Source organism: Nycticebus coucang, chromosome 14 (assembly GCF_027406575.1).
Source record: "Nycticebus coucang isolate mNycCou1 chromosome 14, mNycCou1.pri, whole genome shotgun sequence".
Lineage (NCBI taxonomy): Eukaryota > Metazoa > Chordata > Mammalia > Primates > Lorisidae > Nycticebus > Nycticebus coucang.
This window is the reverse complement of record NC_069793.1, coordinates 10,171,189-10,225,906: the sequence shown is the minus strand read 5'-3', so window position 1 is coordinate 10,225,906 and position 54,718 is coordinate 10,171,189. Positions and strand designations below refer to the sequence as shown.

Below are 54,718 nucleotides of genomic sequence, written 5' to 3'. Positions count from 1 at the left end.
GAAAAGGACTCATCAAAACCCTAATCCACAGGCACAGAAACTTAAAGAGCAAGAGGAAATGAAGGGAAAATTGGGCAAGGAAACAGATAAAATAAATCACTCATGAAGAATCATCAGAAAACTCCTGGCAACATAAAGAATCAGTCCAGAGCAACCCCTCCAAGCAACCATGAGGTAGCTACTGCAGGGGACTCCACCTATAAAGAAATGTTAGGAATGACAGAAAGGGAATTTGAAATACACATGATGAAAACAATGAAGGAAATGATGGAAACAATGAAGGAAATTGCTAATAAAGTGGGAAATAATCAAAAGGAAATTTAAAAACAGAATCATATAAGAGATGAGCAATATGAAGAGTATAGAAAGGATATAGGAGATCTAAAGGAACTAAGGAAGTCAATTAGGGAACTTAAAGATGCAATAGAAAGTATCAGCAAAAGGTTAGACCATGCAGAAGAAATAATTTTGGAGGTAGAGGAGAAAGTTCTTGATATAATTCAGATAGTTAAAGAGGCAGAAAAGAAGAGAGAGAAAGGAGAACATTCACTGACAAAATTATGGGACTTTGTGATGCGTTCAAACATACAAGTTATAGGAATCCCAGAAAGGGAAGAAGAATGCCCCAGAGCAATGGAAGCCATACTAGAGAATATTATAAATGAAAATTTCCCAAATATCACCAAGGATTCTGACATACTCCTTTCACAGGGATATTGGACCCCAGGTGACCTCAACTCTAACCGAGCTTCTTCAAGACACATTGTGATGAATCTGTCCAAAGTCAAGACAAAAGAAAAGATTCTTCAAGCTGCCAGGAGTATGCACCAGTTGACCTACAGAGGCAAATCTATCAGGGTGACTGCTGACTTCTCTAATGAAACTTGCCAAGCAAGAAGACAATGGTCATCTACCTTTAATTTACTTAAACAGAACGATTTCCAGCTCAGAATTCTATATCCTGCTAAGCTAAGCTTTAAAATTGATGCTGAAATCAAATCATTTACGGATATACAAACATTGAGGAAATTTGCCACAACGAGACCAGCTCTACTAGGAAATACTTCAACCGGTTCTGCACCCTGACCATTGCAATGGATCAGCAGCAAAGTAAGAACTTAGAAATTAAAGGACAGAACCTAACTTGCACACTGATGCAAAAGATAAAACTAAGCAATGGACTCTCAGAAAATAAGACGAATAGAATACTACCACACTTATCAATTATCTCAATAAATGTTAATGGCTTGAATTCCTCACTGAAGAGACACAGATTGGCTGACTGGATTAAAAAGCACAAGCCATCCATTTGCTGCAGGAAACACACCTGGCTTCAAAAGACAAATTAAAGCTCCGAGTCAAGGGTTGGAAGACAATTTTTCAGGCAAATGGAATTCAGAAGAAAAGAGGAGTTGCAATCTTATTTTGAGATACATATGGATTTAAAGCAACTAAAGTAAAAGAAGACGAAGATGGTCACTTTATACTGGTCAAGGGAAAAATACAACAAGAAGATGTTTCAATTCTAAATATTTATGCATCCAATTTAAATGTTCCCAGATTCTTGAAACAGACCCTACTCAGTCTGAGCAATATGATATCCGATAATACCATAATAATGGGGGACTTTAACACTCCTCTCACAGAGCTGGACAGATGCTCTAAGCAGAAAATAAACAAAGATATAAGAGATTTAAATGAGACCCTAGAGCAATTGTGCTTGATAGACGCATATAGAACACTCTATCCCAAAGATAAAGAATATACATTCTTCTCAACACCCTATGGAACATTCTCCAAAATTGATCGTATCCTGGGAAGAAAACAAATATCAACAGAATCAAAAGAATTGAAATTTTACCTTGTATCTTCTCAGACCATAAGGCACTGAAGGTGGAACTCAATTCTAACAAAAATGTTTGACCCCACACAAAGGCATGGAAATTAAACAACCTTCTGTGAATAACAGATGGGTGCAGGAAGAAATAAAACAGGAAATCATTAACTTCCTTGAGCATAACAACAATGAAGACACAAGCTACCAAAACCCATGGTAGCAGTTTTGAGAGGAAAATTTCTTGCTTTAGATGCCTACCCTTGAAAAAACAGAAAGCGTATCAACAAACTCACAACCATCTGATGGAATTGGAAAGAGAAGAACAATCTAATCCTAAACCCAGTAGAAGAAAGAAATCTCCAAAATCAAATCAGAGATCAATGAAATTAAAAACAAAAGAATCATTCAGAAAATTAATGAAACAAGGAGTTGGTTTTTTGAAAAAAAAAAATAAATAAGTAAATAAAATAGGTAAACCTTTGGCCAGACTAACTAGAAATAGAAAAGTAAAATCTCTAGTAACCTCAATCAGAAATGATAAAGGGGAAATAACAACTGATCCCACAGAAATACAAGAGATCATCTCTGAGTACTACCAGAAACTCTATGCCCAGAAATTTGACAATGGGAAGGAAATGGATCAATATTTAGAAGCACATCCTCTCCCTAGACTTGGTCAGGAAGAAATAGAGCTACTGAACAGACCAATTTCAAGCACTGAGATTAAAGAAACAATAAAAAAGCTTCCAACCAAAAAATACCCTGGTCCATTTGGCTTCACACCAGAGTTCTATCAAACCTTCAAGGAAGAGCTTATTCTTGTACTGCAGAAATTATTCCAAAAAATTGAGGAGGAAGGAATCTTTCCCAACACATTCTATGAAGCAAACATCTCCCTGATACCAAAACCAGGAAAAGACCCAACTAAAAAGGAGAATTTCAGACCAATGTTACTCATGAATATAGATGCAAAAATTCTCAACAAAATCCTAGCCAATAGATTACAACTTATCATCAAAAAAGTCATACATCATGATCAAGTAGGTTTCATCTCAGGGATGCAAGTCTGGTTTAACATACGCAAGTTCATAAACGTTATCCACCGTATTAACAGAGGCAGAAATAAAGGTCATATGATCCTCTCAATAGATGCAGAAAAAGCATTTGATAAAATCCAGCATCCTTTTCTAATTAGAACACTGAAGAATACAGGCATAGGTGGCACATTCCTGAAACCGATTGAAGCTATTTATGACAAACCCACTGCTAATATTTTATTGAATGGAGTAAAACTGAAAACTTTTCCTCTTAGAACTGGAACCACACAAGGTTGTCCTCTATCACCTTTACTATTCAACATAGTGCTGAAAGTTCTAGCCAATACAATTAGGCAAGACAAGGAAATAAAGGGCATCCAAATGGGAACAGTGAAGGTCAAACTCTCCTTTGCTGATGACGTGATCTTATAATTAAAGAATCCTGAAGACTCCTGGAAGTTATCAAAAAATACAGTAATGTCTCAGGATATGAAATCAATGTCCACAAGTCAGTAGCCTTTGTGTATGCCAATAACAGTCAAGATGAGAAGCTAGTTAAGGACACAACTCCCTTCACCATTTTTCGAAGAAAATGAAATACCTAGGAATATACCTAACAAAGGAGGTGAAGGACCTCTATGAAGAAAATTATGAAATCCTCAGAAAGGAAATAGCAGAGTATATTAACAAATTGAAGAACATACCATGCTCATGGATGGGAAGAATCAACATTGTTAAAATGTCTATACTTCCCAAAGCAATCTACCTATTCAATGCCATTCCTATTAAAATACCAACATCATACTTTCAAGGTTTGGAAAATATGATTCTGTGTTTTGTATGGAACCAGAAAAAAACCCATATAGCTAACGTAGTTCTTAGTAATAAAAATAAAGCTGGGGATGTTATGCCCAGATAATGAAGTCCCCAAAGACCACCAGGGAGCCGAGTCCGATGCAAAAGCAAAAGAGCCTTTTTATTGCAAGGTCGAGCTTCGGCTTGTGGGGGCTCTGCTGCAGCGGATCCAAGCCAGGAGCCTTGAGCTCTGAAGCAGGGGATTTTTATAGTGTGGCACAGCAAGTGGGGCATATACAATTTGAACAAAGGGACTGCTTCTGGATTGGCTGCCATTGGGCCTGCCATATGGCCTGATGCAGAGAGCGGTTTCTGATTGGGAGGCAGTTGTCTCATGATTTCAGGGAAATGCCTGCCTTTACAGAAAAGTGAACCTTTCAAAACAAAATGGCAGAGAAACCAGAACTTAACTTCTAAGATGGCATCGGTCTGGTTCTCCCAGGGGCATCACCATACCAGATTTTAGGCTGTACTACAAAGCCATAGTGGTCAAGACAGCATGGTACTGGCACAAAAATAGAGACATAGACACTTGGAATCGAATAGAAAACCAGGAAATGAAACTAACATCTTACAACCACCTAATCTTTGATAAACCAAACAAGAACATCCTCTGGGGAAAGACTCACTATTCAATAAATTATGTTGGGAGAACTGGATATCCACATGTAAAAGACTGAAACTGGACCCACCCTTTCTCCACTCACAAAAATTGATTCGAGATGGATAAAGGACTTAAATTTAAGGCATGAAACAATAAAAATCCTCAAAAAAAAAAAAAAAAAAAAAAGCATAGGAAAAACATTGGAAGATATTGGCCCGGGGAAAGACTTCATGAAGAAGACTGCCATGGCAATTGCAACAACAACAAAAATAAACAAATGGGACTTCATTAAACTGAAAAGCTTCTGTACATCTAAGGTGACAGCCACCAAAGCAAGTAGACAACCTACACAATGGGAGAGGATATTTGCATATTTTCAATCAGACAAAAGATTGATAACTAGGATCTATAGAGAACTCAAATTAATCCACATGAAAAAAGCCAACAATCCCATACATCAATGGGCAAGAGACATGAATAGAACCTTCTGTAATAAAGACAGATGAATGGCTAACAAACACATGAAAAAATGTTCATCATCCCTATCTATTGAGCAATGCAAATCAAAACCACCCTGAGATACCATCTAACTCCAGCGAGAATGGCCCACATCACAAAATCTCAAAAGTGCAGATGCTGGCTTGGATGTGGAGAGAAGGGAACACTTTTACACTGCTGGTGGGACTGCAAACTAGTACAACCTTTCTGGAAGGAAGTATGGAGAAACCTCAAAGCACTCAAGCTAGACCTCCCATTTGATCCTGCAGTTTCATTACCAGGCATCTACCCAGAAGGAAAAAAACCCTTTTATCATAAGGACACTCGCACTAGACTGTTTATTGCAGCTCAATTTACAATCGCCAAATGTGGAAACAACCTAAATGCCCACCAACCCAGGAATGGATTAACAAGGTGTGGTATATGTCCACCGTGGAATAGTATTCAGCCATTAAAAAAATGGAGACTTTACATCCTTTATATTAACCTGGATGGAAGTGGAAGACATTATTCTTAGTAAAGCATCACAAGAATGGAGAAGTTTGAATCCTATGTACTCAAGTTTGATATGAGGACAATTAATGGCAATGAAGGTCATGGTGGGGGTGGGGGAAGGGGAGAGTAGAGAGAGAAAGGAGAGAGGGGTGGGAAAAGGAAGAGCAGAGAGAGGGAAGAAAGGAGTGGGGTGGGGCCATGGTGTGTGCCACACCTTTTGGGGGCAAAACACGATTGCAAGAGGGACTTTACCTAACAAATGCAATCAGTGTAACCTGGCTTATTGTACCCTCAATGAATCCCGAACAATTAAAAAAAATATATATATATGGCAGAAATAGAGAACAGTGTTATGTAATAAACCGAGAGAATTTAACATGGGGAACTAATTGGCAAATGTTCAGACAAGGGATGGTAAGATAACTGAGACATCATTAGTAGACTGAGGTGGTACCACAAGAACTGGGGAGAACAATCTAGGACTTGCTCCCTGAACAGCCTAGGATGTGCTCTCTGAATTCAGCTGCTGGGGTCACCCAAAACATCTAGGAAGGGGGTCACCCAAAACATGTAGGAAGCAATGGGCTAGATGGTGGGAGCCAGAACAGCAGAGGAAACATTGTCAATGAGGATGGTGCTGCCTGAAGCAATGGGGGCTTCTTTCCTCCTTTTGCTCTCTAGTTTCTACCATCTCCTATTACTTGAATAGAACTGCAATCTTTTTTTTATTATGAAATCATAGCTGTGTACATTAATGCGATCATGGGGCACCATACACGGGTTTTATAGACCGTTTGAGACAGTTTCATCACACTGGTTAACATAGCCTTCCTAGCATTTTCTTAGTTATTGTGTTAAGACATTTACATTCTACATTTACATCTTACTTGTAAGATGGACCGCAGGTGTAATCCCACCAATCACCCTCCCTCTGCCCACATCCACCCTCCCTTGCCCCCTTCTTCCTATTCTTAGGTTATAACTGGGTTATAGCTTTCATGTGAAAGCCATAAATTAGTTTCACAGTAGGGCTGAGTACATTGGATACTTTTTCTTCCATTCTTGAGATACTTTACTAAGAAGAATATGTTCTAGCTCCATCCATGTAAACATGAAAGAGGTAAAGTCTCCATCTTTCTTTAAGGCTGCATAATATTCCATGATGTACATATACCACAATTTATTAATCCATTAGTGGATCGATGGGCACTTGGGCTTTTTCCATGACTTAACAATTATGAATTGGGCTGCAATAAACATTCTGGTACAAATATCTTTGTTATAATGTGATTTTTGGTCTTCTGGGTATATACCTACTAGAGGAATTATAGGATTGAATGGCAGATCTATTTTTAGATCTCTAAGTGTTCTCCAAACATCTTTCCAAAAGGAATGTATTAATTTGCATTCCCACCAGCAGTGTAGAAGTGTTCCCTTTTCTCTATATCCCAGCCAACATCTCTGGTCTTCGGATTTTGTAATATGTGCTAATCTTACTGGAGTTAGATGATATCTCAAAGTAGTTTTTATTTTTCATGTGGTATTCATCAGGCTTGTCTTATTAATTTGCAACACAAATTGTCTGATTTTCTTTCTTTTTTTTTGTATTCATAACCTGTGTTTCTTTTATTTTATTTTATTTATTTTTTTCTGGATAAAAGATTTATTTTATTTTTTTAATTAATTTATTTTTATTGTTAAGTCATAGCTGTGTACATTAGTGCAATTAAGGGGTACGATGTGCGGATTTTATATAAATCTGAAATATTCTCATCAAACTGTTCAATGTAGCCTTCATGGCATTTTCTTAGTTACTGTATGTAGGCATTTGTATTCTGCATTTAGTAAGTTTCACCTGTACCCATTCTAAGATGCACCATAGATGTGTCCCCACTCCATTATCCTCCCTCTACCAAAACCTCCCCCCTCCCTTCTCCTTCCTTGGCCCTTTCCCCATAGGCTTGTGCTATAGTTGGGTTATAGCCTTCATGTGAAAGCTATAATTTAGCTTCATAGTAGAGCTGAGTACATTGGATACTTTTTCTTCCATTCCTGAGATATTTTGCTAAGAAGAATATGTTCTAGCTCCATCCATGTAAACATGAAAGAGGTAAAGTCTCCGTCTTTCTTTAAGGCTGCATAATATTCCATGGTATACATGTACCACAATTTGCTAGTCCATTCGTGGGTCGATGGACACTTGGGCTTCTTCCATGACTTAGCAATTATGAATTGGGCTGCAATAAACATTCTGGTACAGATGTCTTTGTTATATTGTGACTTTTGGTCTTCTGGGTATAAACCTAGTAAAGGAATTGTAGGATCGAATTGCAGGTAGGTCTCTAAGTATTCTCCAAACGTCCTTCCAGAAGGAACGTATTAGTGTGCATTCCCACCAGCAGTGTAGAAGTGTGCCCTTTTCTCCACATCCATGCCAACATCTCTGGTCCTGGGATTTTATTATGTGGGCTACTCCTACTGGGGTTAGGTGGGGGTTAGGTGCAAATATCTTCTCCCATTCTGAGGGCTGTTTGCTTGCTTTACTTACTGTGTTCTTGGCTGTGCAGAAGCTTTTTAGTTGGATCAGGTCCCAGTAGTGTATTTTTGAAGCTGCTTCAATTACCCGGGGGGTCCTCCACATAAAATACTCGCCCAGACTGATTTCTTCAAGGGTTTTCCCTCCACTATCTTCTAGTGTTTTTATAGTTTCATGTCTTAAGTTTAAATCTTTAATCCAGTGAGAGTCTATCTTAGTTAATGGTGAAAGGTGTGGGTCCAGTTTCAGTCTTCTACAGGTTGCCAGCCAGTTCACCCAGCACCATTTGTGAAATAGGGAATCTTTTCCCCACTGAATGTTTTTAAAAGGCTTGTCAAAGATCAAATAATGGTAAGTAGGTGGATTCATCTCTTGGTTCTCTATTCTGCTCCAGACATCTACTTCCCTGTTTTTGTGCCAGTACCATGCTGTTTTGATCACTATCGATTTGTAGTATAGTCTGAGGTCTGGTAGCATGATTCCTCCTGCTTTGTTTTTATTTCTGAGTAATGTCTTGGCTATTCTAGTTTTTTTCTGATTCCATATAAAACGAAGTATTGTTTTTTTCAAGATCTTTAAAGTATGACAGTGGAGCTTTAATAGGGATTGCATTAAAACTATATATTGCTTTGGGTAGTATGGACATTTTAACAATGTTGATTCTTCCCAGCCATGAGCATGGTATGTTTTTCCATTTGTTAACATTTTCAGCTATTTCTTTTTTTAGAGTTTCATAGTTCTGTTTATAGACATTTTTCACGTCCTTTGTTAGATAAACTCCCAAATATTTTATCTTCTTTGGCACTACTGTGAATGGAATAGAGTCCTTAACTGTTTTTTCAGCTTGACTATTGTTGGTATATATAAAGGCTACTGATTTATGAATGTTGATTTTGTAACCTGAGACGCTGCTGTATTCCTTGATCACTTCTAAGAGTTTTGTAGTAGAATCCCTGGTGTTTTCCTGATATACAATCTTATCATCTGTGAAGAGCAAAAGTTTGATCTCTTCTGACCATATATGGATACCCTTGATCGCCTTTTATTCCCTAATTGCAGTGGCTAAAACTTCCATTACAAGGTTAAAGATCAGTAGAGACAATGGGCAGCTTTGTCTGGTTCCTTATCTGAGTGGAAATGATTTCAATTTAACTCCATTAAATACGATATTGGCTGGGGTTTGCTATAGATGGCCTCTATCAGTTTAAGAAATGTCCCTTCTATACTAATTTTCTTAAGTGTTCTGATCATGTAGGGATGCTGTATATTATCAAAACCTTTTTCTGCATCAATTGAGAGAATCATATGGTCTTTTTTTAAAAATTTGTTTATGTGCTGAATTATAGTTATAGATTTACAGATATTGAACCAGCCTTGAGACACTGGGATAAAACCGACTTGGTCATGATGTATAATTTTTTGATGTGTTCCTGGATTCTGTTTGTTAGGATCTTGTTGAATATTTTTGCATCTATATTCATTAGTGATATTGGTCTATAATTTTATTTTCTTGTTGGGTCTTTTCCTGTATTGGGGATCAGGGTGATGTTTGCTTCATAGAACATGTAGGGTAGTCCTCCTTCTTTGTCTACATTTTGGAACAGGTTGAATAATATAGGTACTAATTCCTGTCTAAAGGTTTGGTAGAATTCTGACATGAAGCTATCTGGTCCCGGGCTTTTGTTTTTAGGGAGGTTTTGTATGGTTGATGGTATTTCAGAACTTGATATGGGCATGTTCAACATTTCCACTTGATTCTGGCTAAGTCTTGGAAGGTGACATGCTTCCAAGTATTGGTCAATTTCCTTCAGATTTTCATATTTCTGAGAATAACATTTCTTGTAATATTCATTAAGGATTTTTTGAATTTCTGATGTGCCTGTTGTTATTTTGTCTTTGTCATTTCTGGTTGATGAGATTAGAGATTTTACTCTTTTTTTCCTGGTTATGTTAGCCAAAGGTTTATCTATTTTATTGACCTTTTCAAAAAACCAACTTTTTGATTTATTGATCTGTTGTATAATTCTTTTGTTTTCAATTTCATTTAGTTCTGGTCTAATTTTGGTTATTTCTTTTCTTTTACTGTGTTTGGTGTTGGAATGTTCTTCCTTTTCCAGTTGCTTGAGATGTCCCATTAAGTTGTTAATTCCTCTCTTTCCGTTCTCTTGAGGAAGTCTTGCAGTGCTATAAATTTCCCTGTTAGGACTGCCTTTGCAGTATCCCAAAGGTTCTGATAATTCATGTCTTCATTGTCGTTTTGTTCCAAAAATTTGGCAATTTCCTTCTTGATCTCATCTCTGACCCAGCTGTCATTCAGCATAAGGTTATTTAGCTTCCATGTTTTTGTATGAATATGCAGATTCCTGTTGTTTCTGAGCTCAACTTTTATTCCATGGTGGTCTGAGAAGATGCAAGGAATAATTTCTATTCTTTTAAATTTACTGAGGTTAGACTTGTGACCTAAGATGTGATCAATTTTGGAGTAAGTTCTGTGGGCTGATAAGAAGTATGTGTATTCAGTTTTGTTGGGATGAAATGTTCTGTGGATGTCTGCTAAATCCAAATGTTGTATGGTTAGGTTTAAATCTAAAATTTCTTTGCTCAGCTTCTTATTGGAGGATTAATCCAACACTGCCAAAGGAGTGTTGAAATCTCTGACTATTATGGAGCTGGAGGAAATCAAGTTGCTCATGTCTGTTAGAGTTTCTCTTATAAATTGAGGTGCATTCTGGTTGGGTGCATAGATATTAATAATTGACATCTCATCATATTGAGTGTTACCTTAACAAATATGAAGTGACTATTCTTACCCTTCCTTACTTTTGTTGGTTTAAAGCCTATTGTATCTGAAAATAAAATTGCAACACCTGTTTTTTTTTCTGATTACCAGTTGCCTGAAATATGGATGACCATTCTTTCACCCTGAGTCTATATTTGTCTTTTAAGGTAAGATGTGACTCTTGTATGCACAAAATATCTGGCCTGAGTTTTTGTATCCAGTCTGCTAACCTATGCCTCTTTAGAGGACAGTTTAAGCCATTCACATTGATGGAGAATATTGATAAGTGTGGTAAAATTTTGGGTATCGAGTTCTTCAAAAGTCCAGTGGACATTTTTAATCCTTTTGCCAGAGTGGAAGTTGGAGTTTGATCAAAAGTTTCTGCGTGAGTTTACCTTTGTGGTAGAGGATTGGGTTGGTCATTATGGAGGATATGTCTGAGAATATCCTGAAGAGCTGGTTTGGTTATGGCAAGTTTCTTCAACATATGAATGTCATTAAAGTATTTAATTTCTCCATCATAAATGAAACTCAGTTTAGCTGGATACAGGATCTGGGGTTGAAAATTATTTTGCTTTAGGAGATTAAAAGTCAATGACCACCCTCTTCTGGCTTGAAAAGTTTCAGCAGAGAGATCTGCAGTCATTCTAATATTTTTCCCTTTGTAGGTAATGGATTTCTTATGTCTGGCTGTTTTCAGAATTTTCTCCTTCATATTAACTTTAGTGAAGTTAATTATGATATAGCTGGCAGATGTCTTTTTGGGATTGAGTCATGCTGGGGTTCTGAAAGTGTCTGCTATCTGAATTTCAGAATCTCTAGGCATGTCTGGAAAATTCTCTTTCATAATTTCATGGAGAAAGGCCTCTGTGCCTAGCGAGGCGACTTCATCAGTTTCAGGGATTCAAATGAGGTGGATATTAGCCTTCTTCGAATTATCCTAGAGCTCTCTGAGAGAATGATCCATTTTTGCTCTTTATTTGTCTTCCTCTTTGAGAGTTTGGGAGCATTGAAAGGGTTTGTCTTCAACGTCAGAAATCCTTTCTTCTGCTTGCTCCACTCTGTTACTGAGGGATTCTATTGCATTTTTCAGACCTTTGAGGGCTTCAAATTCTTGCTTCAGTGGGTCAAAATCTTTTGTAGTTTTGTCTTTAAATTCGTTAAATTCTTGAGACAACTTTTGAATTTCTCCTCAAATTCCTAATTCCGACTTTTGAATTGCTGCTTGAATTTCTAATTCCAAATTTTCCTCCATTTTATTAATCTTATTTGCAAGACAAATTCTGAATTCGATTTCTGACATCTTGACCAGCTGTTTATGAATGGGATCTTCAGTTACATCTGCCATATCTTTCCTTGGGGTGGGGGTGGGGTTTTATCTATTCTGGTTATTCACGTTACCAGAGTTTTTCCCTGATTCTGCCCCATGATTGTTTTACACCGTTTGATTTTTCCCCTGGAGCTTTGTCAAGGACCCGTACAGTGCTGTGGCCTGAGAAATTGGGGACCTGTTTGGTGTGTTGGGGCTAAGTGGTTCTGTCTTGTTTGCAGCTGGTTTCTGTTTGACCCTATTGAAACAGTTACTCTGGGTTGAAGTCTCAGCTGGGGAGAACATACTAGCAATGAAGTCACTCTGCCCCCCACATGCAACGATTGGAAAAGGAAAATCAAACCTTCCTGCAACCACGCACCCAGGGCACCACCTGAATAGTCCTCGGGCGGTTGTCTCAGTCAGCACCTGTCTCAGGTGGGAGAGTTTAAAAGGTCTCTGGCAACTGGATCACAGGGGTCTGGTGACTACTCTGATATAGCTTGCTCCAGTGCTGCATGGAGTCAGAAGGAGCCTCTCAGCAAGTAGATCAGTCTGGGAAGGTTGATGCCTTTTTCCCCACCTTGCACCTCTGTCACATCCAGTCATTGATAGCTCTGCAGGGCTGTGTCCCAGTTGCCTGTAGTGAACAGATACTCCAGGGGTTTGCACCTGCCTGAATCACAAGGAAATCTATTTCTGCTCAGCCTGGCCACTGCACTCTGCCTCTATCCAGCAGGGAGAAGTGAGGCCTGACAACCTGGGGTGGTTGATGGAGGCTGGGGGGTGTTCACTCAGTTCCAGCCCAGCCCCCGATTGATGTTACTGACAGAACAGAACAGAACAGAACAACTTTGTGGGAATTTGTTTCTGTCCCTGCTAAACTCCCCTGCAGAAGAGAAGCTGTTTTGAGGTCCCAGAGCCTGTGCCTCAGGCCCTGTCTTTGCTCCTGCAGGTTTGTATTCGGTTACCTATCAGTTCTAGCCTGCAGCCTTCCTTTGTCTATAGGCTGAGGATCCCCTGAGGGCCGGGTGCATCTTAGGCTCAGTAAAGCGGTCCTCTGTGTCAGCCCTGCCCTGGGAACTTCCTGGGTCTGCGAGTGCATTTCTAGTTCCTGTGCTCCACCCAGGTCGGTACCGCCTCAGGCAAACCCTTTACTCACAGGGCTTGAGTTTCCATCCCAGATCTGTTCCGTGGTGGTTGCCACCTGAGTAGATGCCCAGCCTCCTCTGGTTGCCCAGGGAGACGGGGGTGTGGCTTCAGAATATCCGGGAGTGAGCCCTATTATTCCTAAAAGATGGCTGCTGCTCTGCGCCTCAGGGCACTGCTGCTCCGGTGTGGTTCCCTCTCAGCCGACTGTCGTCTCCTCGCTCCCGAGTCCCAGAGTCAGCACTGAACAGCTGCAGTGTAGGCACTGTCCTCACCCCTCAAGAAATAACCCAAGAATCTGGACTCCTGGGGGGGACTGGCCTCCAGACTTCAGAATGAGAGTGGAGGGGAGTGTTGGGAGCTCAGAGTTGCAGGTGGAGAATGTATACAGTTTTGTACAGTTTTATGCCTGGCAGGAGAACGCCGTGGCACCCTAGTAGGGGAGGTAAGTCCAGTTTTTAGAGGGTCTGCCCCGTGGAGTGTAGTGGGAGGACCTTTGAACTCTGCTCATTTGTTTGTGGGGCACTCCGAGCTGTTCTCATGGAGGAGGGGACTCCTGTCCTCTTGGTGATGGATTTTGTACCTTTTGTTTGTATCCTTGGGGTCGCAGCTTGCCTCAGCGGGGTTGATGTGCGTTCTTCAATCTTCTCTCTTGGTGCAGCTCAAATCCACCAGGTTATTTGCTAAATTTCTGTCCTTTAATTAATTTTGTGAAGTAATTTTGTGAACTAGTTATTCAACACTTATGTACACACATGAAAGCAAAACTCAACAGAATTTAAGTCGGTGGGTTAGTGGGGATGGTAAATTTACACCAAAGAGGCACATTACACACTGTATATTTTAACTTCAACATAAAATATACAGAAAGAAACCATGTAACCGAATTAAAAAAAGGGGATGGAGAATGTGGACTGGAAAGGAAGCTTTATTGATAGATGACAAGGGGTATTATACTAAGTTGTGCAGCTCTGTTTGCTGAATGAATATGAATAAAAGTTAAATTGAGACATTTGATCAGTGTGGCACACTGATGTTATAGCAACTTTGTGACATGCTTTATTTCCTGCTTCCCCCAGCATGGTGCAGGTATCTATGCCTGCACCTGAGAATGAATGCATCTCTGCCTTCCTGAGAATGAACAGTACATTTTAAAATCATTGTTGCTTTGGCAAAAGAACATTTATCACTATGGTGTGTATTTCCTTGATCACTATTAAATATGAATGTCTTTTCATTTACTTTATATACAGTATTTATTATTTGTCCTTCTTCCCCTGAGAAATACCTATTCTTTCTCTTTGCCCATTTTTGTATTGAAGTATAATTTTATCCAACCGATATATGTTAGATACACATACACACATGTATACCTGTTGAAATCAGTTGTCATGTCTACTATCATTTAATATTTTATAGTTATAGTGTTTTTAAATGATTCATCTTAGTTTAAAACATGAAGCCACAAAGAATACAATGGAAAGAAACATAATTCTACTATTAAAAGCAAACCATTCTCATAATTTTTTGATTCTATTTCCAAAGTGGTAATTAATAACATTAATTGCATAATCCTTGAATATGTAAGTGATTCTTGGTGCCAAACTTTGATAACTAAGTGCTTCTGTGTATGGAATGGTTCTAAGCGAAGGTTGCGTCGACTGTTACTGCTTAGATGACTGTAGATTTATAACAGACTCCAGCATATGCTTCCCCATAGATGTATCTTTGGTGAAGCCCCATTTTCCATGATGCTCGTTTTCCTTAAACCATATTGGCTTTTATTAATATTTAGGTGAATTTGGAAGTTTGCAACTTCTTCCCAAAGCAAGATATTTGTAGGTGGAATTACTAAGACTTAGAAATTATTTTGCAGAAATTCATACATTTAGGGCCATCATTGTAAATGTCATGCATCTATCCATTGTATTTTTGGCTAGTTTGCAGGTGTGTATTAATCCTCTTCATTCTTCTCCTTACTGTACTCTGCCTTGGATGAAGTCTTGAGAATGCCTTAAAATTGTGTTACTTTTATGCAAGTATCTTCCTTATCTGCTTTTCTTGTTTCTTTTCTGCTGAAAAAGAAAAAGCCAAAAAAAAAAATCAAGACACAAAAGAGAAAGTAGGTATAGAATACGTGTATTTATCCTGTATGCCTAAGGACAAGCTGAGCCTACACATCAGCTTTGTAACCTGAGGCCCTTTGGATTTTGAATCATTGTGCTGGAAAAGGCTCTGATACCACTGTATGCCTGGAAAGGCAGCATTGCATAGTGCTGCTCTCACCATTTCATCCTTAGCCCTTTGACCAATGACACTTTTGAAAAATCAAAGGGTGAAGAGAAATTCTTAAGTCTAGTTCATTCTCTTTCCCTCCCTTAATTGTTTTCTTCTTTTCTTAAATACCCTCTCCTTAAAATTCCTGTTGCTGGTGGCTGCAGTTTGAGTTAATCTCTCAGGCATCCCAAGAAGAGCTAGACCCTTTAGATACATTGTCATCTTTGCATGGAAGATCTTGGTGTGTGTTCTAGACCCACAATTCTTCCTTGACTGAAGCAATAATCAGGTATGTATCTATGAGGCCTCTCATTCCCTTTCCTGTACTATATCCAGCACCCATTGGGTTGATGGGTGCTAAAGTCAGGGGATGAGAATGAGGCATTTGTGTCTCAACAGAATTATGAAAGAACAACAGGACTGTGTGTTTCCCACAGGGGCAGAGAGTATGTGTCATTCACAATAGGGCTACCTTAGCCCTTTTCACTACTAAAGCTAGTGGTGTGAGGTGGTCTGTGTGATCTAGAGAGCCTCAGGGGAGTCTGCCACAGACCAGGAGGCAGAGAGGTGAGGCTGCCCTTGAAGTAAAGATAGGGGGACAAATAGAAATCGGTCAGGTCTGAGCCTACGTGACAGCTAAAGGGGCTCAAGTGGTCATTGGCCTTCATCATCACAGAGCTATAGCACACAGCCACTCCCCATTTAGGTGACAGCTGGAGGATTTACTCACTCATTTTCCACGTCCTCTAGGGTGTTAGGAAGAGGCAGGTTCCTGGTTTCTGGGAGGAAGAGGATAAAGAGGACAGCAAGAATGGGGGAGACTCCATAGATAATCCAGGGCAGGTGGGGAGAATACCTCACTAGGGTCATCAACAGAGGAGCCAGTGCTGCCCCAATCCTAGTGAAGAGTATATTGACTCCTGAAACTGTTGACCTTTGAATGAAAATAAAAGACAAAAAAATCTTGCATAAATCTGTACAGGGAAGTTCTCATTTGTCACGTTTAGTCAGTATGCGAGACAAGACGACATACTCATTAAACACTTGGGCTTTCACAACAAGCTGTTACCTGTGACATTTACTCTATTGGCCTCAGTATTGCTTGATAGTTCTATGTTGGTAACAGCTCCCAACTCCTATTTCATCAGTTTTAAAATGGAGATACCCATAGCACCAATCCAGTAGTTATTGTCATTAAATGAGATAATGTGTGAAAGCAGCAGTCCCCAACTATTTGGGTAGCAGGGAACAGTTTCATGGAAGACAATATGTCCAAGGACAGCTGGTGAGGGCTCTACATTGGATGTAATTCAGGAGTCGATGCAAGTGTCAGGGGTGGCTGTAAATACAGATGAAGCTTTGCTTGTTTGCCCACCTCCTACACTTCTACCATTCCTAGCAGGCCATAGGGAGGTACCTGTTCTCAACCCAGAGGTTGAGGATTGCAGCATTAAAGGGCTTGGCACATAGTGAGGCATAAACTTAGCTTAAAGAATTGTTGTTATCAGTAGTTGTCTTTATTTCTATTATAATTCTTTCCTGTGACACCTAACAGTCTCAGTTTTTTCTTCATAGTAAAGTTTTATTTATTTATTTATTTTTTTGAGACAGTCTCACTTTGCTGCCCTTGGGAGTGCTGTGGTGTTATAGCTCACAGCAACCCCACAACTGTTGGACTCAAGTGATCCTCTTGCCACTGCCTCCCATGAAGCTGGGACTACAGGCGCCTGCCACAACACCTGAGAATTTTTAGAGGCAATGTCTAGCTGTGGCTGAGGCTGGTCTCAAACCCATGAATGAGCTCAGGCAATTCAAAGAGTGTTGGGATTACAGGCGTGAGCCACCCTGCCGGCCTAGCCACCATGCTGACCTCATGGTAAAGATAATGTGTTTCCCGTTTTGAAACCAGACAGATGGTCTTTAGCTCTCATACCTGAGTGTGGTGGGGATGAGCTCAAGTTGGTGGACTCCAGCGCTGTTACTAGCAGCAGAAGCAGCACCAGCTCCCAATGTTGCTAGAGCCACACGCAGGATCTGCAATTCTAGAGAGAAGAGGACAGTGAGAGTCAGGAGATCTTGGCTGAAGAAATCTGCCAACCCCTAGTAGTTGTAAAAAAGTTCTGCTGCAGTCTGGGCGCCTGTACCTCAGTGGTTAGAGCGCCATCACTGGCACCACAAATGGTGTGTTCAAACCTCACTTGGGCCTACTAAACAAAAACAAAAACAAAAAGAAGGAAAAAAGCTTGTTGTAGAACTTTGCAAATGTGAAATATGTTGAAGACACACTGTAGCATTCTGGAGGTTAGGCATTGGTGAGTAGAATAAGAAGTACCGATTGTAGAATTCCAAGGGTTTAAGCATTAAATAAGAGGATTTAAATTGGTTCAACTCTTCCTGCCCCATTGAGTATTGTCAATAAATTTGGCAGTAGGGAGTCAGACAATATTTGTTTTATTCGGTCTGTGTAATACTTTCTCTGCACTTTCTGTAGGGCATAGAGCCAAATATGGTTAAAAACTGGATAGGGTAGTTGTTTGTACCCTCACATTAACATGAAAAAGGAAAATAAAAAAAGTAAAAATATAGAAAAAAACTGGAAAGGGCATGAGGAACTTCTTCAGTACATTAAAACTACACCGACAGCAAAAAATTTAAAAGACACTTACAGAATTCAATAAACATAAACAATATAGGATTAAAGCAATGGGAAGGGATCTCCCATAAGGAAGCAACATTGGGTACAAAGGATGTGTGGGGCCCACCAGTCTGGGATTTTTTTTTTTTGAGACAGAGCCTCAAGCTGTTGCCCTGGGTAGAATGCTGTAGCATCACAGCTCACAGCAACCTCCAACCACTCCTGGGCTCAAGCAATTCTCCTGCCTCTGTCTCCCAAGTAGCTGGGACTACAGGCACCCGCCACAATGCCTGGCTATTTTGTGGTTGCAGCCGTCATTGTTGTTTGGCAGGCCCGGGCTGGATTCGAACCCGCCAGCTCAGGTGTATGTGGCTGGCACCTTAGCCACTTGAGCCACAGGCGCCGAGCCGCCAGTCTGGGAGCTTGTCCACTGTGCTCCTGCTCTGTCAGAAAGGTGAGGGGGCTGACCACTGACCTTCCCATTATGACTGTATAAGGTCATTCTATGAATTTGGGCACATGAATTCTAGGAAAGGTTGGGTCATTTGCTTACTATGATTCATGTTTAGGGACAGATCATAAAAAGGATGAAGATGAGACTCTTCCCCTGTTCCTACTGCACACTGCTTTTCTGCTTGAGGATAAGAGAGTTTTATTTCATGGAAGTCAAGAAGCCTGTCCTATGGCAGGCACGGTGGCTCACACCTGTAATCCTAGCACTCCGGGATGGAGAGGTGGTTGGATTGCTTTACATCAGTATTGAACACAAATGTCTTAACACTGTGATTGAGTAAATGAGGTGAAAGCTATGTTAATTAGTAGGATGTAAGCACTCCAATTTTACAAATAATCAAGACATTGAATCCCACAAAGGCATAAATGTATTCATGATCTATATACATGACTTATATGCATATGACTTAATAAAGAAACAAAAAGATCGGCCTGAGCATGAGTGAGACCGCGTCTCTAATGAAAACAAAAAAAGAAAAACTTCTGGATGTGGTGGCACATGCCTTAATCACCCAGGGAGGTTGAGGCAAGAGGATCACTTCAGCCCAGGAGATTGAGGTTGCTGTGAGCTATTATGCCATGGTAGTCTAGTGTAGGGCAAATAAAAAATAAAATCCTGTCCTAACAAAGTGGCTCATTTATGATGATTTAATGTCAAATGCAAAATTGAAAATATAGGAATGAGGAATGGAGAAGTTGGAAGTGCTTTAAAATCAGAAAAATGTCCAAAACAGAAGAGATGAGAACATCGTGTTCCCACTTTGGGATAAAATTGCAGTGCCTAGCTGCTCCACAGTTGTTGGCAAAAGTGTGAGTGGGCAAAAGGTATGTGTCTAGTTATTGTAAAGAAATTGTATGGTGTAATTAGAGTAATGTCCATATCCATCTTGGGTGAAGACAACCCTGTTCCTGAACCACCCCCTGCTGTAATTGGCTCAGTGAGATCCTACATTCAGCAACAACTTGTCAGAATCTGTTTTATAGCCTCTGGTAGTTTCAGGGAATATTTTGGCTTTCAATGACATTGCATTTTTTGTCATCAGGCAGTAAGACCAATGTATCTCTGAGGAATGAGGGAAACCACATTCCTTCCCTAAACTCCTTTCTCTCTCACCTTGGCCCACAAAGGTGTTGACCAGAATGGACAGTCCTACCAGGAGCAGGAACAACACCTCGCTTGGTCGACGACCCATATGATCCAGTGTCCAAAGGGGAAAAAATCTGCCTATGAGTGTGACAGCTCCAAAGAGAACCTGGAACAGGTAGATATTCCTCCCGAAGTGCTGCAAGTTGAGTATCAGGCCATAAAGGGACAGAGTGATTGCCAATCTGAAGTCAGGAAAAGGCGTAGAAACAAATTTATAAGATCTGATGCCTAATAAGCAGTTCCTAAGATTGGGAAGGTAAGTCCTACCTTGAAAATTACTATCAATTGATGATAATATTGGCCCAGAATGCATTTGGTCAGCGTTGAAGAAGTAGGTTCATTGTGTTTCAGAGAATATTTGTTTTTAAGGCAATGCTATTAAGTGAAAATAAAATTATAATGGAACTTTATGTTAAAATAAGTTCTCCATGTCATAATACTTATTGAGGTTCCCCCGAAAGAATTATCAAATAGACACATATTCTAGTGAAACTTATAAACTATTCATATAAAAAAAGTAATATGAAATCTGAGCTCATCACTGCACTGAAGGGTGTAAAGGTTTGGATATAGGGTTTGCTTATGGAAATTAGGGAAACTTGAGCAGTTGAGCATTGTGTGAATCTGTCTTCTCAGCTCCTGTGTTGAGAACTTTTCCTCACCTACTCGTAGTGAGTGAGGCTCCAAGGGCACTATAGGGCTGAATTTGTCATGTGTTTTCTGGGTTTGTGTACAGCAGTGGCCTGAAATTTCTAAGCACATATCTATATGCTTTATATCCATTATTAAAGTGAGAGCTGGAAACTATAGGTGATTTGTTTCATGCACAGGAATTGCAATAAAGTGTTTGGGAGGTAATGTTTGGGATGTATGGGTTTATTCATAGGTTAACATAGCCTCTAGAAGAGAGAGTCTGTTTATTAATTGTTGGTGGGCCTAACTCAGCCCCATGCAAATTCTCACCCTCCCCTTCTAAAAGAAAGAACACAAAGGGCCTAGTTGGCCCCACCTTTGAAATTTGTGACAAAGGACCCTAACTCACCATCACTCTCTAGGCAAGCTTTGGAAATTTCCCACCCTCTATGGCCCGCAGAAGGGGTCTGTAACTGCCTCCAGGCATTAATGCCATCTTTTCCCTGTGCAGGAGAGTCCTTGTCCCTTTTCAATAAAGTTGTTAAACCTCTGTGCTTCGGCTCTCGTCTCCAGGTTCTGCTGCACCTCTTTTCATTAATTATGAATTGAGTATTGATTAATAATTTATTGTGGGAAGAAGGAAGGGGAAAATAGGATTGGGGAATGAAAAGTGAATGCTGTTAGGTTAACACACAGGTCAATTAGCAGGGTCTGGAGAGAGAATGTCTTCAGGAGACAGAGGAAGTGTGGTTCCTACATCACTAGAAATGGAGTGAGAGGCCAAGGGTTCCAGTGAGGCCTCCAGAGGATTTACACCGAAGCACCCAGGAAAGGAGTCTGCTTTCTCAGACCTACACTCAGACCTTCCCTTCCCTCTAGCTCTTCTCCTTCCCCCACCCTGAGTGTGCAGAAACTGGAAACCTGACCCACGGGATAAGAGTGGAGAGGAAGCACAACCTGACCAGATGGAGAAATAGCCCACAATACCTTCCTGCCTTATCCACCCCCAGTGCGTCCAAGGTCAGCTTGAATCAGGGAGCTGGAAGCTCCAACTCTGAATGACGATCTAAGGTGTAGTTTTAGTACTTGGCTGAAATATATCCATTATTAAAGTGAGGCTATTTTGGTGAGTGCAAGGATGGAGGTTTTTTTTATAAGCGACAAGGACAGTATACAATGTGGCTTGTCAGAAGTTTCATCCGGGGATAAGGAAAAAACTGCAGGGTAGGTTCAAGAGAAGGGTGAGAAGGGCTGAGGTAAAGGTTATCATTATGTTCTTTTGTGATCAGACATTCTGTGTTCTCAATATTCAATGTTAATTATTTTGATAAAGGTGACAGGAAAGACAGAAAATTCATATTTTAGCAAAACTATGTCTAGTATAGAAATTGAACGTGTAATTAACAATTGTTCAAAAAAATTTCAGGCCAACATAGACTTGCTCTTAAATCAGTACAAACATTTCAGGTGGAAATATAAGTAATTCAAGAGAAGACAGAGTCCAGAAACTACATTTTCTTGTATACAGTTGGCAGGCTAATATCCAAATTGCCCCAGTAACTCAAAAGGGATACAATGGCCTTCTCACCAAGTGGTGGTGAGTGAATTGACAATGGATTTGGAAAACATAAACCTTGACCCCAATCTAGAATCCCGTACAAAAATTAATTTGAGGTGGGTCATACACAACACAAATGTGATGGATGAAAAAGGTTTGGGTAGAAAACATAGAAAAATATCTTTGTAAACGTGGGGTAGCAACTATTTCTGAAAGGGGATATCACAAATACTATTCGTGAAAGAGAAGATTGATTGACAGTCTTATAAAAATCGACAAATTTAGGTTATCAAAACATACCATCAGGGAGTGGAAAGGTTGTCCACAGACTGAGAAAAGACCTTTAAAATATACATCTAGGAGAAAATGATTTATTTCTTTAGGGTATTTTATCATAAGGACATTTACACTAGACTGTTTATCACAGCTCAATTTACAGTTTCCAAAAGGTGGAAACAACCTAAATGCCCATCAACCCAGGAATGGATTAACAAGCTGTGGTATATGTATACCATGGAATACTATTCAGCCATTAAAATAGATGTAGATTTTACATCTTTTGTATTAACTTGGATTGAGGTTGAAAGCATTCTTCTTAGTAAAGCATCACAAGAACGGAGAAGCAAGAGTCCAATGTACTCAATTCCAGTATGAAGTCAGTAGATGACCTAATATATGGTGGGGAGTAGGGGAATGAGGGAGCAGGTAGGGGAATGCGCGAGCAGGTAGAGGGGAAGAGAGTAGGGATTGGGGGGTCATGGTGTATGGCACATCTCTTGAGGGCAGGACACAATCGTAAGAGGAACTTTACCTACCAAATGCAATCAGTGTAATCTAATTCTTTGTACCCTCAATGAATCCCAAACAATTAAAAAAAAATCTAAAAGTGATGTAAATAAAAAAGTGACACTAATAAAAATGGATGTAGTCTAGGCAAGACAGGGAAGTCTTCACCATCATTCATCAGGAAAATGCAAATTTATTTTACAATGCACTAACGTCTATGTCCCTTTAAATAGCTAACTTAAAGTAACTCATAATAATTAATATCATCACATACTAATGCCTTCTATTAGTATAAAGAGATTGTACGTATGTGTGTCAATATGGTATGACCAAAGCTCTTACACTTGATGATGGGAGTGTATAGTTGTAAACCCACTTTGGGAATACTGTTTGGTATGTTTCTATAGAGAGATGTATACAGGCCTTAAAAACCAGAAACTCACAGTGGCCTGCTAATGAGAAAATCCATCATTCAGAGAAGCACTATGGCTAAATAACTGATAGCATATTCATATACATGACTTACGATCAAAAAGGCAAAGTATAGCGATGCAAAAAAATTGGTGAATTTCCCATAAATAAAAGGTGTATATATAGTATGATTCCATTCATACCAAATTTAGGTGTAGGCAAATGTAATCTATTGGAAAAGAGGTAAGAAGAGCTGTTACATGTGGGCAAGAATTAATTTGGGAGAAAAGGAGATGGAAGAGATGATTCAAGAATGTTGATAGGTGCATGGTTTTATAGGTAACGGCTACATGGTTTTATAGATTATAATCTATCTAAATGAACACTTTGTGCAGTTTAAATTAGGTCCCACTGAGTCGTCTGATCATAGTAGACTATCTTAAAATGTGACACTTAAAGCCATACATTTTGATAACGTTTGTTCTTATGTATTAATCATCCTCTACAATGCTGCTGCTAATACTATTGAAGGAAGGAATACATTCACATAACTAATATTTTAAAATTAATTACCACCAAATGGAGCTTACCTCACAACAGACAGGCAAAGGATTCTGATTCTCAGTTTAGGTGCACGGAATAAGCAGGAAATTGATGCTTTGATCTGGGCTCTATCCAACTCCTCCTGCATGGTGGAGCTTAGAAACTTCAACACCAAAAATAATAAGCATTTCTGAGATGTCAATAATGTTCCAGGCTTTTTGCTAATTACAAGGTGATGAGCAGGACATATTGTCTACAATCCTCAAGGAAATTTCTCTGTAGGGTGAATATGACACCCTTGTCCTTATTTAATGGCTGGTAATTTCAGGCATTTTAAAGGTTGGACAGAGACATAAGGCCCCACTCACAGGATTCTAATTCTGGAAATGTATTCACCCCAGGAACTCAGACTAGTGTGGCTATAAAGTCGTATTTTCATTTCACCCTCATAACCAGCTCCCCTTTCCAGATCACCTCAATGGTCAAGGTCTCTTCCGTATTCTTTTTTCCATTTATGTGTGCAACTCTTCTGAGTTCCTTTAAGCCCTCATCTGGCTGATTGTTGAAAATCAGCCACTGAGCAGACTCCACCATCCACCTGAGAAAAGAAGACCAGGTAAGTACAGGAAATATTTGTTTATTTGTGAAATTCCCTTTAACCTGAGTTTTCTTTTCCTGTCATTTAATATAGATTTTATAAATTGCAGTAGAGTCATTTCTAACTAAGTCATCCCTCCATTGGACTCCCAAGAGGAAGGGTGTTTCTGGCCATCAATAAGTGTTCAAGTATTTATAGAGAAATGTGAGTAGTGACGATATCATGTAAACCATTTATTTGAATCCCTAGTTTTGCTATTAACATATAAATTATATACCATAAAATTAACCTTTCTTTCTGGGCACAATTAGGTTTTTTTTCGAGACAGAGTCTCACTATGTTGCCCTTGATAGAGTGCTGTGGCTTCACAGCTCACAGCAACCTCCAACTCTTGGGCTTTCTCTTGTGAGAAAGTGATTCTCTGCCTCAGCCTCCCACCTAGCTGAGACTACAGGCACCTACCACAATGCCTGGCTACAATTTAGTGGCTTTAAACATAACCACAATATTATACAAACATTGCCACTACCTAATTCCAGAACATTTTCATCACCCCGAAGAAATTCCAATCTCATTCAGTCCCCATTGCTTCTCCCCAGTTCATGGTAAGCATTTATCTACTTTCTGTCTTTATGGATTTTTTTCCTACTGGATACTTCATAAATGTTATAATTCAAATTCTGATTAGTTTTGGCATTCCATGAATCCGGTATCACCCTTATCTAAAATCCAGCCGAACAGACAATAAGAACATTATAAAACCACATCCCTTAGTAATGTTGGGGTTCTAATACAGACAGACCAGAGAGAAAGTCTGGTGACCTATATGCAAGGTCTATCCTTATCTAGCTCCTAGAGTGGCCAGAGAACTGAGTTACATGGTTTGTCCACAATCCATGCCATCCACACAAGGGGAAGATCCCGTATATCTTCTATGCAGGGGAACAAAAGTGGTAACATGCCAAGGAGCAGCTACATGAGCATGACATCACTATGCACTCATGGCTGGCTGGGAACACGTGGTGCCTTCTGACAAGACCATACATACAAAGCTCAGACAAATTTATTTTATTACACACGCAAGGCCATGGGCGAGAAAGCCCAAAGACCTTTGTCTGTCCCTACATACTTATAGACTTTTTTTTTTTATTAAGTCATTTGTACATAGATCATGAATACATTTACGCCATTATGGGATTCAATGTGTTGATTATTTATACACATTGGAGTGCTTACATCTACTAATCAACATAGCCTTCACCTCATTTACCCAATTACAGCTTGAAGTCATTTGTGTTCTACACCTGATAGATCCAACTTGTACTTGCTATATGCTCCATAGGTTTGGTCCCCCTACTAACTGTCTGTCTATCGACCCACCCCCTACCTTCCCCTCTCACTCTCCTTCCCTCCTTCATCCTAGGCTATAGTTGTGTTTCATTTTTCATATGCAAGTGTGAGTGATTATAAATTGGTTTCAGAGTAGTACTGAGTACATTGGATATTTCTTTCTTTTAATAGACTTTGATGGAAAAACCCACAAGGTAAGAATAACAAACCAATTCAGCAGCATGCTGAGGGGATCATACACTATGCTCAATTGGTATTCATTATTGATTGCAATAATGTTTCAACATGCAAAAATCCATCACCATAATATACTCCTATACTCCATTAACATAACAAATTAAAAAACCCACATGGTCATTGAATTTGGTGGAATAAAAGCAAATTAACGCCTAGTTTATGATTAAAAAAACACTCAAGAAAAGGTTACAAGGGAACTGTCTCAACATGATGAATGTCATATTCTAAAAATCTAAGGTGAACATTATACCCAGTGATGAAATAGCAATAGTTTTCCATTGAGATCAGGAATAAGTCAAGATACCTACTTCCATGACTTCTATTCGGGAGTGTACTGAAAGTTCTTACCAGAGTGATGAAAGAGGCCAAATTATCTCTAATTGCAGATGACATAAACTAATACTTAGAGAATACAAAAGATTCCACAAAAACTGTTACCACTAACAAATTCCTCCAAGAAACAGAATATGAAGTAAACATGCAAAAATCAGTTGTTTCTATATACTAACATTGAAAAGTCTGAATAAGAACTTACAAAAGAATTTCATTTACAGTAGGACACACAAGAATAAAATACTTATAAATTAAGTTAACCAAGGAGGTTATAGAGTTGTAGAATGAGGGTTACAAACAATACTGAAAAAACTCAAAAAAGACAAAACAAATAGAAATACATTTTATATATCTGGATGAAACTATTTAAAGCAATCTGCACATGCAATCCCTATGAAAATGCTAATGACATATTTTTCTGAAACACTCTACCTAAATTTCAAATGGAATCTCAATGGAGCCCAAATAGACAAAGCAATCTTTCAAAAGAAGAACAGGAGTGGAAGACTCGTACTTCTAAATCCAATACTTACTACAAAGCAACAGTAATCAAAACAGTGTGGCACTACCAGTGGAACAGAATAGGGAGGCCAGATACAAACTCTAACATACATGTCCAAATACTTTTTGACAAGAGTCTTAATGGGACCGAATAGCCTTTTCAACAAATGGGGGTGGAAAAAATGAATATATGCGTGCGAAAGAACAGAGGTGAGCACTTCCTATTCCATATGCAGAATTAATTAATAAGACCTTAAAGCAAAGACTTAAACGTATCAAAATGTTAGAAGCATATAAAGGTAAAATGTTGTTGACATAGTATTTGGGTATGATTTCTCAGAGATGACAGCAAAGTCACAACAATAACAACAATGGCAATACATTATCAGGAGAGTAAGAAGGCAACACGCATAGTGGCAAAAACACTTGGAAATTACACATTTGATAAGCGATTAATATCTAGAATATAGAGAGAACGCCTAAAATTAAAACAAAAAGAATAACAAAACCCAATCCAATTCAAAAATAAGCAAAAGACTTCAAAAGACATTTCTCTAGAAAAAGTATACAAGCACTTGAAAAGAGACCAATTATGATAGTTTTGTCAGATGTAGAATTTGTTTTGGAAAGATTTTTTGTTTTCAATGCTTTGAACATTGTTGTGACCCAGGAACTGAGCCACAGCATGGCAGACTGAGAGTTCCCCATGTAGGTCTTTATCCATCTGCTTGGGTCCAGCAGACAAAGGGAGAGAAGGCATGGTGAATTCACACACGTTTCTTGACTTGTGGGAGACTACAGCAACATCATATCAGCCATCAGCAAGGCTGACAGGTGCTGCCTTTACCCAATTATTCAAGGCCTTTTTATCAGGTTTTTTTGGGGTCGTGCATATATAAGTAAAAAAGTGAAAAGGTATCAGCTCATGTTTCAATTAAACAGGCAGTCTTTTGTTCATGGAAGAGAGCTATCAGGGTGAAGGACAGAGGAGCACTAAACTACAGATCATAGGGAACTGGTAGGTTTTAATGAGGAAAAGTTACAGCCCATAGTTTACATAGCTGCAGCTGAAGGGTAATTGTCAGTTGCTTTTTAGTTTTAGTTTTGTCTCTAAACTGCTGATTTCTAGCTAGACATTTCCCAGATCAGTTTCTCATCTATTCTGCTGGACATTCCAGCGCCCCCATGCCACCTTAGGTGTGTATGGCAGTGGAGGGGCTGAGGCCCAGGGCTGGATCATGCTGGAGTCTTCAGAAATGCCAGCTTTCTCTAGCTTTTATCCACAGAATATCCACAGTCGGTCGTTGGATTTTGGAAGATGGATTACGCTGTGCCAAAGTGTGGATCTTTTGAGTGTATCTATTTGGAATGTTTGAGTTTCTTGGGTGTACACATAGGTGAATCTTTCCATCATATTTGTTTCTTGGGGGGCTTTTATTTCTTAAATTCAGCTTCATCCTTTTTCGCTAACCTTTCCTTCTGGGACCTGTCCAATGTATATGGTGATACACTTGATACTGTCCCACAAACTGGCACACTCTCCTCATTTTTCTTAATTCATGTTCTTGTTCATTGAACTACACAGCCTCAATAATCTATCCTCACGTGCTATGATTATTTTCTGCCTCCTCAATTCTTCTTAGGCCATCCAGTGAATTTTTCACTTCTTGCATTTCAGTGCTAGAGTTTCTATTTGGAGACATCTTTTTAATATTTTTCCTTACTTCTGTAGAATTGGTTTCTTTTAATTAGTTTCTTTTGCCACATTTAAAAGAGCTGATTTAAAGCCTTTTCTAATCAGCCAGCATCTGGCTTTCCTCACACAGAGTTTATAGTGATGGCCTCTTCTTCCTGGGTAGGAGTCATACTTTCTTAGTTCATTCAATAGCTTCTAACATGGTTGAAACCCAAGCCTTCGAACAATAAAATATAGCAACATTGGATATGCTTCAGAGTGTTTGTTGCTGTTGTTCCTGGTGCTTTATGTATTAGGGCAGTGGCTTTCTGTGAATTAATTGTATAAAATCTCTATTATTCATGGATGGCCTATGCAATCTCCACTGGTTAGCTTAGTGGTCATCCAATGAGTTAATTGCCTACAACCAGCAAATAACCCAGTCTTTATTGAGAGGCTGTGAGAATGTGTTGAGATATACCTTTATCAGTCAACCATGCAATTTAATATTCTGCCTTAGCCTCCACTCATTGCATATTCAGAGCCTCAAGATCACCAGGAGGTGAGGGCTCAGGGCCTTTTCAGGACTTTCGTGAGCATGCATACATCTGTAGACATGCACATGACCTTCTAGACAACCAGGAATATGTTGAAGCTTTTGGAAACCATGAAAGATGGCTTGGTGCCTGTAGCTCAGTGGCTAGGGTGCCGGCCACATACACTGGAGCTGGTTGGGTTTGAACCCAGCCTGGGCCTGCCAAACAACAATGAAAATTACAACAAAAAAATAGCTGGGACTACAGGTGTGTGGCAGGCGCCTGTAGTCCCAGCTACCTGGGAGCCTGAGGCAAGAGAATCGCTTCAGCCCAAGAGTTCCAGGTTGCTGTGAACTGTGACTCCATGGCCCTCTACCGAGGGTGACATAGTGAGACTCTGTCTCAATGAAAAAAAAATAATACATTCCTTTTGGAAAGATGTTTGGAGAACACTTAGAGATCTAAAAATAGATCTGCCATTCAATCCTATAATTTCTCTACTAGGTATATACCCAGAAGACCAAAAATCACTTCATAACAAAGATATTTGTACCAGAATGTTTATTGCAGCCCAATTCATAATCGCTAAGTCACGGAAAAAGCCCAAGTGCCCATCAATCCACGAATAGATTAATAAATTGTGGTAAACAGTTTGAACAGTATCAAAAAAAAATCAATTGTGGTATATGTACATCATGGAATATTATGCAGCCTTAAAGAAAGATGGAGACTTTACCCCTTTCATGTTTACATGGATGGAGCTGGAACATACTCTTAGTAAAGTATCTCAAGAATGGAAGAAGAAGTATCTAATGTACTCAGCCCTACTATGAAACTAATTTATGGCTTTCACATGAAAGCTATAACCCAGTTATAACCTAAGAATAGGGGGAAGGGGGAGAGGGAGAGGAGGGAGGAGGGTGAATGGGCGGAGGGAGGGTGATTGGTGGGACTACACCTGTGGTGCGTCTTACAAGGGTACATGTGAAACTTAGTGAATGTAGAATATAAATGTCTTAACACAATAACTAAGAAAATGCCAGGAAGGCTATGTCAACCAGTGTGATGAAAATGTGTCAAACAGTCTATAAAACCAGTGTATGATGCCCCATGATCGCATTAATGTACACAGCTATGATTTAAAAATAATTAAAAAAAAAAGGGTGACGCCTGTGGCTCAAGGAGTAGGGCGCTGGTTCCATATGCCGGAGGTGGCGGGTTCAAACCCAGCCCGGGCCAAAAACCACAAAAAAAAATAAAAATAAAAAAACAGAAACCATGAAAGATATAGTTGTGCTTCGAATAATATAGTTTTGAACTATGAAGTTTCAATATATGTGAGTTTTCGAAAATGAAATGGCAGCAAGTGTGCCTGTCCCTCTGGTATCCCCTTCCACCTCCTCCACCTCTCCTATGTCTGTCACCCCTCAGGCACCAAGACTAACCCCTCATCTTCCTCTTCCTTCTCAGGCTACGTCATGTGAAGATGACAAGGAGGAAGATGTTTATGATGATCTCATTCCACTTAATGAATAGTAAATTGACTTCTTTTCCTTATGATTTTCTTAACAGTTTCTTCTCTTTGGCTTATTATATTATAAGAACACAGCATATAATATAACACATATAACATACAAAACATATATTCATGAACTTTTTATGCTATAGGCAGGCACCGTGTATCTGCTCTGGTGCAATGCTGGTGCAGTGTCCAAATAGCTTCCTACTCAGTTCTGAGGCCTGTGGTGCTGGAGGAGCCCCTCAAAGCTTGTGTTACGGTGTCCACTGGGGGAGAGTGGAGCCCCATGATCTCTTCCCTAACACTTTCCCACTTGTGGACACTTTGTCCAGGTACCTTCCAATCTTGCTGAACTAATTAATTACACCACCCCGCCTCTCTCTCTGAGTTGCACTTCTCTAGTTGGTTCTGCAATGATTCACAATACTTGCTCCCAAAACATCACTCCGTGGGTTAGTCTTTACCCACAATTTCTGATCCCTTGAGAGCTGTGAATGCAGGGTGCTTTAGTCCGCTGTCTTACATCATATTCTGCCCTTTCCTTTTACACTCCCACTTACAATGACAAACATCCCCAAATCGTCTCCATCACATAACGTTCCCAAAGTCACATCAGTAATATATTTGCTTCAAGAATAAGTATGTGTCTTTTTGTAACATGCAGAAGTAGTTAAGGATATTTCTGTGTGCTATACACAATGACTGCAAAGTGACAGATGTCCAGATACTTAGTTATTCTATTCTGTTCATTGCTTCTCATGTGCTATAATGGGAGGTAACAGGGACTGTGGGTCAGGATCAGCCCATGGAGTGGACAAATCCCAAGTGACAGAATTCTCCTCTGTGTTCCCACCACAGCCTCCTTTATTTGCAAAAAAAGAAGAAAATTAGATTTTCCATACCTGAAGGACAAGAAGAAGACAAACATGGGTATAGACAGGGTGAGTTGCAGTGTGCGCCAGTCTCGAATGGCAAAGGCCAGTCCTCCCAGGAGCATGTGCCCAGCACTGCAGGCAGTTGATAGCAGCATTATAGCCATAGATCGTGACTGGGCATTTGTCCACTCTACCACTGGAAGAAAACATATATGGTAACAGTAATTTCAGACACAGGGCAGTTTCAAGGTTAATTCAAGGCATAAAGACAAGAAAAGAGTCAAATTATTGACTTACCCTGACAAAAGAAGTTTCCCAAAGTAGTCATTATACAGAACCCTGTCAAACAGCGTAGTGTGGAGTAAACAAAGAGGTTGGGCGCCAAGGCTGCACAGGTGTCACAGACGGCCACCTGGAGGAGACACCAGGTGCATATAATCTTCCGTCCAAACCTAAGAAATATTGAACTAGATAAGCTTATTTAGGAACAAAAAGTGTAGGTGGAAATCTTGACACTGAAGGAACATCTTGAAATTTAGGATTAATGTTTCACGACTGGAGCATACCCCTTGAGACCTAGTGGAAAGGTTTTATTAGTAAACAGCAGAAATCTCTGGTGAAAGTAACCCTGTCTACTTGTCAATATGAGAGCTTCGTCAAAGCTCTTGCACTACCACCGGGAGGATATGATGCCATGTGAAAGTGTATAAAATAAAAGGAAATGTGGGAAGTTGTAAAAAACACTCATTATAAAATCATATACATTGAAAATAGTGGATTTGTGCACTGTACTTAGATGAAATCAAGAAATCTGAACTTGGGCCTCTATACTCTGAAGGTAAAGGGTAAACTTATGTGAATGGAAGAGACAAAAGACAGTGTATAAAACTTGCAGATCGACTGTACAGCCACCACTCTCAGCTTTGTTTCCATTTTCAGTTCAAACAGAGTATAATTCAGCCTCTCTATCCCTGAGTTCAGGAATTAATGGAAAGTTCACAGAGGAGAGGATGAGGTGAGAAAGAGCATAAGGAGCAAGGAAGGGAAAGATAAACAAAAGGAATGGTAATTATTAATAGGTGTGCCACGGTTGGTAGGATGGCTACCACATGTGAAGCCAGCTTTGAATCAGGTACCCGAGTTCATTCTGAATTCCTGGTAGTGACAACAGATGAACAAACTTTAGTTTTTGACACCTGTTCTATGCCATGTGTTACTTTTGCAATTTACTTCCTTATCATTCTTATAGAATGTGTACCTTTGTGAGTGTTTATACAACCTGTGTTTTATTACTAAATTTTTATGATTCAATTCAGAATACAATGAAATTTTTTTTCAAAAAGTTCTTGTTTTTCTTATTAAATCATAGCTGTGTACATTAATGCGATCATGGGGCACCATACACTGGTTTTATAGACCATTTGACATATTTTCATCACACTGGTTAACATAGCCTGTGATATAGATCATGATGGAGAGGCAATCACTTGAAATTGAAGAAATGAAAAGTCAGTAATTATAATGAAAATCTGTATGTGGTAAATAAATTCTCAGGGTAGTGGTTGCCCTGGGTTCAGAGGGAGGGATAAACAGGTGTTACATAGGTCATTTTGAGGGAGCTATTGTAATGATGGATACATGACTTTATACGTTTGCTGAAATGCCTAAAACTGAACAAAACAAGTGTGGCCTAATTTAAACTATGAACCTTAGTCAATAATGTATCAATATTGGCTTATCAATTGTAACCAATGTACCACAGTATTGCAGTACTACTAATAAGGTAGACTTTGTGACAGGGAGTATATGGGGACTCTCTGTGGTTTGTATTCAATATTTGTAAATTGAAAATTGCTATAGAAATTAAAGCCTGTATGTAAAAAAGTCTCACAGTAAAGACACATATATCAAGATGTTAATATTAGAGATCAGTATGGTGTTAGGGATGGAGACAGGAAATGTGTCACTGGGGGTGAGACTAGGGAAAAAGTGTTTGGGGTCCTATGGGAAGCTGAAGAGGAGTTTTGAACAACAGACTAGTTCTACACACAAAATTGTAAGTAGATCTTCAAGGTTATTGGTAAAATGCAAAAATTAAGAAAGAGCTTGGATAAATAGCTCTGTGGTGAATAAAGTCGTGAAAGTGGGCCTCTGTGTTTTTGTTGCACTTGTACAGGAAAGACTTTGCTTTTCCCTATTCTGTAAGAAACTAAGTGTGGATTTGTTATATACGTCTTCTACTGTGTTAAAGTATGTTTTTTTCTATGCCCAGGTTTTTCAGCATTTTTTTTCATGAAAGCATGCTGAATTTTATTGAATGGGTTTTAGGCATCTATATGGTAAATGCTTGAGATGATGGATATCCCAATTACCCTGATTTGATGATTACAAACTGTATGCCTCTATCATAATGTGTTGAATCGTATGAAAATGCATAAGGATTATGTATATGAAATAATTAAAAGTAGAACAATAAAGGAAAGAAAGTAAATGCTCTGATGCAGAAATCTATGCAGGATATATATAACTGTAATGAACTCAAAGGTCACAGTTATTTTTAAAGGGGAGAGCCAAATTATTATTATTTTAAAATTTGATTACAACCAATTTGTTGGCATTAAAATTAGAGGCATTTTAAATTTGAATGGATATATACCAAAAGCCAGATATTAAGTTTGGTAAAATGGGAACAGGAATTTTCCAGTAATTACAGTTTAGTAGGCAGAAATCAATTTAGAGAAACAAACCCCATGTTTACAATGATTGTGCCACAGATTTAAACTTCAGTAGTGCATCAGTAAATTGTTCACATTGAGATCTTAACCTTGAGATTTGACAGCTGTTTCGTGAAAAAGAAAAAAAAATCTCCATACTCTGTGCAAATATATCAGTCTTCCATGTGCTTTAGCACACACTTAGAATTTCTCCATTATATATGTACAAAACTCCTGCCATGTGGGCAGGGAAAAATACATACTTTCCTAACAAAACTATAATGTAGTTCCGCCCCAAGAAGCTGCGGGCGGAAAAGTCAAGCAGCCAAGGCCGCCAGCCAGCACCAGCGGGTCCCGCGGCGGGGCATAGACCAGGGTCATAGTGCTGGGAAGCAAGAGGCTCAGCAGGAAGAGAAGAAGGAAGTGAAGCCAGCGACTGCAAAGAGCTGCAGAGGATCGCAGATCGTGACTCGGGCGGTGGCGGCACAGCAACCAAGGTCACGGTTTTTAACCAAGATTACCAGATGCCCTTGAGCACTTAAGGTGCCCTCAGTATCCTGGCGGGAGACATGCCTGTATGACGGGTCGATGACAGCCTCCAGAAAAACTCTTCCAGGACTCAGGAATCCCCACAGTCCTCATCCCCAACCCATGTCACCCTAGGTTCTAAATATTATGCTTCTTTCCTGGTTACAAAAATGACTTATTAAAGGCATTTTACAAGGGTCAGCATTTCCACTGCACGTGAGTGACTCCCTCTTAACGCGAGTGAATCCCATCACACGTGAGTGATTCTCACTGCACGTGGGCCCCAAACCCCAGGTGTGAAATGATGAGCAATCTAACAGTGTCCACGATGGTAAGAGACACGAACAGAACCTTCTCTGAGGAACACAGGCGAATGGCTAGCAAACATACGAAAAAATGTTCATTGTGCCTAATCATCAGAGAAATGCAAATCAAAAGCACCCTGAGATGTCACCTAACAGCAGTAAGATTAGCCCACATCACAAAGTCCCAAAGCTGCAGATGCTGGTGTGGATGTGGAGAGAGAGGGACACTTGTACACTTTTGGTGGGACTGCAAACTGATACAGCCTCTTTGGAAAGAAGTATGGAGAATCCTCAAAGAGCTCAAATTAGATCTCCCCTTTGAACCCGCAATCCCATTACTAGGCATCTACCCAGAAGAAAAAAATCCTTCTATCATGAGGACATTTGCCTTCGACAGTTTATTGTAGCTCAATTTGCATTAGCCAAAATGTGGAAACAACCTCAAGGGCCATCATCTCAGGGATGGGTTAACAGATTGTGGTATATGGGTACTATGGAATATATTCAGCCATAAAAGACTGTGACTTCGCATTTTTAGTACTAACCTGGATGGAATTGAAACACATTCTTCGTAGTAAAGCATCTCAAGAATGGAAAAGCAAGTATCCAATGTGCCCTACACTGATATGAAGCCAGTAGATGATCTAATGCATGCCCACAGAGGATAAAAAGTCATTTCAGTTCAAGGTGGGAAGAGGGGGAACGGAAGGTGCACACCGCTGGGATGTTTGGCACGCTTTTTGAGGGCGGGACCCAACTACAAGAGGGAATGTACCTAACAAATTCAAACATTTTGACCTGGTTATTTGTACCCTCACATTAACCTGAAAAAAAAAATATGAAAGTGTCCATTATCATTTCCCTCACAAGCCTAGGTGGTTCAGAATGTTGCCAAGGGCAGTAACAATGCTTCACAATTTGTGCTTTGAAACATGCAGCTGCCTTCTGCCTCAAACCCCCTTCTTCTCCTTGTATGGAACCAACTCATAGTTATAAACCTAGAATTCTGTGATCTACCCTGAAAATGTCCTGCAATTTTGTTAACCTTGATTTATACTTTTGGGTCTTCCTTTATGCACTATAATTAATAGAGTTCTCAACCTAACTATGATTTCTGGTTCACATATCAAGCATTCCTATTCAGTTTTAGCTCTATGGAGTCAGAAATAGAGGTCAGCACATAGCATAATGCAAGGTACACACATATATATCCTCTGATAAACACTCCCAATGTAATGAGGTGACACTTACCTGTCTGATAGATAACCATACACCGGACTTCCCAGCAATGACCCAGCCATAAGTAGGGACTGAACCAGTGATTTCTGTGACTCAGATTCACACACCAGGTCCCACTGGAAGAGAAGGAAAGCAGCACAGTGGAGCCGGGGAGGACTGTGAGCCCTTTAGTGGACACTGACTCCAGACTCCAAACTCGAGCATATAGGATGTGCATGAGCCTCTGCTGTGATCGTCCTGCCTCCCTCTCCAGCTTCGTCTACAGACACTCTCCTCTGGTAGCCCACACTCTGACAGTACTGAACTAATCTCAAGCCTTCAAATGCCGCTGGCTCTTTCTCTGGCCTCACAACCTTCCAACAGCCTTTATGCCTGTGTCTATGTCTCTAGTCATTTTATCTTCACACTCCCTGAATTGCACTAACTTATATACGTTCTTTAAGAGTTACATTTAAAAACATGAAATCACAGATAAAAAGTTACCTTTACCAAAATGTAAAAAAAAACCCCATATGGAAAAACCCAGTGTTTTTTTCTAGGAAGGTCATCCTAATCTTGTAGGGAACATAAGGGACCTTGCCTTGGCTTCATTTACTTGTGATTTCAAACACTGTAATAAATCTCATCTTTGGGCACATACCGAATCATTCAAAAAACTTGAGAAATCCTGGCACCTGGATCCTATGCCCAGAGGTTCCGGTTATTTGCTCTGCATATCAGTTTTGCAATGATTATTGAGAACCACTAACCTATCTAACATTTTTCTAGGTCTTTCTCATAAGAATCAATGATAGAAATCAGTTTATACTTAGCTTGTTCAATATATTAGCCTTAATACTCATACACTTGACTGCATCATAGTGCAGATAAGCGATTGCTACAAGCTGAAGGAATGAAGAAAGGGCTGGCTCAGTGCCCGTAGCCCACTGGTTATGGCGCCAGCCACATGCACTGAGGCTCATGGGTTCAAAACCAGCCTCGGCCAGCTTAACAACAATAACTGCAACAAAAAATAGCTGGGCATTGTGGTGGGTGCCTGTAGTCCCAGGTACTTGGGAGGCTGAGGCAAGAGAATCGCTTAAGCCCAAGAGTTTGAGGTTGCTATGAGCTGTGACGCCACGGCCCTCTACGGAGGGCAACAGTGAGACTCTGTCTCAAAAAACAAAAACAAAAACAAAAACAAAAACAAAAACAAAAACAAAAAAAAGGAAAGGAAATAAAGGGCTGACTGCAGCACCCATCTGGGGACTAAATGTGCGAAGCAATTGCATTCTTTGTGTTGCCTCTAAACACGACAATCACACAAGCAGAACATGCAGTTTCCTACCTCAGTCACAATGGTGGAGGAGAAGCTTCGGTCATACACCCAGCCGTCCACACAGGGCTCTGTGTCTGGCTCACTCATGTTGGAGAAGCTCCCATTTGGGTAAAGGAGCTGCCACTGGGGATGGACGAAACGACGACACTTCTCTGGCCTCAGGTTGGAATCCAGTGGGATGGAGACTCTCAGGAGGGCATCTTGGCTGAGGGTCCCAGTGTCATTGTCAGAGACAGTGCCATTGTCGAGGATGTGGACCCAGCAGCGATGACCAGGGATGGCTGCAGTGAAGTTGTCCAGCAGGATATGAGGATACAGCAGGATGCTGATGATACATAAGAAAGCCATCTGAAGGATCTGGAATCTCCCCAGGCTTCCTACCTGATCCAGGAGCACTTCAAAGGCCATCGGGGCTGAACAGGCGATCCCCAGGTGTTAGCACAGTGAGCTTATGGAGTTCAATTCAGAAGTAGAAGAGGTTCCACTTCTACTAAGGTGCAGTAATCCTGTGTTGATCCAGACACCACTTTCTCCTCGATGGGCCTGGTCACTCAACTATAGCAGAGCAGCGCAAGGAGTTTCAGAAAGAAATATTGTATTATGAAAGAAATATTGGAAACATAAAAGCAAAACTGCTTTATTACCTTTTGTGAGCAAAGAAGATAGAAGGGAACTTTTTTTTGGTCGAGACTGAAGTTTGACTAAAAGTTAATCCAAACGAGTTAAAGTAAAACAAAGTGGAATGCTTGGTACAAATGTTGACTTTTTTTTAAGTGAAGGTCTGCTTTGGTTTAAATTATGTGAGTCACAGTGAACTTTAAAATTTTGGAAGTAGTGAAATGAATATAATAAGCAAAGAGAGTGGAATAGTGTTTTTTTTTTTTCAGAGAGCTCACCCTGTTGTCCACTCTCTTGCCCAGAGGGGACTGCAATAGCACCATCATCCCTCACCACAGCTTGAAGTCCTGGGCTCCATGGATTGTCCCACCTTACAGCATTCTGAGAAGCTGGGACTACAGATGTTAGACAGCATGTGTGGTTAATTTGTGAAATTTTTTAGAGTCAGGATCTTTGTTGTCAAGGCTGGTGTTGAGTTCCTGGTGTCAAGTGATCTTCCAAGCTCAGTGTCACAAAGTGCACAGTCATGAGCCACCAAACTGGCTGGGAAATAGCCCTGTTATTAGTAGTTTATTTCACTAGATTTGTTAATTCTTGCAAATAATAATTTAGATTTTCTGCTTCTATGACTATAAAAAAAGCAACGTAATTAACTTAAATATTTCACTTACGTACTTGTAAGTTTATAAACAAAACTTGAAGTCAATGTGACAAGTGTCATGTTACAGATAATAAGGGCATGTACATAACAATTTTTATTAAAATGTCATAAGATAAGCACAAGGAGATAACAGTGGGCTGCTAAAGAATAAAAGGGAAATTGTTTTTATCATTCCCTGGAAGATGTTGTGAGGAAGATAAGTCACCCCTGTAAAAATTGACTTTGGCTCCTCTGGATAGAAAATTCTAGAGGCAATAAAGCAGTAGATGAAGAGTGGAAAAGAGCAAATTTGTGAAGAGCGGGTAACACGTCCATCATTACAGTAAAAGGCTATGGCCTTATCCGTGCACATACATGCGCCAGAAGCTAATGAACATACAGGGTGGTAATGGGTGATCGTAGTTTAATAACATAACCCCTCAAATATACAATCCCCCCTGGAATTTATTCTGAAGACTAGAGTGTGTTTTTCTGGAATGTCAAATTCATCACCTGTGGAACACCTTAAAGTGTGGATTCCTGTCCAGCCTGCAAAGATTCTCTTTCAGTAAAGAACTCTGAAGGATTGATTGCAAAGGAGAGAGCTAAAGAGCCACTGGGCGCTGCTGTGAAGTATTGGCGAGGGTACGTCTTAGTTCACTAAAGCCGCCACAACAAAATACCACAGACTGGGTCACTTGAAAGAGGAAATTCTTTTTCTGACAGTTCTGGATGCTAGAATTCCAAGATAAAGGTATCAATGTGTTTGATTTCCTCTAAGGCCTCTCTATGGCTCCCAGATGGCTGCTTTCTTGCTGTGTCCTCAGGTGGCCTTCCTGCTACGCGTGTGCACACCTGGTGTCTCCTTTTCTTCTTATGAGGACACCAGTCACACTGGATTAGGATACTACTCTTGGGGCCTCATTGTAGCTAATCTGCAAATACAGTTGGCTGGGATCTCAACATAGGAATTTTGGAAGAATATGATTCAACCCATAACAGGGTTCTACAATCACATTTCTATTTTACTAATCTTACCAATGCTGTATAGAAAGAGCGAGATGGGCATTACTTCCCTTGGTTTCCAGGATAAATGTGAGAGAGTGAAGCCTTATAATGTGCTCTGTTTACTTTAGTGAAGGAGTGGGTATAAACCACAATAAAATCTAGCAGGAAAGACTAGCCTGGTGGCTAGATTGAAAAAGGTAATTAGGGCGGCGCCTGTGGCTCAAGGAGTAGGGCGCTGGTCCCATATGCCAGAGGTGGCGGGTTCAAACCCAGCCCCGGCCAAAAACCACAAAAAAAAAAAAAAAAAAGAAGGTAATTAGGAAACCGCATAACCACACAAACACCCACCTGAAATTCTCACTCCAAGGTCATAGCACTGAGGTTTCTTTACTTTCACAGATTCTATGATTATTTGTAGGGCAAAAGAGGTCCAGGCTCTATTCTATCAGGGTGGGAATTTTTGTTTTTTTTGTAGAGACAGAGTTTCACTTTATTGCCCTCGGTAGAGTGCCGTGGCGTCACACTGCTCACAGCAACCTCCAACTCCTGGGCTTAGGCGATTCTCCTGCCTCAGCTTCCCGAGTTGCTGGGACTACAGGCGCCCGCCACAACGACCGGGTATTTTTTTGTTGCAGTTTGGCCAGGGCTGGGTTTGAACCCACCACCCTCAGTATATGGGGCCGGTGCCCTGGTCACTGAGCCACAGGCGCCACGCCAGGGTGGGAATTTTATGTCTTATTCTAATGAAAGAGCACTGAGAGCCACTCACTCTCTTGCTGGGGATGAATCCTCACTGGGCACCACCACTGCTCTCTCTGGGATTTGTGCCGATGAGCTCTTACAAATATCCACTATCTCGCCTTTCCTTGCAGCTGACTTGAGTTATGCTTCTCCATAAGACGTTTTCCTCCCTTTGATACTGTACTCAGGTCTTTCCTTTGGTCTCCCTGACAGTTTTCAATATTATAAGAAGACAAAAGTGGTATTTACATCCACATTTGCTTAATGGAGACAAACTGTACAGAAGCCGCAGAGTAGAGAGGCTTTGGTAAGGCCAGACTGCTGCAAAACCAGGGCCTCTTCAACAAGCCCCAATGGAAGTATGCCCCAGGAAGGTGTGGCCCTTAGTCCTGAACACACCTGTCAGACTGAGAATGGAGCCAGAACCTCCCCCACCTTTAGGGAAGGAAACCCAGGACCCAGGCAAAATGACTCTGTAGTGTCAGATAAGCTCCATCTAGAAGTCACCAACTCCTGACATACAGGCAGACAATGATGTCCTTAAGGTCAAACACAAAAGTGAAAATAAACTTATAATGATCCTACCTTCTCTTTCAGCCACTTCTGTATTGTCTAGTGTCATTGACAGGAAAAAAAATCCACTGAATTTTCGTCCCTTCTATTAACTTTAAAACTCTATGCTATCAGGTATTGGTCACCAAATTTCTTTTTAATAAGGAAGGACCCAATGTTTCCCACGTTTTCATATTGAAATGTTTATCTGTTGCAGTTGAGAAATCCCTCTTCCTGGAAACTACTTTCTATTTGGCCTGAGAGACTCAGTTCTTTATTTTTTTAAATGTATGATTAATATGAGGGTATAAATGATTATTTTACAATATTTGCATTTGTTAGTGCCTGTTGTGGTTGTGCCCCCACTCCGGAGATGTGCTGTATGCCCTTGGGTGAGAGATTAAGGTGAGGCTCATTAGGTGAGAGCACACCAAAAACCCTCTCTCAATTTTTCTGCCCCCTCCTTACCTCTCTTCCTCCCAACATGAATTAAATCGAGGTTTTCTCTTGGTGCACGTGTATCAGTTTGTCGACTGGCTTCACATTAGTATTGAATACAATGGATACTTGATTTTCCATTCTTGTGATACTTTACTAAAAAGAATGTTCTCCAGGTTAATGCAACAGATGTAAAGTCTCCAGCAAGACTTCACATCTTTTATGTTTACCTGGATGGAGCTGGAACAAATTCTGCTTAGTAAAAGAATGGAAAAAAAAGTATCCAATGAACTCAATACTACTATGAAATCAGTATATAATCACCTACACATTCATAGGAATGGTAAAACATAACTATAGTCCAGAAAGGAGGAGGGAGGAGGGAGGAGGGAGGAGGGAGGGTAATTGGTGCGACCTCACCTAATGTGCATAATGCAATGATACATTTCAAAACTATTAAGAATAGAGTACAAACGTCTTACCACAACAAATAAGTAAGCAAAGAGATGGTTATGTTGATCAGTTTAATATAAGCATTCCACATTGTACCCCATAAATGTATTAACACACACAGTTATGATTTAATAAAGAAAAAAAAGAAAAGAAAAAAACAAAGACTCCATCACTTTAGGCTTGGCGCCTGTGGCTCAAGCGGCTAAGGTGCCAGCCACATACGCCTGAGCTGGCAGCTTTGAATCCAGCCTGTGCCCTCCAAACAACAATGACGGCTGCAACCAAAAAATAGCTGGGTGTTGTGGCAGCCGCCTGTAGTCCCAGCTACTTGGAGGTAGAGGCAGGAGAATCGCTTGAGCCCAGGAATTGGAGGTTGCTGTGAGCTGTGATGCCGTATCACTCTACCCAGGGCGACAGCTCGAGGCTCTGTCTCACAAAAATAAATAAATAAATAACTAAAAAAGACTCCATCACTTTTTATGTCTGAATAGTATTCCACAGTATATATTCACCATAGTTTATTAATCCATTCATTGGTTGATGGGCACTTGGGTTGATCCCATATCCTGGCAATTATAAATCAATCTGCTACAAACAATCTAGTGCAAATAGATAAAAAGATTTTTTTTACTTGTGTGCAGATACCTAGTAATGGGATTGCAGGATCCAATGGAAGGTATATTTTGAGTGTTTGAGGATTCTCAGAGACTTTATTCTATTATTGTTTACCTATTTCATTCTAGGCTGGACTTTCCATCTTCTGTACTGATTATTTAAAGATTGGAGTGTTGGAAGGCTCTTGAATAATCTCTCTTCTTTATGTCAACTTCTTTCATTATTTTTAAATGACTATGTTTGAATGTGTGGTGTGTTGCTATAAAGGAATATGAGCCCGAGCACTTTGCAAAGAAAAGAGGCTTACTTGGCCCACAGCTCTGCAAGTTGTACAAGGAACATGGCAGTAGCACCTGTATCAGTTGAGGGCTAAGGCTAACTTCACTCAAAGTGGAAGGCAAGGGGACTGAGCATGTGTGGAGATCACACAGGGATAGAGTTAGTGAGAGAGCGACATAGGAGGTGTCAGTCTCTTTATAGGAGCCAACTCTCTGGGGAAAGAATAGACTGAGAACTCACTTGCCCCTTTCCCCCAGGGAGGACATTAGTCTATTTATGAGGGGTGACAGAAACATCTTCCATTAAGCTCAACATTCGACACTGGGATAATTTTCAAAAGGAGATTTGGAGGGTCAAATGTCCAATCTATGGGGGTTCCCTGATTTATAATGCCAGCACAACCTCTTCCCTGAGCTCTAAGTTTTAACCTTTCTTTATCTTCAAATGACATCCATATCTGCCTTCTCCTAATTACCTTCCCTACTGTCTTCAGTGTCTTCCAAATCAGTGTTGCTCTTAGTTCCTCAGTTGGTCTATTTCCTGCACCAAATTCCTCCTCCTAAATCATAAAGTAAACTTTTTCAAATTAGTCATGTCATGTCAGGTCTCTGCTCACCTATGTCCTGTGTCTTCCATTGCCTGCAGAATGCATTCACCATTGCACCTTCAAGGCCTATTAGGGTAACTCTCTCTTGTACCTCTTGGAGTTTATCTCACTTGGCCACAGTCACACTGGCCTTCTTTATGTTTCAGATCATGCCAGGCAACTGCCACACTAGGATTTCTGTATTTCTTTTGCTCACTACATGCTTGCCTCAACTCTCTCAGGTTTTTTGAGTCACTTTTCACATGTTACCCAGGTAACAGGCCTCCCCTGTATATTATCTTTAATTATTAATCTAAACTAGGGATGTCCAAATGTTTTTCTTTCTGCTACACATTGTAACTCTTATAAGAGTAAGAGTTGTTTTGGGCCAATAAGAGTTGTTCTGGTAAATACACAAATGCTAATGAAAAGTGGTTAGCAGAGAGAGAGAGAGAGAGAGAGAGAGAGAGGAAGGTCCATGCATACTTTTTGTAATATCAAACACCATAGAGAAACAAAAACAAAGTCTTCACAAAATCAACATGTGACCGGGAGGTCACAGGTGGATATTCCTGATGGCCCTGTATCTTAATAATCATTTGTATATCTTGATTAATTTCTTGCACACTACTTGGCACCACCAACCATATGTTTGCTTGTTATCTATTTCCCCATGACATAAATACAAATAACACAGTCTGCTTTGCTTACGTTGCATCCTCTTAATCTTGAAGATTCCTTGGAACAGGAATCTGTTAAGTCCCAAGTTAATAATAGTGGAACACTGAATAAAGGAATAAGAGACTGTCCAATGTATTGGCCTCACATCAGAAAAAGAGAACAGTGTTGTCTGGAGAGCAAGATGGCAGCCTAGTAACAGCTTGCTTGCAATTGGGCACTGTGAGACTGGGGAGACAAGACTCCAGGGATCTCTGGCTGGTGGGATCTGCCTATTATCATCCCTTCGAGGACACAGGGAGTTAGCGAGAGACTTCTGGACCCCAAGAGGAGGACAAAAGCAGTGGAAAACTGGCAAGTGGTTGCATGTGTTTGATCAGTCTAATCCCCTCGGCAGCTGTAAGTCTGTAGCAGTGAGACTGCAAACTGGAAAGGCCTTACCTGTGAGCTGTTTTTGGACTTGGCATTCAATTGAACTGCCTTGGGGAGAGCTTGGGCAGGAGGGCCGAGAACTTTGGGTGTTGTCTAGGACCCCAGACTGAGCTGCTGTGCCAGATGGAGCTAATAGTGTTTGGCTGTGGGCCGCTGGAAGCCATCGTGAGAGAACTGCCCCAGCAAGCTCCGCCCTTAGGGTCGCAGAGCAAGAATCAGCGGGAGCTAGTAATCTAGTGACTGAGCAGCCTTAAAGGTAGTAACTGAGCCACCTTACAGCCTTAACCCTCAGCCTTAACTCAGGGGCAGAGTGAGACTGGTTTTAGCACGCTGGGTAAGTGGATAGCCACTTCAGCAGTGATCCCAGCGACAAGCGCTTTCCTGGGAAAGCTTCTGCTTAGCCAAGTTTAGAAGTTTAAAGTGCCTTTTAAGAGGACTGAAGAGAGATTTAGGGTCTCCGCTCTGTGGAGTTTAAGAAATCAGAGGAGGCCCTTCAGTCATATCAGCATTGTGATTAACATCTCATACCCCGGAAGATCGCCTGTTGCCCAGACAATATTCAACAAGATATATATACTGCCTTGTTTTTTGTTTATTTTTTTTGTAGTTGTTATTGTTTTGTTTTTTAATTTCAACCTTTTCCATATAGATTTTTCTTTTCTTTTTTCCTTTCTTTTCTTTCTCCAGTTTTCTAGTTTAAATACAATTTCCCATTGTTGCCTTTTTCAATAATTAGAACTTCATTTTTGCTAGTGTTTCTACCCCTTTTATTTGGTTTTTCACCCAATTTTATCCCGTATAGTTTCCTGTTTGCTTGTTTTCATTTGATTTATAGCATTTTTGTCTTTCCTCTCTAGTTGGTGGAAGTGGGGTACTGTGTCAGATCAGGTTAGCAAAGAGCTGCTGATCTCAAGGGAAACACCCAGTCTGGCACCCGCAGAGGTTGGGTTTTTTTTTAAGGTTATGTCAAAGTACCCTACTGTACACCTATATTCCTCTGTCTCCCTCTTTCTGTGCCTCTCTTCTTTTTGTCAATATTCCCTTTTACCCACCCCCATCCGTTATCTATTTTCTTTTCTTTCTTTCTTTCTTTCTTGTTTTTCTTTGATCCCTTCTTGCTCTTCAACCTTCCCATCTTTCTTGTCCTGTACGAAAAGGACTCATCGAAACCCTAGTCCACAGGCACAGAAACTTAAAGAGCAAGAGGAAATGAAGGGAAAATTGGGCAAGGAAACAGATAAAATAAATCACTCATGAAGAATCATCAGAAAACTCCTGGCAACATAAAGAATCAGTCCAGAGCAACCCCTCCAAGCAACCATGAGGTAGCTACTGCAGGGGACTCCACCTATAAAGAAATGTTAGGAATGACAGAAAGGGAATTTGAAATACACATGATGAAAACAATGAAGGAAATGATGGAAACAATGAAGGAAATTGCTAATAAAGTGGGAAATAACCAAAAGGAAATTTAAAAACAGAATCAAATAAGAGATGAGCAATATGAAGAGTTTAGAAAGGATATAGGAGAGCTAAAGGAACTGAGGAAGTCAATTAGGGAACTTAAAGATGCAATAGAAAGTATCAGCAAAAGGTTAGACCATGCAGAAGAAATAATTTTGGAGGTAGAGGACAAAGTTCTTGATATAATTCAGATAGTTAAAGAGGCAGAAAAGAAGAGAGAGAAAGCAGAACATTCACTGACAAAATTATGGGACTTTGTGATGCGTTCAAACATACAAGTTATAGGAATCCCAGAAGGGGAAGAAGAATGCCCCAGAGCAATGGAAGCCATACTAGAGAATAGTATAAATGAAAATTTCCCAAATATCACCAAAGATTCTGACACACTCCTTTCACAGGATATTGGACCCCAGGTGACCTCACTCTAACCGAGCTTCTTCAAGACACATTGTGATGAATCTGTCCAAAGTCAAGACAAAAGAAAAGATTCTTCAAGCTGCCAGGAGTATGCACCAGTTGACCTACAGAGGCAAATCTATCAGGGTGACTGCAGACTTCTCTAATGAAACTTGCCAAGCAAGAAGACAATGGTCATCTACCTTTAATTTACTTAAACAGAACGATTTCCAGCTCAGAATTCTATATCCTGCTAAGCTAAGCTTTAAAATTGATGCTGAAATCAAATCATTTACGGATATACAAACATTGAGGAAATTCGCCACAAAGAGACCAGCTCTACTAGGAAATACTTCAACCTGTTCTGCACACTGACCATTGCAATGGATCAGCAGCAAAGTAAGAACTTAGAAATTAAAGGACAGAACCTAACTTGCACACTGATGCAAAAGATAAAACTAAGCAATGGACTCTCAGAAAATAAGATGAATAGAATACTACCACACTTATCAATTATCTCAATAAATGTTAATGGCTTGAATTCCCCACTGAAGAGACATAGATTGGCTGACTGGATTAAAAAGCACAAGCCATCCATTTGCTGCAGGAAACACACCTGGCTTCAAAAGACAAATTAAAGCTCCGAGTCAAGGGTTGGAAGACAATTTTTCAGGCAAATGGAATTCAGAAGAAAAGAGGAGTTGCAACCTTATTTTGAGATACATATGGATTTAAAGCAACTAAAGTTAAAACAGACGAAGATGATCACTTTATACTGGTCAAGGGAAAAATACAACAAGAAGACATTTCAATTCTAAATATTTATGCACCCAATTTAAATGCTCCCAGATTCTTGAAACAGACCCTACTCAGTCTGAGCAATATGATATCCGATAATACCATAATAACGGGGGACTTTAACACTCCTCTTACAGAGCTGGACAGACCCTCTAAACAGAAACTAAACAAAGATATAAGAGATTTAAATGAGATCCTAGAGCAACTGTGCTTGATAGACACATATAGAACACTCTATCCCAAAGATAAAGAATATACATTCTTCTCAACACCCTATGGAACATTCTCCAAAATTGATCGTATCCTGGGAAGAAAACAAATATCAACAGAATCAAAAGAATTGAAATTTTACCTTGTATCTTCTCAGACCATAAGGCACTAAAGGTGGAACTCAATTCTAACAAAAATGTTTGACCCCACACAAAGGCATGGAAATTAAACAACCTTCTGTGAATAACAGATGGGTGCAGGAAGAAATAAAACAGGAAATCATTAACTTCCTTGAGCATAACAACAATGAAGACACAAGCTACCAAAACCCATGGTAGCAGTTTTGAGAGGAAAATTTCTTGCTTTAGATGCCTACCCTTGGAAAAACAGAAAGCGTATCAACAAACTCACAACCATCTGATGGAATTGGAAAGAGAAGAACAATCTAATCCTAAACCCAGTAGAAGAAAGAAATCTCCAAAATCAAATCAGAGATCAATGAAATTAAAAACAAAAGAATCATTCAGAAAATTAATGAAACAAGGAGTTGGTTTTTTGAAAAAAAAAAAAAATAAATAAGTAAATAAAATAGGTAAACCTTTGGCCAGACTAACTAGAAATAGAAAAGTAAAATCTCTAGTAACCTCAATCAGAAATGATAAAGGGGAAATAACAACTGATCCCACAGAAATACAAGAGATCATCTCTGAGTACTACCAGAAACTCTATGCCCAGAAATTTGACAATGGGAAGGAAATGGATCAATATTTAGAAGCACATCCTCTCCCTAGACTTGGTCAGGAAGAAATAGAGCTACTGAACAGACCAATTTCAAGCACTGAGATTAAAGAAACAATAAAAAAGCTTCCAACCAAAAAATACCCTGGTCCATTTGGCTTCACACCAGAGTTCTATCAAACCTTCAAGGAAGAGCTTATTCTTGTACTGCAGAAATTATTCCAAAAAATTGAGGAGGAAGGAATCTTTCCCAACACATTCTATGAAGCAAACTTCTCCCTGATACCAAAACCAGGAAAAGACCCAACTAAAAAGGAGAATTTCAGACCAATGTTACTCATGAATATAGATGCAAAAATTCTCAACAAAATCCTAGCCAATAGATTACAACTTATCATCAAAAAAGTCATACATCATGATCAAGTAGGTTTCATCTCAGGGATGCAAGTCTGGTTTAACATACGCAAGTTCATAAACGTTATCCACCGTATTAATAGAGGAAGAAATAAAGGTCATATGATCCTCTCAATAGATGCAGAAAAAGCATTTGATAAAATCCAGCATCCTTTTCTAATTAGAACACTGAAGAATACAGGCATAGGTGGCACATTCCTGAAACCGATTGAAGCTATTTATGACAAACCCACTGCTAATATTTTATTGAATGGAGTAAAACTGAAAACTTTTCCTCTTAGAACTGGAACCACACAAGGTTGTCCTCTATCACCTTTACTATTCAACATAGTGCTGAAAGTTCTAGCCAATACAATTAGGCAAGACAAGGAAATAAAGGGCATCCAAATGGGAACAGAGAAGGTCAAACTCTCCTTTGCTGATGACATGATCTTATACTTAAAGAATCCTGAAGACTCCTGGAAGTTATCAAAAAATACAGTAATGTCTCAGGATATAAAATCAATGTCCACAAGTCAGTAGCCTTTGTGTATGCCAATAACAGTCAAGATGAGAAGCTAGTTAAGGACACAACTCCCTTCACCATTTTTCGAAGAAAATGAAATACCTAGGAATATACCTAACAAAGGAGGTGAAGGACTCTATGAAGAAAATTATGAAATCCTCAGAAAGGAAATAGCAGAGTATATTAACAAATTGAAGAACATACCATGCTCATGGATGGGAAGAATCAACATTGTTAAAATGTCTATACTTCCCAAAGCAATCTACCTATTCAATGCCATTCCTATTAAAATACCAACATCATACTTTCAAGGTTTGGAAAATATGATTCTGTGTTTTGTATGGAACCAGAAAAAAACCCATATAGCTAACGTAGTTCTTAGTAATAAAAATAAAGCTGGGGATGTTATGCCCAGATAACGAAGTCCCCAAAGACCACCAGGGAGCCGAGTCCGATGCAAAAGCAAAAGAGCCTTTTTATTGCAAGGTCGAGCTTCGGCTTGTGGGGGCTCTGCTGCAGCAGATCCAAGCCAGGAGCCCTGAGCTCTGAAGCAGGGGATTTTTATAGTGTGGCACAGCAAGTGGGGCATATACAATTTGAACAAAGGGACTGCTTCTGGATTGGCTGCCATTGGGCCTGCCATATGGCCTGATGCAGAGAGCGGTTTCTGATTGGGAGGCGGTTGTCTCATGATTTCAGGGAAATGCCTGACTTTACAGAAAAGTGAAAATTTCAAAACAAAATGGTGGAGAAACCAAAACTTAACTGCTAAGATGGCATCGGTCTGGTTCTCTCAGGGGCATCACCATACCAGATTTTAGGCTGTACTACAAAGCCATAGTGGTCAAGACAGCATGGTACTGGCACAAAAATAGAGACATAGACACTTGGAATCGAATAGAAAACCAGGAAATGAAACTAACATCTTACAACCACCTAATCTTTAATAAACCAAATAAGAACATACCTCTGGGGAAAGACTCACTATTCAATAAATTATGTTGGGAGAACTGGATATCCACATATAAAAGACTGAAAGTGGACCCACCCTTTCCCCACTCACAAAAATTGATTCAAGATGGATAAAGGACTTAAATTTAAGGCATTAAACAATAAAAATCCTAAAAAAAAAGCATAGGAAAAACATTGGAAGATATTGGCCTAGGGAAAGACTTCATGAAGAAGACTGCCATGGCAATTGCAACAACAACAAAAATAAACAAATGGGACTTCATTAAACTGAAAAGCTTCTGTACAGCTAAGGTGACAGCAACCAAAGCAAGTAGACAACCTACACAATGGGAAAGGATATTTGCATATCTTCAATCAGACAAAAGATTGATAACTAGGATCTATAGAGAACTCAAATTAATCCACATGAAGAAAGCCAACAATCCCATACATCAATGGGCAAGAGACATGAATAGAACCTTCTGTAATAAAGACAGACGAATTGGTTAACAAACACATGAAAAAACGTTCATCATCCCTATCTATTAGAGAAATGCAAATCAAAACCACCCTGAGATACCATCTAACTCCAGCGAGAATGGCCCACATCACAAAATCTCAAAACTGCAGATGCTGGCTTGGATGTGGAGAGAAGGGAACACTTTTACACTGCTGGTGGGACTGCAAACTAGTACAACCTTTCTGGAAGGAAGTATGGAGAAACCTCAAAGCACTCAAGCTAGACCTCCCATTTGATCCTGCAATTTCATTACCAGGCATCTACCCAGAAGGGAAAAAAATCCTTTTATCATAAGGACACTTGCACTAGACTGTTTATTGCAGCTCAATTTACAATCTCCAAAATGTGGAAACAACCTAAATGCCCACCAACCCAGGAATGGATTAACCAGGTGTGGTATATGTATACCATGGAATACTATTCAGCCATTAAAAAAATGGAGACTGTACATCCTTTATATTAACATGGATGGAAGTGGAAGACATTATTCTTAGTAAAGCATCACAAGAATGGAGAAGTTTGAATCCTATGTACTCAAGTTTGATATGAGGACAATTAATGACAGTGAAGGTCATGGTGGGGGTGGGGGAAAGGGAGAGCAAAGAGAGAAAGAAGGAGGGAGGGGTGGGAAAAGGAAGAGCAGAGAGAGGGAAGGAGGGAGTGGGGTGGGGCCTTGGTATGTGCCACACCTTTTGGGGGCATGACACGATTGCAAGAGAGACTTTACCTAAAAAATTCAATCAGTGTACCTGGCTTATTGTACCCTCAATGAGTCCCCAGCAATTAAAAAAAAGTATATATACATGAAAGAAATAGAGAACAGTGTTATGTAATAAACTGAGAGAATTTAACACGGGGAACTAATTTGCAAGGTTCAGACAAGGGATGGTAAGATAACTGAGACATCATTATTAGACTGAGGTGGTATCACAAGAACTGGGGAGAACAATCTAGGACTTGCTCCCTGAGCAGCCTAGGATGTGCTCCCTGAATTCATCTGCTGTGGTCAACTGAAACATCTAGGAAGAAATGGGCTAGATGGTGGGAGCCAGAACAGCAGAGGAAACATGTTTAATGAGGATGGTGCTGCCTGAAGCAGTGGGGGCTTCTTTCCTCCTGTTGCTCTCTAGTTTCTACTATCTCCTATTACTTGAATAGAACTGCAATTTTTTTTATTAAATCATAGCTGTGTACATTAATGTGATCATGGGGCACCATACACGGGTTTTATAGACTGTTTGAGACATTTTCATCACACTGGTTAACATAGCCTTCCTGACATTTTCTTAGTTATTGTGTTAAGACATTACATTCTACATTTACTAAGTTTCACATATACCCTTGTAAGATGCACCGCAGGTGTAATCCCACCAATCACCCTCCCCCTGCCCACATTCCCCCTCCTTTTTTCCCTTCCCCCTATTCTTAGGTTGTAACTGGGTTATAGCTTTCATGTGAAAGCCATAAATTAGTTTCATAGTAGGGCTGAGTACATTGGATACTTTTTCTTCCATTCTGGAGATACTTTACTAAGAAGAATATTTTCCAGCTCCATCCATGTAAACATGAAAGAGATAAAGTCTCTATCTTTCTTTAAGGCTGTATAATATTCCATGGTGTACATATGCCACGATTTATCAATCCATTCGCGGATCGATGGGCACTTGGGCTTTTTCCATGACTTAGCAATTATGAATTGGGCTGCAATACACATTCTGGTACAAATACCTTTGTTATAATGTGATTTTTGGTTTTCTGGGTATATGCCTAGTAGAGGAATTATAGGATTGAATGGCAGATCTATTTTTAGATCTCTAAGTGTTCTCCAAACATCTTTCCAAAAGGAATGTATTAATTTGCATTCCCACGAGCAGTGTAGAAGTGTTCCCTTTTCTCCAGATCCAGGCCAACATCTCTGGTCTTGGGATTTTGTAATATGGGCTAATCTTACTGGAGTTAGATGATATCTCAAAGTAGTTTTTATTTGCATTTCTCTGATGATTAAAGTTGATAAGCATTTTTTCATATGTCTGTAGTCTGTGTGCCTGTCTTCTTCAGAGAAGTTTCTTTTCAAGTCCCTTGCCCAGCCTGCAATGAGATCACTTGCTCTTTTCTTGCTTATACGTTTGAGTTCTCTGTGGATTCTGGTTATTAAACCTTTGTCGGAGACATAACCTGCAAATATCTTCTCCCATTGAGGGCTGTTTGCTTGCTTTACTTTCTGTGTTTTGGCTATGCAGAAGCTTTTTAGTTTGATCAGGTCCCAGTAGTGTATTCTTGAAGTTGCTTCAACTGCCCGGGGGGTCCTCCTCATAAAATACTTGCCCAGAACGATTTCTTCAAACGTTTTCCCTGCCCTCTCTTCTAGTATTTTTATAGTTTAATGTCTTAAGTTTAAATCTTTTATCCAGTGAGAGTCTATCTTAGTTAATGGTGAAAGGTGTGGATCCAGTTTCAGTCTTCTACAGGTTGCCATCCAGTTCACCCAGCACCATTTGTGAAATAGGGAATCTTTTCCCCACTGAATGTTTTTAATTGGCTTGTCAAAGATCAAATAATGGTAAGTAGCTGGGTTCATCTCTTGGTTCTCTATTCTGTTCCAGACATCTACTTCTCTGTTTTTGTGCCAGTAGTATGCTGTTTTGATCACTATCAATTTATAGTATAGTCTGAGGTCTGGTAGCGTGATTCCTCCTGCTTTGTTTTTATTTCTGAGTAATGTCTTGGCTATTTGAGCTTTTTTCTGATTCCATATAAAATGAAGTATTATTTTTCAAGATCTTTAAAGTATGACAGTGGAGCTTTAATAGGGATTGCATTAAAATTGTATATTGCTTTGGGTAGTACGGACATTTTAACAATGTCGATTCTTCTCAGCCATGAGAGCATGGTATGTTTTTCCGTTTGTTAACATTTTCAGCTATTTCTTTTCTTAGAGTTTCATAGTTCTCTTTATAGACATCTTTCACGTCCTTTGTTAGATAATCTCCCAAATATTTCATCTTAGTTGTCACTACTGTGAATGGAATAGAGTCCTTAACTGTTTTTTTCAGCTTGACTGTTGTTGGTATATAGAAAGGCTACCGATTTATGTATGTTGATTTTGTAACCTGAGACGCTATTGTATTCCTTGATCACTTCTTAGAGTTTTATAGTAGCATTCCTGGTCTTTTCCAGATATATAATCATGTCATCTGTGAAGAGTGAATGTTTGATCTCTTCTGACCCTATATCGATACCCTTGATCGCCTTTTCTTCCCTAATTGCGGTGGTAAAACTTCCATTACAATGTTAAAAAGCAATGTAGACAATGGGCAGCCTTGTCTGGTTCCTGATCTGAGTGGAAATGATTTCAATTTAATTCCATTCAATACGATATTGGCTCTGGGTTTGCTGTAGATGGCCTCTAGCAGTTTAAGAAATGGTCCCTTCTATATCAATTTTCTTAAATGTTCTGATTGAAGGAATGCCAGATATTATCAAAAGCTTTCTCTGCATCAATGAGAATGAGAGAATCATATGGTCTTTGTTTTTTAATTTGTTTATACTCTGAGTTAACTTATAGATTTATGTATATTGAACCAGCCTTGAGATCTTGGGATAAAACCAACTTGGTCATGATGTATAATTTGTTTGATGTGTTGCTGGATTCTGCATCTATATTTTTGCATCTATATTCATTAGTGATATTGGTCTATAATTTTCTTTTTTTGTTGGGTCTTTTCCTGGTTTGGGGATCAGGGCAATGTTTGCTTCATAGAACGTGTTGGGTAGTCTTCCTTCTTTTTCTACATTTTGCAACAGGTTGAGTAATATAGGTACTAATTCCTCTTTAAAGGTTTGGTAGAATTCTGACGTGAAACCATTTGGTCCCAGGCTTTTCTTTTTAGTGAGGTTTTTGTATGGTTGATGGTATTTCAGAACTTGATATTGGCCTGTTCAACATTTCCACTTGATTCTGGCTAAGTCTTGGAAGGTGGCGTGCTTCCAAGTATTGGTCAATTTCCTTCAGATTTTCATATTTCTGAGAATAAAGTTTTTTTTAATATTCATTAAGGATTTTTTGAATTTCTGAGGAGTCTGTTGTTATTTCGTCTTTGTCATTTCTGATTGATGAGTTTAGAGATTTTACTCTTTTTTTCCTGGTTAGGTTAGCCAAAGGTTTATCTATTTTATTGACCTTTTCAAAAAGCCAACTTTTTGATTTATTGATCTGTTATATAATTCTTTTGTTTTCAATTTCATTTAATTCTGCTCTAATTTTGGTTATTTCTTTTCTTCTACTGGTTTTGTTGTTGGAATGTTCTTTCTTTTCCAGTTGCTTGGGATATCCCATTAAGTTGTTAACTTCC

The 54,718-nt window shown here is 39.7% G+C and overlaps 1 protein-coding gene across 3 annotated transcripts; it reads right to left on the bottom strand.

The window, feature by feature from the left end:
* Positions 1–14,471: 14,471 nt before the first annotated feature.
* Positions 14,472–37,961, bottom strand: LOC128565621 (steroid transmembrane transporter SLC22A24-like). 3 transcript variants are annotated; one of them, XM_053562213.1, is made up of 10 exons: positions 37,340–37,961; positions 36,025–36,128; positions 31,524–31,678; positions 31,254–31,422; positions 24,077–24,200; positions 23,650–23,765; positions 19,639–19,853; positions 17,310–17,418; positions 16,107–16,310; positions 14,472–15,174 (listed from the first exon to the last, which is right to left on the bottom strand). In XM_053562213.1, the coding sequence occupies exons 1-10, from the start codon at positions 37,736–37,738 to the stop codon at positions 15,114–15,116; spliced, it is 1,656 nt and encodes a 551-aa protein (XP_053418188.1). In that variant the 5' UTR covers positions 37,739–37,961; the 3' UTR covers positions 14,472–15,113. The 3 variants fall into 3 exon arrangements, with proteins under 3 accessions (XP_053418188.1, XP_053418189.1, XP_053418190.1); XM_053562214.1 differs by having other exon boundaries at positions 14,472–15,171; XM_053562215.1 differs by having other exon boundaries at positions 23,650–23,744.
* Between the last annotated feature and the right edge of the window lie 16,757 nt (positions 37,962–54,718).

Excerpts from the sequence above, each read along its gene's own strand:
- LOC128565621 (XM_053562213.1), bottom strand. The coding sequence starts at position 37,738 with ATGGCCTTTGAAGTGCTCCTGGATCAGGTAGGAAGCCTGGGGAGATTC. Across the intron at positions 31,423-31,523 it reads GGGAAACTTCTTTTGTCAGG|TGGTAGAGTGGACAAATGCC; the intron begins GTAAGTCAATAA and ends GTTTTCTTCCAG. Across the intron at positions 19,854-23,649 it reads CTTTGCCTGTCTGTTGTGAG|ATTGGCAATCACTCTGTCCC; the intron begins GTAAGCTCCATT and ends TCCTGACTTCAG.